A 70,597-nucleotide genomic window follows, 5' to 3' on the forward strand; every position below is an offset into this window, starting at 1 on the left:
GTGCGCCAGGAAAAGCGGAGGACATGTGTCCCCCACTTGCACGACGTGTCAATACAATGTGCAAATTGGGCCCGCAAGACAGTGTGAGCAAAGTTCTCGCGTTTTTTTCTGATAAAGTGACCATGGCTATCGTCAGTAATGATGTCACCTTGGCAAGAGAATACCTCGGCTACGAAGGTCCGTAAAAATGGCGACAGCAGAAGATTCTTGATTATTTCGAGAAGCCTTTGATCAAATACAAGTTTTTGCTCAAATGCTCGGGGGCTACTTTGGAAAAAAGAAAAAATACGAGTATGGCAAAATAGAAATGGCGAGAGCCTATGATCAAATGCAAGCATTTGCCCATAGCCTCGGGGGCTACTTCCATCGGGAGCGCTGTTCGCGCACCCGATAAATATAAAAGTTTGAGAAAGAATGACAATATAGCGACACGAGGCATTAAAGTGTTGAGCCTACAACCAAGCACTAGTCCTTGGCTGTAGCCTCGGGGGCTACTCCCATCGGGAACGCTGTTCGCGTGCCCGATGAAATTAAAAAAAAAAAGAGAGAAAGAAGAAAAAAGAGAAGAGAAAGAAAGAAAGAAGAAGTGAGTATATTTCGAGTTATATAAATAACTCAGCATATACTCCCATCGGGAGAGCAATATAAGTCATTCGTTGACTCAATAAAATGTGCTATTCCAACAGCCGAATAAGCACTCGATAATATATTCTCAGAACGCCAAAGTTGCGAATAATTTCTGAATGCCGCAAAACTTTGCGAAGGTAAGACCCCAGATCCGTTCCGTGTGGCGTGGCGCCGTCTCTGACGTCGGTTTGCCACTTTTTTCCGTATCAACAGATACGAAGAAAAATCCTAACGGACGCGTTAGGTACCCGATAAATATGACTGGGACTCGACAGAATGGTAAGACCTTAAGCGGCACTGTCGAAGTTTACACCGGTATCCCGAGATCATGTCCAGGGACTTGATTTTGAAGTAGGTTTTTGCGGATTGCCACTAGAGCGGTTAACTAGTACCTGATCCGTCGGATGAACTAGCCCCAACTACCATTATCCCTGTACAATATAGAAATTCATATGCAAAGATATGTGATAAAGTTCAGAGTTATCGAATAGATATAAAGGTGGAGATTTTCCCTGACACTACGATTCAAACAAAATCTCGAGGGCTACTGACATAGGCATCCCCAATGGGCCTGCCGAAGAAGGTACCCGGGGTTTATTGAAGGCCCACGACCCGAAGGATAAGAAGATTCGGAAGCCCAAAATATTATTAAGGAAAGCTAGAGTTGTAATAGGAAGCATTATTTGTAATCTTGCGGGACGAGGTTAGAAACCCTCCCGGACTCGTAAACTTGTGTATCACGAATCCCTCGGCTCCACCTCCTATATAAAGGGGAGTCGAGGGACAAAGAAAGGATCGAATCATTGTCTCGCAAACCTTAGCTTTACATTGTCGAGTACTTTTCAGCTGAAACCTTCGAGATCTACTTGCCCTCTACATCCAACGAAACCCTAGTCTACTATTTGTAGGCATTGACAAGTTAATACCTTGTCACTAGGGCCCGAGTGCCATGATTTCAGATCTGAACATGTTATTGTTTCATGATGATATTCATTGTTTTATGATCTTACCTGCAAGTTGTATACACATATTGATGTCCGGAACCCGAGGCCCCAAAGTGACAGAAATTGGGACAACCGGAGGGGGAGGCTGTGATGTAAGGATCACATTTGTTCACGGAGTGTTAATGCTTTGCTCCGGCGCTCTATTAAAATGAGTATCTTAATTACCAGTAGATTCCCTAGAGGCCCGGTTGCCACCGGCTGGTAGGACAAAAGATGTTGTGCAAGTTTCTCATTGCGAGCATATACGACTATATACGGAACACATGCCTATGGTTGTTTAGTACTTGGATACCGTTTTATTATTATCTGCAAATGCCCTGCCTTGATTGTTATATGAGCTCTCTTATCCATGCAACGCCCGTTCATCCATCCCTGTGCCTACGGTATTTTAATCCTGCTCGTTTACTATAATCACTACTCGCTGTCTTTGTTACACTCGTTGCTTATATTTCACTACTTGCTATCGCTATAAAACCTGTTGCTACTCGATAAACTCTTGCGAGCAAGTCTCGTTTCCAGTGCGGCTGAATTGACAACTCCGCTGTTAAGGCTTACAAATATTCTTTGGCTCCCCTTGTGTCAAATCAATAAATTGGTTTTACTTCCCTCGAAGACTATTGCGATCCCCTATACTTGTGGGTCATCAACGTGTTGACTTGTCTTCTCGTCTCCCCGTCACACGTGAGAGGGGGTGTTGACGTGTACAAGTAGATTGCCTAGCCCTTTCCATCAGTTCGGACTTTTGGTTCAAGTGGCTAGTGCATGAAGCTTAACATGTTGAAGTGTATAAGTAGATTGCCTAGCCCTTTCCATCAGTTCGGACTTTTGGTTCAAGTGGCTAGTGCATGAAGCTTAACATGGTATCAAAGCCCCAGGTCTCGAGTTCAAATCCTGGCTTTCCCAATTTATTCTAAAAATTATCTCCTCTCCTCACAACCTCCTGCCGTGTGGTCCCGGCCTTCTGCTGCCTCTTTGCCTCTCCTGCCGTGTGGTTCCGGCCTTCCGCTGCCTCTTTGTCTCTCTACACGTGTTGACTTGTCTTCTCGTCTCCCCGTCACACGTGAGAGGGGGTGTTGATGTGTACAAGTAGATTGCCTAGTCCTTTCCATTAGTTCGGACTTTTGGTTCAAGTGGCTAGCGCATGAAGCTTAACATAGTATCAGAGCCCCAGGTCTCGAGTTCAAATCCTGGCTTTCCCAATTTATTCTAAAAATTATCTCCTCTCCTCGCAGCCTCCTGCCGTGTGGTCCCGGCTTTATGCTGCCTCTTTGCCTCTCTACCATGTTAAGCTTCATGCACTAGCCCTTTTCATCTGTTCGGACTTTTGGTTCAAGTGGCTAGTGCACGAAGCTTAACACCCTAATCCAAGTACTACACAAATTCGGTCCAAGTAAGACTCTTATCTTAATATATAAAACTTGTTAATATATACAACTAGAGTCCAACCCAAGTAGGGTTGATTCACTCATATCATATCCAATTGAGTTTCGTTTCCCTTAAGTATGTCCAACGCAGTAGGTTCATGGCCATTCGGACACACGACTTAATTAACTTCCCTAGTACGATACTCTCTTAAGTCAATACTAGTTGGTAGAGGCTCCTATAGTGGCGCAAGCCAACTACATAGTGACTTAAATTCAGCCTGATGGAACCTTGACACTATGTCATATGTGCATTTATTTTGCCTCACAGTAAATGGTGTCATGTTCAAGGCGAGTTCTTGTCCCCCTTGTTAGTAGCTCGACCTATACTACTCATGCGATTGATAGGGCCCCAAAAATACCTCTCTCAGTTGGAGGTGAAAATATCATCTTGATCAACCACGCCACACAACTTGCTTCTCGACTAACCCGATATATACTTTTATAATTACCACCTTATGAATTTACATTTGATAGATCCTAAGTAACTCATTTTCACGACTTACAAATGATAGTAGTTCATTGTGTCTCAAAGTGGGTCTTCTCCACCCGGTGATTTTCACCATCTAGGTCAATACTATTGGATTGGCATCTCCATGTCCATGACTTTCAAAACAGAGCGATCAAGCAAGTCATATACAAATATAAGTATATATGTCTCCATGATCATATCAACTAAGGGTCAATAGAGCAAACCTCGTACAATATATAGTTTCACAACCAAGTCACATACTTGGTTATACATATCATTGATGACGCTCAAGGAAAATATAAAATGCTTATGAATACAATGAGAGTATCATAATCACATCATTATCTTTATGGCATATTTCCAACAGTTAGAAAATAAGCAATAACTTTAGCAAGATTATGCACTTGATCTTTATGCCATTGTACCATCAACATGTCCATTCTCATTTCATGTATGGCATGAAGAAAGTAAAGGATAACTTCTTGATTTTTTTTTTGCAAAATGAAAGTAGGTAATGGTAGGTGATACTAGGTTATTACATGATTTCTTGATATAAGATAATAAAGTATGTGTTAATTTTTCTAGGCTTTATAGTATGACTCGTAGTACAAATATAAGTTTTTTCAAAATGGATGAGCCCTAGCCTCTGCATCAAAACAATGCATGCATTTTTTATTTAATCTTTAAACAACAGGGATCTGTCAAGATCATACATCACAAACCCAAAGCCAACACTCAACACCTAGAAATCCAACAATGGGTGAAGTAACATGTCGTTAGGGCTCCTGCCCTAAAAAATAGAAACAAACGCCCACCAACTAAAAACCGGGGTATCCCTGAGTCACCCTATAGCAAAAATAGGAGCTCACAACTGGTTTAGCAGACCCTTGGCGGACCTTATGCCCTCGCTTCAGAAGCCGTCACCACCATCGAACCGCTGGTTCATCTTCAGGGCATAGATCCACATAGCCCATGTTAGGCCTTTTGTCAATGCCCCTATATATGGAAGACCTGTCGTGCGTAGTAACTGTCGAACATGCATGACACTAAGTGTATCACCTGTCAGCCAGGCATGACTTGACATCTCCGCCTCCAGCCTCTTGGATATGCAAATATAGGCATCTTGAATTTTTTTTGTTGAAGATTTGGGGTGGGTGAGTTAGAAGAAATCTTTAGAACTGAGATAACTGAGACGTGACACAAACTCCAGGAAATACAAACAACAAAGAAACATGACGTAACATTTTATTTCGAAAACAAAACATGACGTACTAGAAAATCAACTTCGTAGCTACCTGAAAAAGTTACATCCGAATTCACCAGGGTTTACCTGGTTAGCCAATTTTTAGATTCTCAAAATTCCTAATGAAAATATGAAAGCAGGAAGATTTTAGTTTTTGCTATAAATTATGGATTTTATATTTTTAAAATTTTTCAAAAAAATAAAATTAATAATTGCATCCAGCATAAAGATTACTATTACTTTTACCCAATTTTAAGATTTTCAAATTTTTAGGTTTTAGGTTTGGCAAAAAAATATTTAAAAAAATAAAAAATAAAAAAATTTAATATTTATTTATTTATTCACGATTATTATTACATCATTATTTTTGTTTATGAAAAAAATTATTTGAAATTCAAACAATAAAAAAATGTGACATCGACCAACATGTTAATAGGATTGATATGATACTAGTATCACATACATGTGCGCGTAGCACTTGGATGCGGGACGGAATGGAACTCGGAAGTTAAGCGGGAAGTTTGACCACGAGTAAGTAATTTGACTAGAGATAAGTGTAGTTAGACATAGAGACTAAGCTATGCAAATAACTGAAATAATAGAAATTCTGAAAAAAAAAATAGAAAAAAAAACGGAGTGAAAAAAATTAGAAACCCAAATGAATTAAATTTTTTTAACGAAATAGTCTTTAGTCCCGGTTGGGGACACAAACCGGGACTAAAGGTCCTTCGCCCAGGCGCACGCTAGCCGCCCACGTGGACGGGCCTTTAGTCGCGATTCGTAAGCAACCGCGACTAAAGGGGGGCTTTAGTCGCGCTTAGTTGGTCGCGATTGCGCAACCGCGACTAATGGCAGTTGCGAACCGCGACCAATGGCCCTTTTTCCACCAGTGTAGTGTGGTGCTTACAGATGTAGAAGATAGATGTTGATAGACCTTTAATAAAGCTTGGACTTTTTTTTATTTTTTTACTACGTTCTATGCTTTGAAAAGTATTAAGGTAACTTGTCCTTCTAAGGAACTTTTTTTTCTCAAAGGACTTTCCAAAAGTGAAATATTTCTTCGTGTTGCTTCACGCAGTAGTACTAAAGTTTTTTTTTCCTGCATTGAGATTGAAATGGTAGTCTGAAATGTAGGTTTTGTGATAGTAGGTTTCGCATATCAAAGAGTTTTTCTTGTCCAATTGCTCAGTATCTAAGTTTGTATGGAGAAAGTTAATGTGTCTTCTAATTTGATTTATACTCGTGTTATTTTGCTGAGCTTCCTATGTGGCTAAGAAAAATTCCTGTAAAAGCCAGAATGATAGTATATATCATTAGAGGCTTCGGCTTTTGATTTGGTTTTGATCGAAAACTCGGAATATTTCTTGCTCCATTGGCGTAGTGTTGCAGGACAATGTAAATGTTTTTTTTTTCTTCAAAACTCACATACGCTGTCATTTTGGACTGGTCTTCAGAGACAGGGTCTTTGAAGGATATGTGCTTGTTTGATTTTTTAAAACAAAGACCACTGGAAGAACCAAAAACCACTTTTCGTTTTCCTTTGTGTTCTGTGCATCTGGTTTTGTAATCTAGTTGAGACCTGGCGATTGCTGGTTGAATTCCAGGCCACGTTTCCTTTTATTTTTTCCTTGTAATAATTCTGAAAAGCTCGGAGAAATAGTCTGCTTATCAGTTTCATACTAGATGAAATGAAATTGGCCCAATAGATGGCACAGCGCTACCAATTTTGAGCCCACTAGTTTCTGCCTCGGCCCATGATTATCCCATCTGGGTGGCTGCCCCGGATAACAAGCCTCCGCGCGCCACGTAGCACATTCTGCAGCCTCAGCTCAGCTCACACTCCTCACCTCAAACACGCTCAGCTCGACCTCCTTCCATGAGAGGCGCCCCTTCCTCTCCATGGCCTCCTCCTCCCTCCTGCCCCCGGCCACCTTCGCCAAAAAGCACCATGCGCTCCTCCACCCGAACGGTGCTGCCAAGCACCGACTGATCAGGTGCGGTTCAGCGGCGTCCACCGACGGCGTCCCGGACGAGTTCCTCAGCAGCGCGCTGCAGCTGAGCAAGCCCGGCCCGCCGGTGGCGACGGTGGTAAGCGACACGGGCACCGATGGCTGGGGCGATCTACTGAACGAGTTCAAGAACGCGCTCCAAGCTGACTCGTCCGACCCGGCGAACCGCGACGCGACGTCCATCGCCGGCGGTGGCGCGGCTGTCCCGAACGAGCTCCTGAGCTCGCCTCTGGTCAGCGACGCGACCAATGCAGCCGCGGCGGTTGGCGTACCGGACGAGGTCCTGGCGAGCGGGGCCGACCCGTCCGGCGGCCTGCTTAACCCAGGCGACGTGGCGACCAACGCCGTGGACGCCATCCCGGACGAGCTCCTGGGCGCGCTGCACCTGGACGTGTCGAACCCCGCCGTGCGGTTAGCCGGCGGCGCGCTGTCCCGGCTGGAGGAGCTGACGGCGGGGCTGACGGAGCCGGAGCGGTGGGCGCTGTTCGGGTTCGTGGCGGTGACGTGGCTGTACCTGACGGCGCGGCCCGGGGTGCTGGGCGGCGCCGTGGACACGTACCTGCTGGCGCCGCTGCAGCTGGCGGTGGACAGCGTGCTGGGGCGGCGGAGCCTGAAGATGACCGACTTCGTGGTGGGCGAGCGCATCGGGGAGGGGTCGTTCGGGGTGGTGTACTCCGGCGCCGTCGTGCCCAGGGGCGGCCCCGTGGTCGAGGAGAGGGTGGGAAAGGCCAAGACCAAGCTCCAGCTCGACGACAGGTACAAGGAGAAGGTCATACTCAAGAAGGTGAGGCTCTCGTAGCACGTTTGCGAGTTCAGGTCCCGGATTGCGCTGGAATGAATGGTGGATTCTGACGATGGATGGATGCATTTTTCTGTTTCAGATAAAGGTTGGGACGACTGGAGCCAAGGAGTGCGGCGACTACGAGGAGTGGTTCAACTACCGGATGGCAAGGGCGGCGCCGGAGTCGTGCGCGGATTTCATGGGGAGCTTCGTCGCCGACAAGACCAAGTCGGAGTTCGTCAAGGGCGGCAAGTGGCTCGTATGGAAGTTCGAGGTATGTGTCTTGTTAACATGATTCTGATTTCTGAGGATTACCACGAAAGGTCGGGAAATGGACGGTGATTCCCAGTTTGCAAAAAATGTAAATATAACGAAAAAAAATATGGAAACAAAACAAAAATTTGGCCCATACAGGTCTCGAACCTGTGACCTTCGCGTTATTAGCACGACGCTCTAACCAGCTGAGCTAATAGGCCATTGTTGTATAATATGAGAAGTTTCTCAACTTATTCAGTGAGTTCCGAGTTCATGCAAACATTTTAGTATAAATTTGGTTTTTTGGTACATATAAGAAATGCCACGATCATAATAGTGTAATGGGATGATTCGGATCCCACATGGATATTCAAATAGACAAGTATAACACATGATAACAGAGTGAATAGCTGCGAGGTACACACCGTGCAATCGCCATGAAACGAACTCTGTGGCGATCGGTATCAAACACAGGCGTCCACGGTTGCGCGCGGTAACATTTGAACACTTTTCCTTCTCCTTCACCTGCAGGGCGACCGGACGCTGGCCAACTACGTGACGGACCGCAACTTCCCGTCGAACATGGAGACGCTCATGTTCGGGCGGGCGCTGCGGGGCGTGGACTCGCTCACCAGCGGCGCGCTGGTGGTGAAGCAGGTGATGCGGCAGCTCGTCACCTCGCTCCGCCGCATCCACGACACCGGCATCGTCCACCGCGACATCAAGCCCTCCAACCTCGTCGTCACCCGCCGCGGCCAGGTCAAGCTCATCGACTTCGGCGCCGCCACCGACCTCCGCATCGGCAAGAACTACGTGCCCGACCGCACCCTGCTCGACCCGGACTACTGCCCGCCGGAGCTCTACGTGCTCCCCGAGGAGACGCCCACGCCGCCCGCCGAGCCCATCGCCGCCATCCTCTCCCCGATCCTCTGGCAGCTCAACAGCCCCGACCTCTTCGACATGTACTCCGCTGGCATCGTGCTCATGCAGATGGCCACGCCGGGGCTCAGGTCGCCGTCCGGGCTCAAGAACTTCAACTCCGAGCTCAAGGCCGCCGGGTACGACCTCAACAGGTGGCGGGAGACCACGCGCCGGAGACCCGACCTGCAGATCCTCGACCTCGACTCCGGGAGAGGATGGGACCTCGCCACCAAGCTCCTCGCCCAGCGGGAACAGGGACGGCTCTCCGCCGCCGCGGCGCTCCGGCACCCGTATTTCCTGCTCGGTGGAGATCGGGCCGCCGCCGTCCTGTCAAAGCTGCAGCTCAGCAAATGATATAGGCTACTACATTCAAAACCCTGCATATATACACTTATATAGATGTGCATTGCCAAAATATCTTTCTGTCATATAGGCTACTACGTTCAAAACCCTGGCTCCTGACATGAAATGCAAGATCGATCACCAACAGTGGCATTGGCATTTTTGTTGTACAGTCAGTTATGATTCGTGAGAGAGATAGCATCTGGTTCTGGTGTCAATCACTACTACATTCAAAACCTTGCATATATACTTATCACATAGATGTGCATTGCCAAATTATCTCTCTGTCATATAGGCTACTACATTCAAAACCCTGGCTCCTGACATGAGATGCAAAATCGACCACCAATGGTGGCATATTGGCATTTTTGTTGTACAGTCAGTCATGATTCATGAGAGGGAATGTACACAAGGCATCTGCTGTCAATCAGTACATTGTCTTGTATTTGTCGTTCATATGATCAGTGCGATGCAAAGTTACAGATGCTGGGCTAACTTACTTTACTGCTGAATGTGGACTGAACATCTCAACACTACCAAGAAATCCTACTTCTGCTGGTCAGTTTCTCAAGCCTACGTACGTCGCTGAACAGGCACTTGCTGGATGTTTCCAGCCAATGGAGTATTTTCTGAAGCTCTATTCACAGCCACGTCAGGTGATTCTATCCTCGGAAGACTGTTTACACATGACTTCTTCCCCTGGCCGGCAATACGGGTCGAACTTCTGCTCCAGATCTGTCTGGTTGCCCCCCACCAGCTTATCGATCTCCTTCTTATCTCTCAGGAAAATGAATGTTGGTGTGGCCCGTATGTCGAACTGAGTGACCAGTTCCTGATGAAATGCATTGAAATGGCATTTAGTTTCAGCATTTTTTTTTCAAAGTGCAAATAATGAACTGCTAAGATTTCTGTACCGGAAGTTCGTCTACATCCACAGACACGAAAACAAGATCTGAATGCTTCAAGGAAAGTTCTGCGTATACAGGAGCAGCAATCCTACACGGGCCGCACCATACTGCGCTGAATTTTACAACAAGCTGCGCAGATGAAAATTTCCAACTTGGTTAATCAAAACAGAATTAGAAACTGGAAAATCACATGTACCTATCGTGTGTCCAAATTATGAGTTAAGTTGTACCACCCTTTGATTATAACTAGTCATGTAGGAGACTTACTGTTTTACCGGCTTCACTTGCATCTTCCAATTTCTTTTCCCAACTCTTTAGGTCAGGTATAATCGTCACATTTCCTGAGCTGTAGTCTAGGTGTTCCTCATCGTCTATAGGATTCTGAAAACGGAAGCATAACAAAAATGTTACTAATGAGTAACTCGATAAATGGCCTGCGTTGTACACCTTGAGCGTTTGAGTCACTTTTAGCAGATGCATTTTGTAGCATGACAAACACAGCAAATACACTAAGGATGCTAATTACTCCCTCTGTTCCTTTTTAATTGACTCGGATTTAGTACAAACTTGTACTAAATTCGAGTCAATTAAAAAAGAACGGAGGAAGTACTAAATAATGTGTTCTCATTGATTCAGTGATTAAAGTTGCTCATTGTAAATGCAATTTATGCATGTAGGAAGACACTCACACTGCCACAGCATCCCATTTGTTCGAGCTAATTTGTCAGGATGTCTGAACTCCCGGACTCTGCAGGTTGGGGAAACAATAAGGTATATAACTTTCAGTGCTGATTTTCACATTTTCAGCGACCTAATAATAAGAGCAATAGCTAGCATATCATAACATGATACAAATAGATCCAAAAAAAATCAACGTAGCTAGTCCTAGATGACCAAATGGTGAATGCAAATATGCATGTACAAATGATGAATAGCACTCCCAAATTTTTTGAAACAATGCTAAAGGCCGTAGAGAGAAGATAGAAGTGAATAATAAAAGATCGTTCTGTTTGTTTCACAAATATTTGAAACTGATTTGATGACCTCAGCAAGTCAAGACCACGGCAAATTCAATAGGAACAAAAGAAGTTGTCTGTGCGATTATGAATCTTGCTCAACATATTGATATGATTCAGGATGCATGAAATTCAATAGCACAATGATAATCCTACAGTATGTTCTTTTTAGAATGAGATAGGATCACTTGAAATTACAAAGGAGGCTTTCTATAACAAATTGATCATTTGAACACCGGCGAAATGAGCTTTTGCTGACCCAATAATCCCAGGAGAACAGCATACTGCCACATTCCACACAACCTAGATTGTAGAATCCAGATGCTATGTTGTGGCGGGCAAATGGCACTCGCAAGGTGAAGGCATGCTTACATTGTTGAGAGGCAGAATTGAAAGGATAATGCAAGTACGTACCTCTGGGAGGCCAAGAAATACGTTCCCCCTCCCAACGGGATCCAACAGAAGAATTCAGATTTCCCGGCAAGGAAGCACGCGCTGGCTGCCGTCCACGGCAAGCCCACCCCGGCGGCCGGCGGGGGGCTCGGGGAGAAGCAGGTGGCGCCGGACGGAAGTGCCCTTGCCGTTAATAGCAGCAAAAACCGTGAAAACAGGGGCGTGGCCACACAAATCTGCGAATAGCCCAGGGAGAGGGAGCGGCTGGGAACGGGGTTCGTACACACGCGAGCAGCGCGAGAAGGCGAGAGCCTCCATGTCCAAAATTAGGATTTGTGTCGAGGAGTCTGCTGGTGGCAAAGCATTCACCGCCATTTTAGGCCTGCGAGATGTACCAAACCATATACAAGCAGCCTCTTTGCTACGCGCGCAGCACAGCCTGTGCGAGGCCGTAACACGGCGGTGCTAGCGGCGGCGGCACCAGAGCGCGGTGTCTCTTCTGCCGTTGCTGGAAACATGTGGGACTCTTTGATTCTAAATTCCCATATTGGACAAAAACGGCTCTACGGTTTACTGGCTGATTTCAGCTTAGTTCATACTCTCTCTGCTCTAAAATAATTGCCACAGTTTTATCTAGATATCAACTGAACTGTGTAACCAAAAACAACTCCTTTGTAGAGGATAGGTGGGTCCTGGTCCAACCTAAGTCAGTTCGAACCTGACGAGTCGTTCGTTCGTGTGGAGAATCTCTCTCCTTACTCAGGATTTCTTTATCTTCGAGGCGAGATGTGTCTATTAATTTGGAAAATGGCAAGTAGCTTTGTGCTACCAAGTATTCCCTCCATTCTACTTCCTCCGAATTAAGGAATAAGGCATACTCGTTTTACGTGATTTTTGTTTAACCAAGAGTTGATTCAAATATATAAAAATTATTGTTATGAAATTAGCATCATTAGAAAGTGCTTTTCAATACAAATCTAATGATACTAATTGCATACTACCTCCATCCCAAGGCTTAAGGCTTATATTTTTTTTGGAAAAGTCAAAGCGAGTAAAGTTTGACCAAATTTTTAGAATAATCTATCAACAAATGTGATATTTTGTAGATTGCACATGAAAATATGTTTCATTATCTATCTAATAATATTAATTTTGTATTTCACATGTTAATATTTTTTATAAAAACTTAGTCAAACTTAATATAGTTTGACTTTCTGAAAAAAATATAGGCATTAAGCCTTGGAATGGAGGTAGTATAATATAATCAAAAAAATTTGCTCAATTTTTATGGTCAAAATTTATCTTAGAATACACATGCATCTTATTTCTTGGAACGGAGGTACTCTTATATTGTAAGCCAGTTTAGCAAACTATTTTAGTATCGATACAAGATTGGATGTAAAGATTGGAAGAATTCCTAAAATCTCCTGCTCTTTCAAACAATTTATTCAAGATGTTTATTTGATTGCACCGTAGAAGAAAGAAATATTCCAAGTATTCTTTCAAACAATTGTAGCGTAAGGGTACTCTTACGAAACACCATAAAAATCAAACGAGGCACACCAAACACAAAGATAGTGTAAATCGTTTTGAACCAACGAGGCACCATTGCTTGCGATTTCCCACTTTCCCAGCAAAGCTATGAGCCCAGTCAAGATCTGACAACTTCTGAAGCTGCTTCTACAAAATGCTGAAGTGTGTGACTCCAACTTTCTTTTGGAATACTCTACAGACTACAAAAGTAAAAGCTAAGCCCAACAAATATAGCAGCTGATCTTCTGGCATATAGCAATTGCATGTTGACTTTCATGCTCAGCTGCGGACAAGAAAAAATGAATATATACGGATATATAAATATGAGAAGGGACTAGTATATAAGCTAAAACCACACAAAAATCTGGACAAGGTCTCGAATGACATGTTTTGATTAACATTTACCAGATTACACCAACACTAGCGAAGGTTGACCCAACAACAAGCATAGGTGCATAGGCAGATAGGCATGCATGTCTGCCAATACTAATGGCAATGATGACAGGCCCGACATCGACCACAATTAGATCCTTGCGGATCAGATACACACAACCAGCAACAAATTGAAAGAAAACAATGGCCCATAATATTTTCTTGACACGACATGACAGTAGTCCGCGATGCAGGTCTTCAACCCATGGCGTACTTCTGCGTCCAGCTGCGGGCTGTTGTCTCGTACTTTGACCGGTCCGTCTTGTACATGTGGGCAATCTCGGGGACAAGAGGGTCATCCGGGTTGGGATCGGTCAGCAGGGAACAGATAGAGAGCAATACCTGTAACATCCAAACATGCAACAGATCAATAATTGACAGCAGGCTTTTCATAGTGCTGGTTTGGAAAAACACAGCGCTGATGCAGGTAAAGTGCAAAACTCAACAACAACAAAATGCACTCCTTTTCGAGTATGGACATCATGTCAACTTTGAAAGTCTAAGCCACTAACGGAAAAGATAGCTGAAAGAAGTGCAGTTTGTCAGCCATACATAATGGCACCACAGGGAAGGAACATAGAAATCCAATGCATTAGGGCTAAAAAGGATACTGAAGCTATCCAAGGAAACCACTATTGGCATAAGAAATGTTATAGTTTTAACTGAGGCGTTTGCATACAATGTGAAACAGCAAACAGACAAATAAGATCATGCACAAATGCAGTTGGAAATCAGATGCATCCTATCAGCGGTTAAACAACAAAAAGTTACTCCAAATATTGCAGATTTTCACAAGGAGAGGGTAAGCATAGCTAGTAGCAACAAACAATGTTACGAATTTCAGGAGGTGTATGACAGTTTTCAATTAAATACAAGCGAAGCAATGTAACAATGGGTGCTAACCAGAGCAGACATCTACAAGTAATTCATATTTTCAGCAAAATAGATATATAAGAAGAGTGAAGCATGTGTACAGATGAAATAACAGAACAGTGACAAGGATTACCTTGGAGATTGTCAAAGCAGGGCTCCACTGCTCCTTAAGAATATCAAGGCATATGCTTCCATTGCTGTTGATATTAGGATGGAAGACCTTTGTCTTGAAAGATACCTACAACAAGAGCATAATGATTAAAATGGCAGAAGAATGGACAAAATACATATCATTGAATAAGCGTGAGGGCAATATCAATAGAATAATGCTTTTAGCAATGTACAGCTAGTATTACAAATGATGCAGACAAGCACCATATGGTCCTAGACTCCTAGTATATAGATGATTACTTTCTAGTGAAAGGCTCAAGTAAGTATAGGAACATTCCTCGAAGAAGTAAAACACATCCATGTGGGAATGAGATGAATTAGCATCCTATGAGTTTCTGCATAGCATATGCTATCTATGTTAGCAACAGAAACAAAACCTCTTTCACCCATGTCATTTTAGCATACCCGCTTTTTTATGCTTGTCAGCATCTAGCCTGCCTCATGAAAAGTGATCGTGTTTTTTCAGATCAACTGGATAAAAATGCAAACAAAATCCTCAGGTATACCATGTACCAAATCGGTAACAGAATTACAACTTTGAAAGGACACATGAAGAGATAAACAGATAGCTAAAGGCAACACTGTTTACCAGGTTAACAGTATAACTGGAAGATACTTTTAAGGCAGCGCATACAAAAACCACACAGATAGTATGATACCATGAATAAGACATGGAGAAAAGCATCATCAGGAAAGTGCAAACACCGCCTAACAGGAGTGACGATGTTACATGATTGATATCCACAAAAAGATGGTCACGAGTGTTATGGGTGTGGACTAGGCCCAAAAGAGGCCACCCAGAAGGAATGGCAGTGGATAAAGATTAATTAGCTGTTTGCTTTGTAAGCAAGTTATACTCTAGAGTTGAGGGATTGAGATTTGACATGTCCAAATGTTTAGGTATCACAGTTTTTCCCTTCTAATAGGCCTTCTACTTGTCTATAAAAGGGATGGTATGAACAATTGAGATTAATTAATTAACCAAGAAAAAACAGAAACAGCAGTTTTTATATCTAAAATGAACAGTGTGCTTGCTTGACAGGCAGGGTAGAAAAAACAAATAGATTTCCAGATTAAAAGTACCAAAGATCATGAGAGTAGCCGCAGAGCATGCATATAATGAAAACACAGGTTGGATAAAATGAGGGCCTGCAAATAAAATGCCGCAGAGCATGCATATAATGAAAACACAGGTTGGACAAAATGAGGGCCTGCAAATAAAATGCCGCTCCTAAGTTCCATACCTTTGGGGGCTTGAAGGGGTAATCCGGAGGAAAATGAATGTTCACCAAGAAAACGCCGCCGGCATAGGGACTGTCAGGGGGTCCCATAATCGTTGCTTGCCAGTGGAACATGTCCTCACCAGCAGGACCTGAACAATGTACAAATGAAAATTGCAGTCTATGAGCTGGCATGCCAGGGTAACGCATGAAACAAAAAGGTGCGAACGAATATTAGTGCGATCTGGCAAACCTGCGCTGCATGATGTGGGAGGATCCTTCTGCAGGTCCTTCAGTTCCTTCAGGATGCGCTTTGACGCCATGCCAACCAACCTACAAGAAGAGAACATGAGCTCATGCATGCTATGACCACAAAACTGAATACCCATAATCCATAATATGACACGGCCTCATAGTATATAATTCTAAAAATATAACAACTCCAACATCTAGCCATCAGAAACCTATCTAAGGTAGGATCTAGATGTTCAGCACCGAACAGTAGTATATGAACTAAGTGCTCACGATTTTAGTAAGGGGTGAAAGGAATCCTAGCAAAAATCGTGATCATGAGAAATCACTAACTCACGACACAATTGCCAGTGGTGTGGAATCCCCGTACCAATTCACACATCTCGGAGATCAATTAAACTTCAGTAACAAGTCATAACAGGAAGAAGACCTGACAGGCTGAACGAGTGATCTTCAAAAATACTCGTATACACGTCTCTTGCAACAAATATAAGAGAACAACTCGCATCTATGCGCGCTGCTATCGAATAATCCACTACATGTGCATATCGCAGAGAACCCGAGCACGCAGCAACCTTGCGACAACGCCCAACCAAACCCAACAACGGCACGCGAGAGGTCAAATCGCCTCCCACCACCCGAATCAACCTCCCGACACGCAAAACCCATCGAATCGCCGCCACACCCCCCGCGGCGCCGCCAAACCGCAGATCTACCGTCGGCGACCGCGCCGCACCAACCGGCGCGGAACAATTAAATCAAACCCGGCGCAATTCTACGGGAAGAAAACATCGGGCGGATCCGGATCGGGAGGAGCCGGAGCTTACCCGCGCCGATCTGGACCGGGCCGCGGCGCGGAGAAGCCGAAGGGCGACGGCGAGCGAGAGGGAAGGAGGGAGGGAGGCGGAGGTTTCCCACCTTTTGCAGCGAGAGGTTGGGGACGGCGAGGTTTTTTTTTCCCTGGCTCCGGCCGGGTCCCTCGGTTTGTGGTGCGGTGCGGTGCGAGGACGGGTTTGAAACCAGGCGCCGGGTCCGGGCGGGTATTTATAATTTTCTTCTCGGGTCTGTGTTTGGAACGTTCTCTCTGCTAGTCTTCGTTTTAATTTCGTCGTGGAATTTAATTTTGGCAGGGACAGGCAGGCAGGGCAGGCAGAGGAATCTATTCGCGCCGGTTAACAACTCATGTCAGGTACGCAAACAAGGTTGTTTATATAGAGCAGAGCTAGGGTTCGAGCACAACTAGAGGCAACATAAAAAAAAATAGTAAAGAGTACTTCGTAGAGTATATATTTTCTATTCGCAAAAAAAATCATGGAGTATGTTTCTATTTTAATATCTGATGAAGTTGGCACACCAAACTTACCGTTCCCGGTCAATTTTAACTCTAGACTTGTTTGGCGCGTAAAATTTGCTACTCTCACGGACAGCACAAGTCCGCAGGTCGCATATACACCACCTCCGTGATCCGTTTCATGCCATTCTCGGGTGCGGCCCACCATGTAGTAGTTGAAAACGTAAATGAAAACTATCGATGGGTGGATTTACAGTTGGGCATGGGCAGCCCGACCCGGCCTGGCTCGAAAATCCCGGGCCGGGCCGGATCGGGCTTGCATGTCGGGCCTAATTTCGGAGCCCGAACGTCGGGACGGGCCGAGCTCGGGCTTGCAGAAAACATGATTTAAGCCTAGTTCAGGCCGGGCTTGTTGGGCCGGGTCGGGCTTTTCTCTATTCAGGCCAGGTTCGGGCCGATTTGTAAGCCCGAAGGTCGGGCCGGGCCGGGCCGGGCTCGGGCCTGGGAATTTAGGTTCGGGCTTTTCGAGCCTGGCCTGAAACCCGGCCCGGCCCGAGGAATGCCCAGGTGTAGGTGGATTGCAGAACACAACAAGGGCTCAGCGTTTACATTTTCATTATATAGATCAACGTACAAGGGGTTAGGGTTAGGTATAATACAAGTCTTTGATACACGAGGCACTTAACTAACCATATACCCCTTTCAAAAAAACTAACCATATACAATGTATACAATGCGTATTCTACCACCCTCCCTCGATATCAACCGTTGTAACAAAAGATTGAGATTACGCTTTTGTTCTTAGAGTGTCTTGCAGTTAGACACGCGTAAGATTGTTCTTCGTAGCAGGAGGAGTCGGAGATTGACCTTGTGCTGCTTGGTAAAGCAAATAGCAATGGTTATGCTAATCTTGTTCTTCCCATCATCACATCACGAGGATGAGAACCTTGACTCGGATTTTGATGATGAGCCATCGGAGTTTGAGTCCCATTAAAGTCTAGCGCAAGAACGGGCCTTGTATATGTCCTTGTGCTTCTTATCCTTCATGTCTTTCTTCTCATCCTTGTTGCTATGGTATCTTCTTTCTCTCTTCTCGATGTTGCCTTCCTTGTTCGTCTAGCTTGTTCTTCTCGTTGTTTTGGGGACAATTGGTGATGTAGTGTTCAGCTTCACCACAGTGGTACTAGGTTTTTCACTAGAATTCTTTGAGTACCGTTGGTTGTGTTGGGAATTATCACACTCAAACGTGATATGAAAATACGCACTGTAATAATATGTAAACTTCAGCACCACTAATGCACTAACTCCACACATCGTTTCTCAATCACACAAGGAAACATATGCATCAAACATATATGGAGAAACATATTTTACCGCAACCGAGGACAAGTCTTGGGTTCTCTGAGCACATGGATAACTGATTTCTATAGGTAGGTAGGACAAGTTGTATGTGCTCAGCACATAGGCAACAACAAGCAATCAACACACAGGTACACCAATCTTTTTTGTGCGAAAACCTCTCAACTTGAGAGGAAAAACCATGGTCCAAAGCCACCCAAATCATTTTCCGTTGTTATCAAATTGAGGATACAACAAGTTCTTCTCTAGAGAGCACTAGAGGATCTCATACATCAAATACAAGCATATCTTGAATGCCAACAACAAGATTTGGGACACAAGAACTAGGGACTAGAGAAATCTCACCAAAGATGGTGGAACACAGCTTGAAGGAGACAATGATGCAGATATGGTATTCACAACCTTGTGGGTAGGGCTCGATGCTTGATTTAGCTTCTTCCTTTAACTTTCTCTCTTTCTCTTCTCTCTCTCTTGGTTTCTTCTCCAATGGTGGTTGTCTTGGATTTTGGTCACACCACCTAGTGGTGGTTGGATGGGAGGCTTAACATCCCCATTTCCATCATGTGCAATGTCTAAAATAACCCTTGGGCACAGACCTAATGGGTAGTGGGCTCTTGCATCTATTTGGGCCGCCTAAAAGGCTTTAATAGTTCATCTCCTCACAACCCACATGAGGAGGATACCCGACAGGTTGTTGCTTCTAGACTTTTTGTATCAGTTGTCCTTATTGAAGAGATCGAAGCGCTTGACCAAACGAGCAATGTCCTTGTCCAACTTTTCCTTTTGGTGTGATTCGTCATCGGAGTCACTTTGTGATTATTTTTTGCGACATCTGACTTCTTCGCCTTTAGGTTTGTACTTGGATTCAGAATTGGGAGGGAGTCATTGTATTGAACGTTGGCTTCTATTTGATTAGTGTGCATATTGTCTCGTACTTGTCGTCAAGAACTAGGATCATCTTTTTATGATTAAGAAGTTGTCTAATTCCTTAGTTTCTAGCCTTTGGGTTTCATTTGTGACCTTTATCAACTTAGAGTACATGCTTGCGGCAAATAACACTGAAATGTGTGAATTGATTCATCATGGTGTCAATTCATGTTTCTTTTACTTTAACAATGCCTTAGTATACATGATGGCATGTAGTCTAGATTTCATGCGTCGAGTTAAGGTTGTTGATGCATGCAAACTCAAGGTTGTTGATGCATGCAAACTCTTCTTCACATAGTCTGTTGAATAAAGCATCAATGCCATAGAATCCCGGTGCTTGTCTTTCTTCTTTGTTTCAGTTGTGGCACCTTCTAGAATACTGGTGCCTTCTTCGGTGACTCTCCATATGTCTGCATCTATTTCCTTAAGGTGCATCCTCATCTTGGACCTCGAGCATGCATATTTTTACCATAAAAATTTGGTTTACTCGAATGACTCCTAGAGTTTCATAGAGTTCACATATATTATACTTTTTTGGTGGTTAAACCAAATCAATAGCTAGATAAAACCTTGCTCTGGTACCAATTAAAAGATTGAGTTGCCACAAGTAGACATAGATGGATAGGATTTTATAAAATATTCTCAATTTAAAGGAATAAACAAATTCTTTAAGTAAATTACTGATTACTTAGAGCACAAATTGATTATTTATAGAAAATTGTGAAGCGACAAAATATATCCAAAGATAAATAGAGCAAATTTCAAGCTTCAGAAAACAGATAAACATAACAACATTAACTTAAGCTTCCTGGACAGTTCATGCAGATAAAGCAAGTAAGTATAGCAGATGAACATGAACAAAAATGAATTCTAAAGAGAGGGAGCGAAGACACCAGTTTGATTCCCACAGTTCAAGTTGTTAGCCTAGCTAGATCTACGTCTTTGTTTGGAGAGGCTATGCACCCGTGCACCCACGTCGTGAGACTTAGCCTTCCTCTGCATTGGCTCAAGCTTCATGAAGCATTGAGCACATTGGATGCTCAAACAGATGTCGCCTAACCATTTACGAGATTCCAAATCTCCACGAGTAAGTAGCAGATCTTCTTCTTCTTTTTTTGCTAGAACGTGATCTTGTTTTGTGCTCAACGAAACTCAACGTTTTCTCTCTAGAGTAGGATATGGGAGAAATTCCATGACTAGAAGTGCTATCGCCCTACCAAATTACATGTGAATGGAAAGATATCTTACTTTCACATAAGTGGGCTAAATCCAAGATCAGTTCAACAAATTTAGTGGGTGCCATGTTCAAATTTCGCTAGGCTACAAACTTATCGATATAGGCCGCAAATCATGCGACATCATCAAGCTTGTTGCAAGAATCCTTGGCCAAACTGATGAGCATGAAGAAATGAAGAAGGTGTTGAGTGGGAAGAGATGGGAGTTGAAGGTGCAAAATAAATATGAATGCTTCGCGAGCTTGGTGGGGATACAAGCCAAGAAGGTGGCTATGGCTAAAAACATGATGGCCATTGAGGTGGAAAAGCTTAGGGCTGCCCTATCTTTTGAGTGGAATTTTTGCCTTTCACCTTAGGCAGTTATAGGTTAGGTCTGATCGACCTCCTAGCGGAATAGTATATGTGCATTCTGGAGCGTAGATCAGACAAAGAACACTTCCTTTACGTGCAACTTCCATTCTTTTCACCAATCTGAAACAAGGTAGGCTGGCAGGTATGCAACTTGGACAGCGATATTCTGTCCTAAAATTTTGCTATCGTTAGGTTAGGTCAACTTTTCTTTGCTCTGACCCGGCAAGTTCGTACATGCAACGCTACTGTTTGACCCATATGGAATCCGTTGAGAGGGTCAGCCAAGATGTGGACGTCTTGGTCAGTTCCCTTCAGGAAACTAACTTCGTCAAGAAAGGCAGCAGCATCCAACTTGACTTGATTTGCAAAATCAGCAATCAGCAATCAGCGGCAACTGTCACCAGCTATTCTTTCTAGCTTTTTTCTTGTCTAAACACCATCATATTAATAAGAAAAAAAATAACAGAAGAGACCAATACCAGGGCAAGCATATATAGTTCGAGAAAATCTCAGTCACATGCAAGTGACAGGCGCCCATTCAGTGAATCAGCATCAATCATACACTAAACAGTCACCACAACACCCTACGATGATCAGCTGAGCTACTGAGAATCTGAGATGATGGAACTAAGTGAAAATAAATTTACTGAAAGAATGATTAGAAACACCCGGAGAAGGTTCAGTAAAGAAATGAAACTATGAACTCAATTTGCAGCATGAGAGACGCCGTCAGTATGAGACCTATTTTGCCTCAAGTGATTTGGATGTGTTCCTCCCTCGGCTTGTCTTCGGGAGAGGTTCTAGTTGTTGTCCCCGAACCAGAGCTCCGGATCTCCTCGATCCTCCTCACCACATCCTCCATTCGAGGCCGTTGGTCAGGAGGAATGGCAACGCACGCCATTCCGACCTGGAGCAGCTGCACCATCTCGTCCTCGGTGTTCGAGTGCCTCAGCAGGTCGACGTCGAAGACCTCCGAGGTCCATTCCTCCCGGACCACAGACTGCACCCACCTTGGGAGGTGCTCGATGGAGTCATCACGTCCGGGGGATCTGAGGGGGGCTTTTCCTGTCAGCATCTCGAGTAGCAGCACACCAAAGCTGTAGACATCGGATTTCTGCGTTGGTTTCTTGCCCTCGAGGACCTCCGGTGCACGGTACCCGATCAGCCGTGGGTGAACGTGAGGGGTGGCCATGAGCTGCGCGAGGCCAAAGTCGGAGACACAGGCGCTGAGCTCCTGCGAGAGAAGGATGTTGTTTGACTTGATATTGCCGTGGATGAACTTGCCTCCTCCTTCGATGTGAAGATGAGCGATCGCACGCGCGGCGCCAAGAGATATCCTTACTCTTGTCTCCCAGTCCAGTGGTGCTCTTCCAGCAGATTTATTCCCTGTGTATTTACAACCAACGGTAAGTCTGTGATCATGTAATTACGTTTTAATACATACGGAGTATGTACATAAAGGAAAATAGCACATGGTGGTACATCAATATGACAAATTAACTATATGCAGGTGGAAAGGAAGAAAAGAAGACCATGGAAATGGTATAAACTGCGAGAACCACCTATTGCTGGGATGTAGAATTGTGGGGCATATAACTTCACCCACCAGGCCACCAGGGTACAAATCCTGTGTACGTGTGGTGGTGTGTGTTTGTTCGTGCGTTAAGGCACACCAGTGCCTCCTTGCCAACTGATATATTCTTGATTCCTCTAAAAGCCAAGGCCTTAAAAAAACACCACCAATTCTTTTCCACGCATTTCAACACACAGAGAACGACAGTAGCTCAAAAGACTAAGAATTATAGCTACAGAACTACAAAAGTAATTCCCTCAGAATATTCTTAAAACTCCATAAAAGAAGTAAAAACCTAAAATAAACCAATAAATCAGTGAGGGAACTTGTTGGCATCAGCTTGCACTGCCTTAATCCATCTTCCATTTTTTCTTCAGCACGATAACGGCCAAGGGTCGAAAAGCAGTTCATAAGGAACTTATAGTTGCAATATTGTACACATCTTTTAGCTATCTAATTCAGAATAACCAACTCGTGATTTCATATAGCTAAGTAATTGTCTTCATCGCTCAGTTCAAGATTCGGAAAGAGATTAACATAAAGGCAACCACACTGTTCACCATGTCAGAGTGCAACTGCAGAATTTTGTTGTATATTTTTTTGTTTCCAGTTCATACTAAATCCCGGACACTTATTATGGATCGGAGGGAGTAGATTATATTGAGCAGACTGCAGATTTCAACTTGGTCAGGATCGATCTCACAGTGCTATATATTTAAAGCCAATTTCTACCATATAGTTACATGTACTGGTCATCTGTGGAAGTGTTGAAGCACCGCTATTTTTTCTTTGAATATTTTGTTCTTGCTCATGTGGTATTTAGTCATCTATATTCACCGCTAGGATCAGCTATATCTTCAACTTAAACAAACAAACTCAAGGCTCAACACAGGTTTCATACAGGTAATGAAATGCTTAATGTTGCGAAAAAAATGAAATGCTTAGTGGTTCAAATAGAAGATTTGGAATAAAGAGCATACCATGCAAAGCAGCTGAAAGGCTACCCGGTGGAACATAGTCATAAACCAAGAGCTTCTCGTCCTTGGAGTAATAGAAAGCACGCAAGGGAACAACACCCTGGTGGTGCTGGCCAAGCCTATCAATTATCTCCATTTGCTGTTCGAATTCCTTCTTTCCTGCCACCACTTCCTTCAGTCTCTTCACAACCACTGTTGTGCCATCCTCAAGAACGGCTTTGTAGGTCGTACCATGACTTCCTTTTCCAAGGACTTCAGCTGAAGCCCTCAACAGATCCTCCAAGTCAAAGTTATATGAACAGCCCTCAAAGAAAACTAATTTGTTCCTCTCTGCTTCTTGAACACCACTGCTGTATTCTTGCTTGGATTTTTCTGCTCTTCCACCCGCAACACCCTTTCCTTTGGATGAAGATGAAACTGTGCCAAGTTCCCCACCTCTCTTTCTCTTGAAGATGCATATGAAGAGTATGATAATCAAAATCAGCAACACTACCCCTCCTCCAGCAATTAGTGCGATTATGATAATAGTGTGATGCTTTCTCCAAAGACCTTTCCAAAAGCCTTCTTTGCTGCCCTGGGGAGATGGTGCATTTGGAGAAGGAGAAGGTGTTCCTGGACATGGTTCCAAGGGAAACCCACATAGAAAAGCATTCCCCAAGAAAGAATTGGCTGGAAACTTCTGCAGAGAAAGCGGTATGGCCCCACTAAAGTTATTGTTGCTCAAATTCAAATATTTCATATTGGGGAGGTGAAGATCAGGGATGGGCCCAGAAAGAGAGTTGTTCTGGAGAGACAACCCAGTAAGTTGAGTGATATTTTGCACTTGCAACGGGATTTCACCAACAAATGAGTTGTACGACAGGTCGAGGAATGCTAGATTTGAAGACAGGGAAGTCGGTATTATTCCTGACAAGTTATTGTGCTGAAGGTAAAGAGAGTGCAGAGAAGGAATGGACGGTACATCAGGGGGGAGGCCAACAGTAAGACGATTAGATCGAAGGCTCAACACCTCCAAGGCATCAAGCTTGCCAAGTATGTTCGAGGGCATAGGACCAAATAGTCCTATTGCAGGTAGCCGCAGCATACGCACACGCTTCCCATCTGGTGTGCATGTAACCCCAACCCAAGATCTGCAGACCTGGGTTGTGAGGGTCCAGTTGATCTTTCTTGCATGAGGCAGAGATGCAGCAAATGCAAGAAGGGCTTGTTTGTCGGAGTTCAGATCAGCACCATTGGCAAAAGGAGGGTGTGGAAAGAACAGTGAAGCAGAAAGAAAAGCTATGAGCACAAGATGTTGCATTGTTAGGATGGCTAGAGGAACAGGGAGAACCAGAATTATAATCTGAGGGTCATCAATGCTTCATTCCTGCACAAAAAAGGAAAACCAAGTCAAGAGTAAGTGGGAGTGGTTCATGACATCCAGAGTCAGAATTATATACAGTTATAAGTGGAAAAAAACATACGTAAGTGCAAGAAATTCTGGACATAAAAATGAACTGATGAAGCACAGGAATTTGTGTAGATAAAGTTGCGTTGCGATTAAGCAACCAACTAAACTAATTTCTTAACAGACCTTGAGAAAAAGGCAAAGAGAAGAGAAATACTCTTTCCTTCTGTCCCTGCAATGTCTTTATGAAGGACCAATAATGTAGAACTACTGAGAGGGCTATGCAACAGGATGAAAGAAAAATGCTACCATCCATTAACAGCTTACAAGAAGCATTTTCACTGATATTTGCAATACAAGGTCTGGTTTTAGAAAATGTAATATTAGATTCCTGGTCCTGCCAGAGAATAGAAATTTTGATAGCCACAAAGGAGTCTACTGTGAGATCAATAGGATCTGACACAAGGTGTGTTATGCTGTTGACCCCGGCTTCTAAATAATTAACAAGGAGATTACCCTACGCAAACAGTAAAAGTGCAGCTTTATTCAGCAATACCAGCAGCTTTTAAGATCCAAGGAACCTACATATCTCTCAGTATTTGAAATACCAACAGCTTTAGACACTTTGCATCATAACTGATCCTCGTTAGTGACATCCAAACGGCACCATTATTGGAGTAAAACATACTATAATTCATAAGAAAATGACAAAGTGCTACAGACTGGTCGATACGTTCAGGTGGCCATAAGGTTTCTCAACTGCTACACACCAACCTCCCCTTGCAAAGGAACATCCCAACGAATGAAACTCTTGTCTTCTCTTTAGACTAAACCAATTTAAACCCCCACCCTCCCTAACTAATCAGTGCATGTTTATCCTGACATTTTTATTTTCGAGATGGGGCCGGTGTGGTCATGTGCTACACAAAACGAAACACACATATCTTTTGATAAAGCAGTATCAGCACACTTTAGCCTTTTTCCCGCAGAGGACACCTCAGTTTCCTTAACGCCTAAACAAGGCCGCTTTGGACATAACAGGAAAATAAAGGACACGAGGATAGTGACAAGGCGGCGTTCCAATAGGACTTGCAATTGATAAAGGAAAAGCACAGCACAGCACATTGGTGAGATCCTTCGCGCTCACTGGTGTAATGTAACATGCACAAAAGCAGCACCGGAGATCAGAGGACCTACTAACACGAAGGCTCCATTACTGCGAGTAATGGACCTGTCTTCAGAAGGACCGAGCGCTTTGAATGAATAAAAAAGCGGTAGAAGCGAACCAAAGAGGGAGTCCAGCGCGTAAAGCAGGTGGTCTCAGATGCAAGACACCAAGGGGACGACGAGAGGAAGAAAAATACTGCTATGATGGTTTGGAGGGCATCGTCGTGGGGGCTCTCTGCTCGTTTAGTGGATGCATGTGATCATGGGCAGCACGGCACACACCCTGGCATGATGCTAGCTAGAGCAGGGCATCTTAAGGCTTGGCGCCATGGGACAAATGTGCACAGCAAGAGCTACCACCGTCTGCGCACTACATACAAATACTCCAACAGTTCACGGTTGCGGCAGTAGAAATGCAGTGCGGTACTTTTCTCGCAACAGTGAGATCGCAATTTGTAAGAGTTCACGCTTTCATGTTCCCCTAGAGGCTAGAGCATCAAGATTGGGGATCGCACGGGTAAATGTAAATTTGCTGCCTGCAGCCACATGCCTGGTCTGCTGCCTATTTTGCAGCTCCAGGTTTACAGTTACAGGTGCGGCGATGGTCAGTGAAAGGGGTAAGGATTACGGAATCTAGAAACTGAAGCTAAATGGCCTCAGTGAATCGCAGTACTCAGTAATACAATGGAGGGCGTTTAACTCCTCCAGTAAACACTTCTGATGCACATACTCCCTCCGTCGTTTAACTCCTCCAGTAAACACTTCTGATGCACATACTCCGTACATTATACTGTATTATTTTATTTTCAGTTTAAGAACAACTGAACAACAATAAGTGCGCAGAAAGAGACCGAGCAGCCATAGTATCTCACGAAACCGTGCGTGCGAGTGCGATTGACAGCAACAGAAAGGAGAGGAACGAACTGCATTGTACTCGAGGAGCACGAAGTGAAGGCCCGTACCTCGCGAGAGAAAATCCGGCCCAGGTCCCAGCCTTGCTGCAGCCAGAGCCGAGCTCCGCCCGCGCCATGCTCCCTCCCCGCGAGCGAGAAGAGGACGCCCGGCCGGCGCGGGGGCAGAGAATTCCGGCCTCCCCTCGCGGCCGCGCGAATCGACCAACCGCTTCCCCCTTCCAAGGCTCCTCCGCCGTTCGCCTCTGCGGTTCCGCCGGCGGCTAGGGCCAAGAACCGCCGAATCAGGCAGCCCGGCACCGAGGAACGCCGGCCCGCATTCCACCGCCGCCTCCTCCCCCTCCCGGCGTACCCCGAGCAGCCGAGCTCTCCGCCGCCTCCCTCTGTCACTGCAGCGCGGCTGTGCCTGCCTGTGCTGGCGTCTCGACTCTCGCGGGAGGACTGTGCGGTGCGGTGCTATGCGCGCCTGTGCGCAAAACTGGCCGTGCATTTAAGACAAGTGCGACCCGAAGCCGTGCCCGCGAGGCGGGTTTTAGGGGACCAGAATGACGGATCTGCCCCTGAACGTGCCCTGCGTGGGCGAGACGGCGGGCCCGGATGGCCGTGGTGGGGGGCGCGAGCGGCTGAGGGATGGCTACCGCCTCTGACCCGTGGACCCCGGTGCTGCTAAAACAAGCGTTACCACTACAGTACCTGCGTCTTTGGCGTTATTGTGTGGAGCTTCTCGTGGTAACTGCTCGCGCCAGTTGTACTTTGTCCTCTAACCATTGGACCATTACGAGCTGTAGTAGGAGTAATCGTTTTTTTACGGGACAAGTTGTAATTATCTTAGTACTACTGCACTACTGCACTCGTACAGCTACTGTTATCAGCCGTATAGTTGATTAATGAAGTTGCGCGTTGACTATTCATTCATCTACCAATGTGTGCAAGGTGAACAATGGGCTGATGAAACTTGATGTGATAGTACGTACAGAAGTTGCAATACGGCTGGGTGTTTCATTAGTTTATACAGTCTATCCTTGGCAGCTCACACGAAACATTCTATGGTCTGCCAAGGTGGAAGACAGAAAACATTCCTTCTGGAATGCATGATTTTATTTCGAGAGTATGTCGCACTTTATCGATCGAAAGACATTGTTACAAAGTTCTTACTTCACGATAACCAACAGATCAATTACAAACCGAGGCTCAGCAGATCGAGCCGATTTATGTTTTGCAAATTCGAATTTCTACCCGAGAACTTAAACGAGAAAGTTGGCCTTTGGAGTTTCGATATCACTCATTTATGATCCCAGCCATAGAATGATCCGGAGCTATGGCGGAGATGCACTAAATCATCGAGAGACACAATTGGAGACCAACAAAATCTTCGTAAAAGAATGTTCTTCCGAAATCATTAGTGCTCGCCTAGTCGAGCTCGGGAGAAGGAAAACCCTCTATCCCTTCCCTGCACAAGAGAATGGAATTCCCACTATGATCCCGGGGAACACCTCCACATCCCATCTTTCGATCAGCCGGGAAGAGAGCCACATCGACATTTACACAAATCCGACCCTCGGGTGGAGGTGTTCATCACGGATAGTTTTCATCAACCTTGGTCTTGAATGGATGGGTTAAAACCAAGTTAAATGTAGGCCAAGATCTTTGAGGCAACCCAAAGAGGATGTAACTACCCCTTCGCATACTTGCGTGCCTCCCAAATGTGCCAACAAGTGACAACGTCGCATTTGTTTCACTTTCCCTTTGAAGAAATCAAAAAAAAAAAAAATCATTGCTTGGCATTAACCACAAATATCTGATTCAACCGAAGTGAGAACCACTATTTCACAACACGCCACACCGTCCTCGTGAATGGGCAGAAACATAAGTGGTGTTCTACCTGTTTAGTCTCATCATAGAGAACACATCGATCATCTGCAGAGATGCAACGATATTGCAACTGATGGCCAACGCACCCTGGGCCTCGCTCCGCTCATCCGAAATAAACGCACATTTATATGAATTTGGGTCACAACAATGAGTTTTCACTGAATATCAGCGTGGTGACGAGGCACTCCTAATTGGCTGGTACTACCTCCATTTCAAGGAATAAGATGCACGCGTATTCCAAGACGAACTTTGACCATAAAAATTGAGCAAAAAATCTTAATTATATTATATGTAATTAGTAACGTTGGATTCGTACTGAAAAAACTTTTTAATGATACTAATTTCATACAAATAATGTTTATCTATTTGAAGTAATTCTTGGTCAAACAAAAAACACGTAAAACGAGGGCGCATTATTCCTTGAAACGGAGGTAGTAACATTTAATTCCATCAACCAACGAAGGCTGGTTGGCGTGTGGTAAAGCGGAGCTACAAGAGGAAAATGTATGGCCATTGTGAGGAGTCTGTTTTGTTCTGAACCAAATTTACATAAAAGGGGGGAAATGCACTTTGGCTCATAGGAGCATATGCTCCCATTATGTGAATCCACATTTTAAAGTATTAAAAAATTCTAAACTAAATTTTTACATGTACATCTAGACATTTTATGTTGGTACACAAGTTTTCAAAAGAAAAAACATTTTTCTGTGGCTCCTGTAAAAAAGACAAATTTTAATGCTGTAACACGACTACGTACAGGACATTTTTTTGTCTTTTTTGTACACACCACACAAAATGTTATTTTTCCACGAAAACTTGTGAACGAACATAGGATATCACAATGTATAAGAAAAATTTTATGTCAGATTTTTTTTGACATTTCTAAAATTATTTTTTATTATTTTATATAATGGGTGCATATGCACGCGTGTGCCAAAATGCCACCTCCATAAAAGGGGGGCTAACTTATGTTAAGTGGAGTGAGGCTTGGGCACAGAGGCCCATACGGTGTGCTCTACAGTGATGTCTGGGAAGAGGGGAGGCAAGTGCCCCCCCCCCCCACCACCCACCACGTGGTAGGGGTCATTATGTCCATCCATAATACATCTTCTAAGCTGTCGGGTAGGGTTGACCTCCTCATTGGAAACTCACGGCGTTGTGTAACCACTCCCAAATAAGTTTTGTTGGCTGGCACCCATGGTGTTTTTCCTTTTGTTGGAGAGATTTTTTTCACATTAAAATCTCGTGTCCCCTGTGTGCGTTTTGTTCGTTCTTCGTTCATTTGATCGTTGCGTTTATACAGAGCTCATGTCGAGAAAGAACGGGCCTCCAAGTAAATGACGAGAATCTCGGTTTGCAGCAGATAGAAATTCCGTGTCCGGGAAATATTGCTGTTTTCAACGCTCTTGTGCATAGAGATGAAGGTTAGATGACCAGCCTACATGTATAGTCAACATCATCGCGTGGTTGAAGATGGCAAAGTCACGGAAACCTAGCCCTCCAAGGTGTTTCGGAGTGGTTAAATTAACCACTCCCACGGCCGCCAACATGCATTTCCTTGCGTCTGTCCTTAAACCCCCAGTGTTGGGCAACATTCAACTTCATCTTATCACGCGTAGATGACATGAACTTTTTTTGTTGCGAATGATGACATGAACTTGGAGCAACTCATCACGGAGTCTTCCGTTTGGAATGCATTTGATTTTTTAGATTCTGTTGGGTATGAACCTGGTAAATGAACAAATAGGTGGTCATTTCATAAATGTTAAAAATAAGTTTTCCCATCGCATGTCGGTTCGCTTTGACTTTTTCGTTATTTCGTAACCGGCAGGGTATGATGCCATTTAGCTTCACGGTGACAAGTCATTTTCTCATTGCTTTGGCTCTTTTGTATTCCATTTTTATTGGCATCACGATCGTTGGATTTCGAAGATATGTTCTTCGTTTTTTTAGCTTCTTATTACGTGGGGGGTCCCATTTCTGTTAGCACCCTTTTTTTTGACAATCAATACCACATATATTCATAATAATAAATAGTACATGGTAGAGATACACGATCTGTCTCCAATGACTACAAAATAAAATCTAAAAGATACTAGCAAATCTTCGAGGTTTTTAAACTCTTTCTTCTTCCAAGATATAATCTTATACTTTTCTCAAGGCAACCAAAGATACGTAAGAAACCATAAACTTGTAAATGCCAACGAAGGTTCTCCAATAATTTTAATTTCAGCCGCAATGTCAAGGCTGCGTGCACGCACGCAACCATTAAAGTAGTCAATCAACATCGGCAAGAGTACCAACACCAGTATATCAGGGAATAATAACCGATCAGCCTTGTCGACGTCGATGGAGAGCCGAGAGTACGAATCACCATTGTCGAGGACGTAGCAACCGGGACAAAAACTGTGAGGACAATCCTCCTCGCGGCAACCATGAGAAAAGATCCAAAATCGATCTGGCGAAGCAAGATCTGAATATCCATACCTAGGTAATTGTAATCTTTCAACACCACCATTGAGATCGGGAAGGAGATCTCTTCGTCGAACGAAAGGCCGAAGATCACTTATTGCAGACAATGTCATCTTCATTGAGAAGAAAACGGCTACCAAAACCCTAACATAGACTACTGAAAAGACTACTTTTATTGAAAACTCCACGTATAAATCGGGTTCCCGACTCCTCCCGACGTCGGCGAGACAGACCGAAGGAAGGGGAACCAATCTACGGAGGAGACTGAAGTGGAGGAGCCTAAGGTTTTCTCTAGAGGCGGCGGCTTGAATTTTAGCACCTTTCTTAGTACTCCTTGAGAGATGAGATAATCTTTTATATCCGCAGAGTTAACCCACGGTGACTTACCTAGGGCTGGTCTAATCAGTTAAGTCTGTCCCAACAGACAGGCAATTCAATTGAATACGTAATCGTTGTTGTTTAGGAAGGGTACGGTGTAATTGAGGAGCTCAACTCCGACGGCAGTACTCCTCCGCTCCATGGGTAGAAAGGTCCATGGATCATGCGCCAATAATGATCGGCGCCACCTAAAAACGGAGAGGCTTGGCAGTTACATCATCGGTCGAGCTAACTAAATATGAGCAAGCAGCGACGCCAGCGATCATTTACGCCGGCGGCAAATCGGGCGATCGGCACATGGACGCCATCATGCCGATCGATGATGAGCCGATCCATCAGCCTATTTTTGCCGATTCAGCTCTTGTCACCGCTGGCTAGCTTTTTCTCGTGGTACCAATCTACCTACCCTGAGTACGTACGTGAACCGGGGCCGGGGCGATGCGCGTACTGCGTACGTACAAAGGGGAAAGATCAAATCAAAGGGGATCGGAGAGAGATAAACAAAAGATGCATGCATGATCCAATGTAGCTGTGGCTTTTGTCTTGGCCTTTAGCTTTGGTGTGCTTTGCTAATGGCGACCCACGCGCATGTGCTGGCGTGCTGGGTTCAGAGTGGTTGCAACGCAAAGCTTGCTTGCTTGCTCGCTGGGGATGGATCGGCAATGGTGATCGATCTGGGCGACGGCGGTGCACGAGCAGGAGCTAGTGATGCGTTCGGCACATGCGGTCGCGTTGGCCTCCGTTCGACAAGAGATGAGGCGTATGGTATGGTAGGTCCCACGGGAAGTCGGGAACCGAACTCACGGGGGAGCAATCATGCACACTTGTAAGCATGTCCCCGTCGACTCGAAGATCACCGGCAGTCCAATACACAGCTCAAAGAAACCGTCAAGAAAATTGCAAAAAAAAGACTACCACAATTCGAGCTAGAGGCCCCCTGTTAAAAACAGCGTCAAACGAGGTAAAATGTGAGATTCGTGTTTTTAATGAAAAATTAGGAGCCGTGAGGTGGTTTTCTTACAATTTTTTTGATTTGTTGTTAGTTTTTGAAGTGCTAGTCTAGATTATGGTGTTTTTTTTAAAATAATAGTTAATTGAATTTGAAGTTGGGGCAAGAGAAAGAAAAACAATGAAAAAGTGTCGTGTGTCCGGTGGATCTCCCGTGATGCTGTCGTCTTTCGTGGACGATTGTGTGGTTTCAGATCAGTCACTTCCGATATACGGTTCTCATCATTTGCGAGGGGTTGCTGCTCTGATGTGTTGGTCCTTTGAGGTCTTAGCACAACGTGACAAGGGATTAACTTGTCAATGCCTACGGATCGTAGACTAGGGTTTAGTTGGATGTAGAGGGCAAGTAGATATCGAAGGTTTCAGCCGAAAAGTACTCGACGAATATGAAAACTAGGGTTTGTAAACAATGATTCGATTCTCTCTACGTCCCTCGACTCCCCCTTATATAGGAGGCGTAGCCGAGGGATTCGTGCTATACAAGTTACAAAGTCCGGGAAGGTTTCTAACTCATCCCGTAAGATTACAAATAAGACTTTCTATTACAACTCTAGCTTTCCTTAATAATATCTTGGGCTTCCGAATCTTCTTATTCTTCGAGTAGTGGGCCTTCAGTAAACCCCGGGTACTATCTTCGGCAGGCCCATTAGGGATGCCCATGTCACAACGACTTTTCATATGTCTACTACCAAGACCGGGCAAGAAGTGCGACGGCCCGGGGCCCAACCAAAATGGGGACCCATTATTTCTAGCATAGTGCATATAGGAAAAGGTAGAAGAAAAAAATTAGGCTCATCTAGTAAGCACGCAGGCTAAATTGGGCCCATTTATAGAGTTCGCCATGGGGCCCTCCAAATCCTAGAGCCGGCCCTGTCTACTACAACAACCTCTACTACGACAAGTTTTGGCTAGCTCCCGTAATGGAGGGGCAAGTACGGCGTCCCGCCTATGGCTCGCGCTAGTGTTTGTAGTTGTTGCTAGGGGGTCCAACTTTTAGACATATTCGTACTTGTAATGTAGATCGCCAGAATTTTCAGAATAAAAATGGTGAGTTTGAAGTTGCTGATGAGACTTGAAGAATAGGTTAGAGAATTTGCTCTTCAAGGGACGCAGATTTCGTGCTCCCGAGCTCCAGTGCTCCTGGTTAGTTCAAAAAATTCAAAACCATATCTGTGAATCTTAAAAAAATTGAAAAAAATATTCGGATGTAGTTCGTGCATTATCCCACAAACGTGTAAAATATCAATTCCAAATACTTTGTATTCTGAGCTGTAAAAAAATAACAAAAATGTAGATCTGTAGAAGTATGTTTCAAATCCCCAAATTTTATCAGATTTGTCATTTTTGTGTAGCCCACAATATAAAGAATTTCAAGTCACGATTTTACATGCTTGTGGGATACAACACTAACTATGTGCAGAATTATTTTCAGATTGTTTTTAAACTTGTAAACCATGATTTTAAATTTATTTGCACGACGGGAGCACTGGTGCTCAGGAGGCAAATGATACTTTCCGCTCTTCAAGGCCCTACGACTCTTTTAGTACGTACAAAAGACATTTGGAAACCGAGAGATCAACGTGCCGTGACGAAGAAAGGGAAAAGGTTGGACGAGTAATATTGCGAGTGAAGGCGCTCTAGCGACTGTCAGAGTTACCATGTTCCTTGGCCCCAGAAAAAAAAAGGAGCTGTCAGGTTGGGGGTGGGTTGCATTCGTAGGGCGACCACAGTCTGTCCGTGGTGCAGAAGGAACAGAATTGTGTGCTGCTGCTCCTGGGCCTTCTTTCTGCCCCGGTGTTCACGGTAGTCGAGTCCGGTCCAGGGCCGCACGGTCACGGCGCGGCGCTCGCCCCGGTGGCCACGCTGCAGTGCCGTGCCGGGTCCGGCCCGGTCTCGCGGGAGGCGGGACCAGGCATCTCCCGCGCCCGTACGTTCCGCCCTCGTGGCCCACTTGCAGCGTAGCAGGCTGAGTGGGGCTACCACGCGTGGCAGGCTGAGTGGGGCTACCACGCGAGGCCCCACTCAGCCTGCCACGCGTCCGCGACCCACTCTTGCTCGCCTCCGTCCGCCAGTGTGGCAGTGCACACACGTCGCGGGCCGCAGCCGTCGTGCTCGACCCGGCGCCTGAGCCACGCCATGGCACGAGGACGGCGTTGCCTACGCGCTCCGCCACCCGCACGCCATTCGATGCTACCAGTCCCGTATCTGGAGAATGCCAACACGAACATTAAAGCACCTCTGAACCAGTTCTACAAGGAACAACTGAACCGGCCGAGCCACTTTTGTCTCGGCCGAAACGGCGTCCCTCAGAGCCAACAAGTGAGATGGCGCGAGCCCACGGGTGGTGGCTAAAAATGGCATGTCCTCGACTGCGCTTCCCCCTATGTAGATGATGAATCACCGCATGCACATAAACCTTCAATGGTTTGGCATTCACCTCTGTCTTGTCTGAGTTCGTCCTTACCCATTTGGTTGAGCTCGTGAATAGCGGCATATCTTTTACCAATGGCTTCAATGAGGCCCAAGCAAGGAAGGTTACCAACGACGATCTTGGCTTCACTGGGATCGTTGTGAGAACTCTTTAACTGTACACTTGAAAGTTGAGGGCCAGGTGGAGTCAGATATGCAAACTTACAGAGAAAGGAAAGCTCAAATGAAGCAACGACGACACTTGCTTTGTGCTTGATGCTGAGGAAGCACCTAGAGGTAATATAGAGTGGTCATGTTTTTCATTCAGTTTGTTCATACCTACATGTTTATGTGCACTAGCAATGGGCATATTTAGTTCTTGAACAATCCGATTCTCAACTACGCTTAGGTGAAGGTAATCCTCACGTCTAGGCTTGTTAGCAAGCAGCAGCTCTACGAACCACATTTGCTTATCGACGCACTCGACTTCATTGCTGGCAACAAAGATGAATGTGTCGAATATCGTGGGCTGCAAAAATGGCATAGGGGGGCATGGCTTAAGACCTAGTTGCACAAGTAGTTTGCTTAATGTTGCTGCTTTGTTGTTTATCGTCCATTCGATGCTAGTCATGCTCAAGTGAAGAGATCATGTATATTTTAGAAGGTGTTCTCATATCCCTCCATTATCTAGGACTTGATTGAACCTAATCCCTGGTTTGTAATATGATGAACTTGTTCGAGGTGGTATGTACTAACCCCTCAAATGTTGAATTATTGATGCATCACGAGCTATAGTTGCTTTACTCATGATACATCGTCCATCAGGTAACTGTGTGATGTGTATTACCATCCTCATTTGATGAACTGAATGTTGCAACATGCTCTTGTTTATTCAGCAATGCTGGATAATCTCACCATCCAAATGAAAAAAGCTATCATAGCAGGCTCATGTGTGCAACCAAAGGATTTAATCTCACAATGAGTATGTTTTGGTTTGGCTATCTTTCCCAGTTCGTTGTGCTGCGACCCCACGACAGACGCTTTTTAATCTTTTTTTTTTACCTTTTCTGCTTTCTTTCTTCCTGTACTGAACAATTGAATAGCTTCTGGTAATAGAAATCTGGGGCGGAACCCCTTGTCTCAAAAGAAAAGCCCTAAGCGGCATTGCTTTGTTCCAACTTGTAATTTCCAACAGGTACATGCATGATCTCACATCTTCGTATCACATTACAAAAGCTTACAAATGATTTTACTCTTTATCAGTATCTATCTGTACTTCCATCTTTCGGTACAACAATCTGTGCAACCCAACCAACCCTCTGGCGATAATAAATCAAGGGCGGCAAACCCAGAGTCCCTCATCCGTCTCATCCATCTCCACAGCAACACAAGGAAAACGATCTGAGGGGTGCGTGCGTGCAGAACCAACCAAAACAGACGAAACAACAGTACACATCTCGGGACACAAGTGGAAAAGCATACGAAACAAGTGGGTGGGCAGAAGACTTTACAGGCAGAGGCGGCGGCATGCCGTCAGTATGGGCTGAAAGGCTCCGGGAGCGGCTCAAACCGGTGGTCGAACAGCGGGCTCTGGTCTGGCTTGTCGTCGAACCCATGCAGCCAGCTCGTGTTCTTCGCATCCTCCCTCAGCAGCATCGCCTCGTAGCGTGTGCTGCCGTAAATGTCCAGCTCGCTCAGGGTCTCCTTGGTCCCGAAGCTCAGCCGGTCCGGCGAGTCGGTCGAGCTGCCGCCGTTGCGCGACAGGGCTCCGTAGGAATCCCCGGAGAAGAAGTGCCCATTGGCGCTGCCGTTGTCGGCGTACTGTCGGTCACCGTTTGAGGTCGGATGCCCGGGGTCAGACATCCGAACTGGCCGCACCTTGCCAGCGGTCGAGCGGATGCTGTGGGGAAAGAGGGATGCGCCCCGAATGCCACCCAAGTTCTGCCGAATGTCCTGTCAAAACGAAGAAAGTTGGTTTAATTAGCTTCTTCAATAGAAAATAGAGAAATGGAGGACATGAATTACATGATCCCCTCTGCAATGGCTCATTAATACAGTGTTCCAGCCTAAGTGGTAACATGTAATAAGGAGCCAGCCAAGAATATTTCTGGAGAGTGCAATGTTCCAACCAAAGTGGTAAGAACTAAGAAGGAACCAGCCAAGACTATTTTTGGAGTTTCAAATGCAAAATGCAGTTTACCAACTCTGGTTTATCTAGAATATGGGTAGAGGACATTGGTACTCACACATGCTTAATGCAGTTTTCCGATGATGCTCTGGATTTTCCATTTTTCACCACTCAGAGATGACATGCTACTCAGATGTGAAATACTCCGTACTAACTTTTCAGTTCAGGTCTCAGGTCTGTATTGGGAACAAGGAAAAAAATAGCGCGCTATAACAAAATAGTGTCGGCCGAAAAATATGCTATTAGCGTGCTAATAGCGCGCTATAGCGCCGAAATGATGTAGCGTGGGCTATCTAAAAACGCTATAGCGTGCTATTAGCGCCAAAATAGCGCGCTATTTTTTTCCATGATTGTGAACCATATTTTTTTTTTGTTTTTTTTTTTGAAACGGAGGCAAAAGCTTTGCCTCATCGATTAATTAAGAAGAGAGTGCTCAGTTTTTAGGAGAAAACCGAGCGAAAACCTACAACATGGTCAAACTCACGCAAACCGTGCCCACACTTCCACACTTACAATCAACCGTAACAACGACCCGAAACAACATGGCGCACCCACACTAGCCAACACGAAGGACGACAAGCCTACATCAACGAACTCCAAACACGACACTCCAACACCGCACCTAGAAAGACATGCAAAGACATTGGGGGCACCCATCAGTCTACTACGGATCCAGGGTAGGTAGCAGCTAAGGTGGCGAGAAAATCGCAAACCTCTCTAGCAACAACACCTCCGGGCACCGTTGCCAGCAAACTTAACTTAGCAACTCCAACACCAAAAGGAACCACATGCCTCACTTCATCGACGGAAGGAGGCATAACCTTACCACCACCCAACTTCAAGAGCTCGGGCACCACAAATGAGTCTCCACACAACTCATGTAGCTCTGGTGTGATCTCAACCACCGATGACTTCTGCTCCGCTGAGCTAAGCGGAAACGGAGCCTCCACGATGGCGAGCTCCTGCCCCCCGGAAGAGCACGCCTCCATCGGCTCCAAAGAAACACCAACCTGTGTCAACAACAACTTGAGACTTGCCACCTCTTCACGAAGGGGGCGAGACGCCTCCTCGACGCGGTTAGCAACCAACTGAGCGAGCTCCAAGCGCAGCAAAGCAAACTGACACTGAAGGTGAGAGTCGAAACAGGCGTTGCCGTTGAACTCCTCGCAACACCTTGGAGAGGGCTTTGGCGGCGATGTTGCAGGCGACGACGAGTGGCACACGACCTCAGCCCAACTCCGGGACGCCGAAGGATGATGTGGCTGCGCGCGGGGAGAGCGGCCGGACTGACAAGTAGCATGTGCATCCGGAGAACATGCACGAGCATCAGGAGAGCGAGCGGCGGGAAAGCGCGCACGGCAGAAACGCTCCCGGTGACCAGGACGACGACATCGAATGCATTTGAAGGGCGCACGGCTAAGAGATGACCTCGTGGTCACGCTCGAGGCACCGAAAGCATCTCCCCCGAGCCCAACGCTTGAAGGCGAGACTACGCTCGAGACCGTCCTTCCGAAGCAAAGCCGATGGCTCTCGGCTCGGGCGGCCGCGGCGACCCACCAGCACCCATTCATCATCATCACCAGGAGCGTCAGCAATAGCAGAGAGGCCGCCGCATGGCTCCACATGCGCCTCCTCAACATGTACCGAGCCAGCCAAAGGCGACCGCGGAACCAATTCATCATCATCATCATCCTCATCGGAGCCCAAAGAAGCAACCCAAAGCAAGCTCGGGGCTGACGGTGCATCATCGGAAGGGGGCACCACGGCAAGGCCGCCCGAGGCAACCGGCGACAGCGCCAAGGAGCCTAGCCCCTCGACCAACACGGCAGGGTCGCTGGCCAGCGAGGAGCTGCTAGTAGCAGGCGGCGTCATCGGGGCCAACTCCTCGTCGGAGCTAACATCCTCGTCCGCAAGCGAGGCCCAAGACTCAGTCGCCACAACCCCACCGAAGTGGAGCGACAGTGAAGCAGCGCCCACCGGCACCAGATTGAGTGGAGCGACAGTCTTGGATGGTGGCACGCCGGGCTCCAGCTTCTCCGGAACAGGTACATGCGGAGAAGGAGAAGGACAGGCAGCCCCATAGGCCGAAGCAGCAAGCAGCGGCGTCTCCAATGGCTGCAGCTGGACCAAGGCACCACCAGTCATGGCAGCAGCGGCAGCAGACGGACGGGGGGTCGGAGCAGCCGGCGACACGGGCCTATTGGGGCGGCGAGTGCGAGCCAAACGCCCACCAATGGCCGGGTCGGCCATGCGAGAGGCGAGAGCAGCCGCCGCGGCGGAGGCGGCCCGCGGAGCCGGAGCAGTAGCAGCAGCAGACGACGGCGCAGAGACCACAGCGGACGCGAGCGCCGGCAGCTTCATGGACGGCGGAGCCTGGGGCGGCCGTGGCGCGGCGACGGCGTCATGGCGAGACATGGGCCACGGGCTACAACGACCCCGGCGACCACGACCGCGAACCTGGGATAGGCGGGGAGAGGGCAGGACGAGGATCTCGGATCTGGTCGGAGTGGAGGCAGAGGAGGTCGAGGTTGGGAGATCAAGGCGGCGGCGCGCCGTCTGTAGACGCGGCCATGGACGCGAGGTCGTTTCCCCGAGCGTCTGAATAACAAGTTATTGTGAACCATATGACTAATTCACCTGGAGTGATGACTTTTCTATCTTGACAACGAAAATAAGGTGGCATTGTAGTGTTGCCTAAAGAGGCATGCATGACTACTTTTACCAATGTAACTAAACACTAAAACAAACAAAGTAAGGAACTTCGACAGATCCTAACAATATTTCCTATTTCAGGAAAATTAAATAAGGAATTAACTCCACAGCACAACAGTAATGCAATGTAAACTAAGATGCTCAGCGGTATTTATTATGATTTAATCACAAGAAGAAACATACCATGTGCTTGATTGCCATGTCGAGTGAATTCTTTGATATTGTTCTCCCAAATCCATTATCTGTGCCTGCAACTGCAACAGGCCGTCCTGCTCTACTAGCTTGACTGTCAGTGGACCTTTCTGTCTGTTTATTTTGGTGTCCATTTGAGCGAGAAGGCGCCTTTGATGGTGCATCAGAAAATTTACTTCGGCCCGCCGCAGGCACAGAGCTCTTTTTCACAGGAGCTGAGGCAGATGATTGTTCGGCGTTCGAGTTTGATCTTATTCCTGAAGCCATTCCCGGGCGTGATCTACCAGCAGATAGCGGTCGCTCGGGTAGTTTAGTCCTTAGATTTGGTGGAGTTTCACTTGGGAAATCAGGAATATCAAGTGGTCGCACTGGAGCTCGGGGTCGTGGACCTGGGGAACTTGGACGAGATGATGGAGTCGATGAAGGGATATCATGCGAGCGCACTGGAGCTCGGGGTCGTGGGCCTGGGGAACTTGGACGAGATGATGGAGCCGATGAAGGGATATCATGTGACCGCACTGGAGCTCGGGGTCGTGGACCTGGAGAACTCGGACGGGATGATGGAGCTGAGGACGGTGCTGAATTCCTGCCACTGCTAGCGGCAGGTCGGTTCATAGATGTTGTCAAGCTAGTGCTACTAGAATTCCGCCCAAAAGAGGGCAAACGGCCAAGAGCTGGGGCAGATGAACGTGCTGCAGCCTGGCGTGTAGGTGTAGATGACCGTGAGCTGGAGCGACTCATTGAAGGAATTGTACCAGAGGACAATGAGGTGGACAAGCCATTACTTGAGGAAGCGCCTGGGCGGGTCGTTGCAGGAATTATACCCGTGGATGCACTTGGGCGGCTCATTGAAGAAATAGAACCTGAAGATGAACTGGAAATAATTCGAGACCGAGAATTTGGAGTTGATGGCCTTGAACTTTGGGTAGATGTGGTCCTAGCAGCAGCTGCATCAGTTGTAGAGTTGGATGTTGGTTGATGAGTTTTCACAGGAGTAGATGGGCGAGTTTTGGCTGGTGTAGATGGACGAGCTTTAACAGGAGTAGATGACCTTGCTGGAACTGGACGTGAAGCTTGCACCGGTTGTTTTGGTGCAGAAATGGTGTTGCTTCTCCTACTAGGGGTTATAGGTCTTGAACTGACGGAGGAAATGCTTGTGTTGAGAACTGATGTCCTGTTGTTGCTTGACATGAGAGCTGATTGAATAGAAGGGCGGGTTACAGAGTTACTTCTTGCTGGTCTAGTGGGAACTGTGGAATGTCCATTCTCTGTTTGAGACACAGAAAGCTGCAAATGCAATGCTTATTAGTTATTACCATAAAAAAATATGATAATAGTAGACATGATATAGATGAGAAAATAATTGCTTTCAAGACAAAAGTGCAGGTATTGCCTGGAGTAGTTTATTAAATGAGGCATGTGTTCCTGTTTAAGTTTCCAATTAACTATGTTGAATTCTAACATCAAACTTATTTTTTTGGGGGGGCCTTCCTATATGTTGTCAAAAGTATATTTCGTTCATGCCATATTTGAGATATACTTTCATGGATCATAACATAGATTATGTAACGTGAAACCTATTTATGAACTGAGACCTTAGTTTAAGCAAAAACTGGGACTTAAGAACTTCCTTGTTCCTATAAATGAAACAGAAAAGTAATACTGTAATGCATTTCAGTTCGCAGACGCAGAGTGCTTCAGAATTCCAGCTACATCTCATAGACTATTTTTGCTGAGACAAACTATACTATCTCGTTAATTAAAATTTGAACCAGAAACGTGTTATAAGAGGTCAAAAGAATACTGAGACAACTTAAAGAATGCATCTAGCCTAGATAACTATGATTTACCATACATGCATGTCTCTTATATTTGATCCGGCTCTCTGATCTAAGATGCGTGCAATGCAACTTAGATAAAGACGCTCTTATTCCTTTTTTAGAAAATTAGGTAAGGCTGTCCACATTATTACCTAGATTCAATGGGTACAAAATATGGTTCCTAGACCTTTTTCTTTCTGCGAAATAAACCTTGATATCATTTGCGCAAAAAAAAAAATCCTGAACCAGTTTGCGATCGAGAATCTTTACAGCGGTAATTCTATTTCCCACAGATAGACATATATCATACCCTTGATGCTCTTGTAGTTGAGGACGATCTGGTGATGGTGCGCTTAGGCAATACATTTGAAGATGGTATCTTCTGAGCAACCTCCAGAGCAGGAACACGAGGTGTCCCAGGCGGAGTTAGAAGCCTGAGGAGAGCATCGCAAAACATGTTAGTAGAAACACACGCTGATATGTATTATTAACAAGAGGAAGCAAACAGGTACTACCAGTTAGGCCACTGCACTAATAAAAACAAACAAATCGATGACCATTCTTCACCTCCAAAGGTCAGAAATGTGTACATAAGATTATGTGCGAAGATCACTGAAAACTAGTGTATTTTCCCCTTTTGCAGAATACCATGCTAATGCCTCCAAATTGGCCTCATCACTTCACTCGCACATGTCCTAGTCTTACCTAACCAGCACTAGGATCTCCCTTTTCATATAAGGAATGGACTCAATTGCAGACCATAAAGGTATTACATTCCGCTCCACCCACCGCGGCGTTTGTTTCTTTCTAATCACGTATGTATGTATGTAGTGAAACAAAATAATGAATCCCCAAACTTTTCCTTTAAGGCTTACGTTCTCAGCACCGTAGGCATAACAAGAAACAATTACGTAGGACATCCATCACATCTACTGAAGTAGACAGTCCATAAATAATGAACTGGCGTATTTTTGGGACTTTGCTACCATCTGTACGGGACAAAACGCACACGGCACTCCCAGATCAAGCTTATTCAGGCAAGAAAGTACGGAGGATCGCCACCGTAAATCCGTGATGGACTGGTTGGTACAAATCGGCCCGAAATACAGCCGCCCAACTGAAGCTGGTGCTGAAAAATGTTGGGTGGGCGACCTCCATAAGCATGCGGCTGCATTAATCGTTTAATCCCGGCTTTTAGGCACCGGAGCAGAAAAGATCACGCGGAGAACAGGGGAATCGTCCGAGAAAAAACTGGAAATTTTAATGAGGAGATGATTGCGCGGGGGGGAGTGGGGGACTGGTGCTCACCAGTCGTAGTCGTTCTTGCCGATCTCCGAATCCAGCAGGTCCTCCATCTCAGCGGCGAATCCCGCGCCCTCGGAAGAGGACTCGCCGGAGCACTGGCCTGACGGATGCCGGGCCGCGCCGGTCGGATCCGGATCCGGACGCTTCCAGAAGCTTCGATTTGCGACCTCCCGTGGGGCTGGACTGGAATGCCGGTCCGCTCGCGCCTGCTCGCCGGTCGAGCGGTGCCAGCCGTGTGGCTGGCTCTCGCTTTTCCTCTCTGTCGGATGCGCGAGTGCGATGAGGTGAGCTGTGCGAGATCGCGAGGAGGAAGAGAGAGAGATGGTTGTGTGTGTGGGGTGGGGTTGGGGTGCGTGAGCGTGAGCGTGAGCGTGAGCTCGGCGTCTGCCTGTGCGGGTGCGGCGCTGTGGCTGTGCGCTGTGTAGGGAAGGGAAAGCTTTGTTTTGTTTAGCCGTAAAGCTTCACCATCCTCCTTCTTCTCCGATGGTAAGTTGGGCCCGCTGGAAGTGTGTGCGGTCCATGCGTGCGTGAACGACCGTTTCCTTCGCCCCGCACGCACGGCAGTAATTATTTTTGGATATCAATTACATCTTTTCAACAACGCGGTGCCCTAGTAGCAATACGAATGCACGTTGTTAAAAAAATACATAGAAGAAAATGTTTCGTTATAGTGATCTGGTCCTTGTATCAACGGACCAAACACCATCAACAATCCATCTTCTTCAAAATCGACGCCTTCAAGAAGAAACAGTGCACACGCATCTTCTTCATGGCTCTGATCTAGATCATAGGTTTTAATCGAGGAGAAAGTCCGCGCTTACGAAATAATGTCTTCAACAAGGCTATTGTCAATCACAACCAATTAAAAGCATACCTTGGATTTTCATCAGTCCTTAGATCTCGACTTCTATGCCATTCTCTGCGACTAACTTCACATGTAACTAAAGTCATCTGCCACGATGGCAACAGACCGCAGAGCTTCGTGTCGCTTCCTATGAAACCAAATGGCAAGGAAAAACAGGGTTGCTCGCGACCGAACACTGTCCGATCAGGCAATATCCGACATGCCATCCATTGAAATTTGCCAGCGGAGCCTTCCAAAACTCAACACTCTCGCTAAACAAATGAAGACGAATAACAAGAATTTTTTCATCATGGCGTGAGAGGGATCCTACCGCCGCCATTTATCATGTGAGCAGGATGGGGCAAATGCACTGAGTCTATCAGATGTGTCTACATGGACAGGGGATGGTCTAGCGATGCAACTAAAACCGAAAAAATGTCGTGAATCAGTATGTGACGTCTCATTTTCAGTCTAACTTTAGGTTGAAAATGTAGTCACGTGAACAAGATAGAAGAATTTTACGAAACCCTGTTAACTGGCGCATTAATGCGCAACACCTGGCAGTTGCCCTAATCCTCTCTGCTTGGGTGGGCAGGTCCTCCACGTCACTAAAGGTGTGTTTGCCTTCCTCGCCACCTTTCCTAGACCTCCCCTCGGCTTCTCGTCGTCGGCCAAAGTGGAGCTTCTTGGCGGCGACCATGGCAGAGCCCAGTCCGTCTGCCATGGAACATGGAGGAGGCCGACTACAGTAGGTGGCGCCGCTTGTTTCCCTCTGATTTTCTGCTCCGTTGGCTTGGGTTTCGCTAGGGTTTGACATGTAGCTAGGATGTACAATGGATGAGAGGTTGCAAGTGTATTCATTCTTGCCTAGAAACGATTTCGGTGATTGCTTTGCTAGCATTGAGAATGATGGGGACATAGTCTCAATGATAGCAGGTGCGAAGGAGCACAAGTTACTTTTTATTTATGTTGCTCACAATTTTTTGTGACGGGACTGAAAAATGATGTATTAACCAAGGCTAGACCCGAGAAACCACCAAAATGAAAGTGCCCAAGTAGTAGAAAAGCAAATAAATGACATAGAATTGCAAGAGAGGTCCACATATTCAGAAAAAAGGAAAGAAAAGCAAGATTTGGAAGAGGCAGTCTAACGAGACAGATTTAGAGTTCTATAATAGTGATTATGATGTTGAGGATGGTGCTGATGACATTTTTGCAGCAACAAATTTTCTTCACCAATTTATCTTCTTCTTCTTCAAATGCACAAAAATAAGCTAACTTTAGTTAACTGAACTTTTGGCGAGAGGTTAAATTCAGTTAGCTACAACGTGACATCCAAATCACTAGTACGAGTGCTATAATTTCTACTGATTATAGTTCACAGAATCTAACCTAACTATCTCTGAATTTAGCACTTCCCTAAGAAGAACACAAAATTCAGTTAATCGAGCACATGTCTCAAAATTGACAAGAAGCACAAGTCGTTGTTCTTACGTTCATTGCACAATACTGGTCCAAGTAGTACATGCGGTCTCAAACCAGTCACTGTTGCCGCTATTGATGTCTGAGTTGTCGTTAACGGATCCTGCGCCAACAGTACCCACAACAAGACGATGTTGTAAGATGCATGTCGCCCCAAACATTGAACCGATGCCGCCACACTCCCACCGCCTCTATAAAGCCGTTGTCACAATCTCTAAGCCGCCGGAGTGCCGCTAGAGTGCCGCCACTGTCGAGGGACTGGACTAGGGTTAGGGATTTCACCTTGCTCTATGGCTCGATTTGGGAACATACTCACACCACGAAAATGAAATAGCCTAAGGGATTTTCTATAAAAAGAATGGAACGTGGCTGGCGCTCTTTTCCACCAACGCAGTATACGTGTTCTCTCCTGATTGGCTTTGTATGAAATTTGAATACGGATACAAGTTTGTGTATCGCATTGCCCCACTTTACAAGATCTTTATGATTTTGCTTCTTTTGTACAAGTTCTTGTACAGAGGTGCTAATACCCTTTCCAAAATTAAGGCCTATAATTTTTTGTCTTAAATCAAACATTTTAAGTTCGCCAAATTTTGGTAAATTATAAATATCTACTCGCTCCATCCGCAGAAGTATGTTGGAGATTTATCTAAATTCGAATGTATCATTGTACTAAATAGTATCTAAATACACCAAACTTACAAACATCTTTTTGTGAACGGAGGCAGTACAATATAAACTGATCCACTATGATTCTATGAAATATTCTGTCTGCGGATGCTTGTTGCCTGCTGGCATGTGGGACTTGGGTTGGGGCTACGCGAGATGCCGATAAGGCTGTTGTAGTTAAATACGTGGTCACGCTGGTGGGGATCAGAATAATCAGCTGGCTGGTCGGTGGATGATTTGCTTGCCTGAATGGCTGAGAGCAATTCCAATAGTATAGCCAACTGTTGGCTATAACAAGATTTCATATCATTTGTAGTCATCATATAGCTAACATGTACAATAGTTGGCTATAAGAATGTAGTACTTTACTAATATATGGCTCACCTTTCACTCTCACAAGGTGCCTAGGAGCACGTGCAAGAGCTGGCTATTGCATAGTAGCCCACCTTCCTTCTCTCTCCTCTTCTCTCCCCTCCAACTCATCTAAAATATATTATTTAATATCTTATAGTCAGCTGACTGGACTCTATTGTACTTGCTCTGATGATGGTTCTTGAAGGGTGGGAGAGCCGAGAGTGAGGCAGCCGGCAGCCTGTCAAAGCCTCCCACCTGACAAATCGTGTAGTCAAATGCCGGCAACATGCAGGCTGCGGCAGCTCATCATCCCTGCGCCTGAACAAGACCCTAGGGAGTGCACGTGCATCGGCTTTCGAGGTCGTTCGATCGAAAAACAAACGTCTGGGATCCAAGATCGAAACTGGATGGCACCTTTTCAGATTTCAGTTGCCTAGAACCTTGAGCATGTGTTACTCTGATCCGCTTCCTATCATCTATTTCAATTTTAATTGACTCGAATTTAGTGTAAAGTTGTAGATCCTTTCTATTCGGGAGGAGGAAAAAAACCCTAACCTGTTGCCCCCTTCCCCCCTCCCCGAGGGAGATGGGGCTTCCTCCACCCAGTCGGCCGCCGCCCCTCCCCTGAAGCCTCCTCCCATCGTCGCCACCGGCAGAGATCGTCGGGGGCGGCTCTCCTCTCCCCGCGTCGTGGAGGACGGGTCGAGGCCATCCCTACCCATGGTGGTGATGCTCCTCGGGCGGCACAGGTCCGGCGCGGCCGAGCGACACTGGAGGCGGTGCGGCTTTCCAGTGGCGACACACGGTTGCAAGAGATGGCACCGACGACCATGGTCTAAGCGCCCCGGCTCCAGATAGGCTCTGTCGGGCCGGGTTCTTCGGCGGCTGGGCGTCCTGGTGGTGGGGTAGATGGCGTGTCGGGGTCCCGGGACGGCGGCTCTACGGCCAGCCTATTGGAGCACAACGACCGGAGCTTCACGGGCCCATCCGGGCCTAGCCGAGCCTGGCAGGGCCTAGTGTGCTCCCGCTATGTATGGCCAATTACTACCTCTTGGTGTGGAGGTGGGTTCCTCCCGCGTGGCTGCGAGGCCATTGTTCCTTGCCCTGATTACGTCATGTGCCTTTGTTGTTCAGGTTGTAGATGGCGGCTACAAGATCGTGGTGATGCATGCTCGTTGGTGGCGAAGCTAGGTGGTGGCGCTCCGAGCTCCCATGATTTATTGTGGGGGTGGGGGGAGGGAGAAATCCATAGCAGCTTGTCTGGCCCTAGCGCGGTGTCGCCTTTGCGTGTCACCATTCCTTCATGGAGGGCATCGTGTGAATACCCTATTCACTGCACTTTGTGTACCGAGGAAAACCCAAGGTTTGTTCTGGTCCTAGCAGCTATAGGGATTCGTTGCATAGAAAACAAAAAATTTCCTACCGCAAGAACGCAATCCAAGCCAAGATGCAATCTAGAAGACGGGAGCAACGAGGGGATGATCGAGACTAACCCTTGAAGATTTCCAAAGCCTATAAGAGTAGGCTCTTATTTCTGCGGTAGACGATCACTTGCCGCTTGCAAAAGCGCGTAGAAGATCTTGATCACGGTGCCACGATCGGGCGGCACCTCCGTACTCGGTCACACGTTCGGTGTTGATGAAGACGACGTCCTTCTCCCCGTTCCGGCGGGCGGCGGAAGTAGTAGATCCTCCTTGGAATCCCGGCGAGCACGACGGCGTGGTGGCGGTGGTGGTGGAGATCTCCGACAGAGCTTCGCCTAAGCTATGTGGGAGAGAGAAGTAGGAGGGAACCGCTAGGGTTTGGGAGAGGGGGCACCGGCTAGGGCAGCCTTGAGGGGTGCGGCCATGTGATACGTCCAAAACGTATCTACTTTCCCGAACACTTTTGCTATTGTTTTGCCTCTAATTTGTGTATTTTGGATGCAACTAACACGGACTAACGCTGTTTTCAGCAGAACCGTTACAGTGTCCCGTTTTTGTGCGGAAATCCAACTTTCGGGAAAAACCTCGGGATTTTGACGAAAGGGCCTATTTTCCCGAATAATGGCGGAGCCGAAGGACAATTGAAGTGGAGGCCCGAGGGCCCCACACCACATGGCGGCGCGGCCCGGGGGGCCCGCGCGGCCATGTGGTGTGGCCCCCTCGGCTGGCCTCCGACGCCCCTTCGGACTACTTATTCGCCTCGACCTAAAAACGCACGGAGAGAAGTCGAAGTCGCGGAAACCCTCCGGAACGCCGCCACATCGCGAAACTCCGTCGCGGGAGCCGGAAGTCTCCGTTCCGGCACTCGCGAGACGGGGATTGGAGGAGATCATCACCGCCATCACCGCCAACGCCTCTCCATCAACCAGCAATGTTCCCCCCATCCATGTGTGAGTAATTCCCCCGCTGTAGGCCGAAGGGGATGGTAGGGATTGGATGAGATTGGTCATATAATAGCATAAGATTGTTAGGGCATAGTGCCTAGTGTCCGTAGATGGTACTTTTATGATATTGTTGCAACTTGTTATGCTTAATGCTTGTCACTAGGGCCCGAGTGCCATGATCTCAGATCTGAACATGTTATTATTTCATCATGATATTCATTGTTTATGGTCTTACCTACAAGTTGTATACACATGTCGTCTGTCCGGAACCAATGGCCCCGAAGTGACGTAAATCGGGACAACCGGAGGGATGGTAGTGATGTGAGGATCACATGTGTTCACGGAGTGTTAATGCTTTGCTCCGATACTCTATTAAAAGGAGTACCTTAATATCCAGTAGTTTCCCTTGAGGCCCGGCTGCCACCGGCTGGTAGGACAAAAGATGTTGTGCAAGTTTCTCATTGCGAGCACGTACGACTATAATTAAAACACATGCCTATTGATTGATTAGTACTTGGATACCGTTTTATTATTATCTGCAAATGCCCTGCTATGATTGTTACATGAGTTTCTCTCATCCATGCAACGCCCGTTATCCGTCCCCGTGCCTACGGTATTTTAATCTCTTTGTTTACTAAAATCACTACTGCTGTCTTTGTTACTCTGCTATCGTTATTTTATTACTGCTACTACTATAAAACTGTTACTATTGATAAACTCTTGCGAGCAAGTCTGTTTCAGGTGCAGCTGAATTGACAACTCGCTTGTTAAGGCTTTCAAGTATTCTTTGTCTCCCCTTGTGTCGAATCAATAAATTGGGTTTTACTTCCCGCGAAGACTGTTGCGATCCCCTATACTTGTGGGTCATCAAGACTATTTTTCGGCGCCGTTCTCGGGGAGCATAGCTTTATTTGGAAGTTCACTTGGATTAATATTGTTCGCTGCAAACTCTCCATCATGGGTAAACCTCGCGATACTAAGGTCGCCATATTACCATCCACTACAAGAAAAGGTACAACTGCGAGTACCTCTGCTCGCTCTTGATTCACCATCCGTGATTGATAAACTTGTTTCACCGCCACATGCTTCAAATGCTCGGTACTTCTGCTGAATCTGAAAACTCTCATAATACCGATAATATGTCTGCTGTGCTTGATGATAGTGGTTCATTGGGAACTTTTCTAGATGCTAAAATTGCTAGGTCTAGACAAATTGAAAATGCTTGAAACTCCCGATGTTACTACACCGTTAATTCACCTGAACTTGAATACTCTAGTGATGATCTTGATGAAGATTATGTGGAACTTGATGATGATTTTATTGAAAAATGCCATGCTACTACTGATGCAAGAAAAATTAAAAAGTTGCTTGCAGTAACATACTCGTTAGATATAAAGCTGTCTCTCGATCCTAAATTTGCCACATCTCCTATAAACATTAGGGATAAAGATTATGATTTTTCTCTTGATCTATCTCATATAGCTATTGTTGAGAAAACACCCTTTTGTGGTACTTGAAAAAGAAAGTGCTTGTTGAACACATGAGCTGAGTTATCTACTACGAGTAGCTTGTTTTCCGATGATGTTAAGAAGCGTACTTACTTTGTTGCTAAAATCTTTCCATTCTCATTAAAGGATGACGCTAAAACTTGGTATAATAGTTTGCCACCTAGTTCTATTAAAAGTCCAAAAGAATTGCTTGCTTGTTTTCTTTCGGAAATACTTTCCTGCTAGTGCTCAACATGCTTGCTTTGCGAGAGAGTTTATAATTTTGATCAAGGAGATGAAGAGAAATTGCTCGAAGCTTGGGCAAGATTTTGCTCTCTTATTAGAGCTCTGCTCGACCATGATTTAGAAAAGCATGATTTACTTGATATATTTTATAGTGGACTAACCATTGAGTCTAGGGCATACCTGGATAGTTGTGCTTGGTTGTGTTTTCAGGAAAAGAACTCCGAGACGACGTCGAAGAATTATTGGCTAAAATAGGCCGGAATTATGATAATTGGAATACGCCTGAACCAACTCCAACGCCAATAGTGAAGAAGAGGGGTTTAATTAAATTGAATGATGAAGATATGAGGGAAGCCAAGAAGTCTCTCAAGGAGAAAGGTATTAAATCTGAAGATGTGAAGAATCTACCTCCAATAGAAGATATATGTGAGATAATTCCCCCTTCATCCATGATTGAGGTAAATTCCCTTCAACGCTTTACTAGGGAAGATATTCCGTATTCAAAACCTCTGCGCAATGCTTAGATGAGTTTGATAATTATATTGTTAAGCAAGAAAATTTTAATATGAGAGTAGAGAATCATCTAATGGAAAATTCTCAAGCTATTAGTCAATTGCATGATATTGTGGAGAGAACCTCCAATGATGTTAAGATGCTTGTTAAACATTTTCATATGATTCAAACTCAAATTGATCAACTCACTAAAGTGCAAAATGACTTGTTAGGAAATAATGCTAAAGAAAAACATGCTTATGAAGTAACAACTAGAGGTGGTGTCTCTACCCGGGATCCTCTATATCCCGAAGGGCATCCCAAAAGAATTGAACAAGATTCTCAACGCATTGAACCTAGAGCTCATTCTAAGAAAAAGAAAAAGAAACATAAAAATATTGTAGAATCCTCCGAACTCGTTAATGATCCTAATAGTATTTCTATTTCGATGTCTGAAACCGAAAGTGGTAATGAACATGATAAAGATAATGATAAGAATGATACTCCGATAAAGAAGAGGTTGAAGAAGAACCCGAAAAGCATGCTAAAAATAAAAAGTATACTAAAGAAGATTTTATTGCTTGAGAAACATGGTAATGAAAGAGAGCCTTGGGTGCAAAAGCAAATGCCTTTTTCTGCTAAGAAACTAAAATCAAAGGAAGAAGAACACTATAATAAATTCTGTGATTGGATGAAACCTTTATTCTTGCAAATTCCTTTGATCGATGCTATTAAATTGCCTCCTTATTCAAAGTATATGAAAGATATTGTTACTAACAAAAGGAAAATCCCCAATGAGGAAATTTCCACTATGCTTGCTAATTACTCTTTCAATGGCAAAGTTCCAAAGAAGTTGGGCGACCCAGGTATACCTACTATTCCTTGTTCTATTAAGAATAATTATGTTAGAACTGCTCTATGTGACTTGGGCGCCGGTGTTAGTGTTATGCCTTTTTCTCTATACAAGAGACTTTACTTAGATAAGTTGATACCTACTGATATATCTTTGCAAATGGCTGATAAATCTACTGCTATTCCTGTTGGTATATGTGAGGATGTTTCTGTTCAAGTTACTAATAACTCGCTTGATATTAACTCGATTTTGTTGTGTTGGAAATGCCTGAAGACGATAATATGTCTATTATTCTTGGGAGACCTTTTCTTAACACCGCAGGGGCTGTTATTGATTGCAATAAAGGAAAGGTTACTTTCAATGTTGATGATAAGGAACACACCGTCTATTTCCCCAAGAGGATTGAAAAAGCGTGCGGAGTTAATACTATTTCTCATGTGAGAACTATCAAAGTGGGAACCATCGATTGTCCTATATATGAGCCTAAAGAAGAATATCAAACTCTTGTGATTGGATCCATATCAATACAATTCAAGGTAACATGATTGATTTGAGGTTTATTTCTTCATATGCTATGTAAAATTTATTTGGTGGCAAGACTTGATCAACCTTGTTAACAAATACCTTTTATATGCATAGAGGAGGTAAACAACATCTCTTTCTTCCTCCACTTGCTTTAGTTGCTGTAGCACTTTTAATTTTCAAAGTTTCTTAGTTGATTTGAGATTTCAAAAAATTTCCTGGCCAGTAATAATAAACTTAATACCCAGAAAATGTGCATTTTTTCAAAGTTTTCAAAAATTCGCGAAAATTATACCGTTGGTCCTATTTTTCGACGAGGCACCTGGGAGCACCGAGAGGATGACCTGTGGGGCACCGGAGGGCGCCAAACCACGAGGCCGGCGCGGCCAAGGAGGTGGCCGCGCCACCATGTGGTGTGGGCCCTTCCTTGCCCCACTTTGTCATCTCTTTCTCCCAAGCACCTTCTCTCTCCCGAAAAAACTCGTACCAAATTCCTCTCACTCGCGTTTTTGCTCAAGAACTCCAGATTTCTCGATCTCTTTGCTCAGCCCAGATTTCCTGCTGAAATTTGGCACTTTTGCTCCTTGGTATGTGACTCCTCCACCCATCCAAGTAGAATTTTGTTTGGTTGAGTATATCTTGAATATTTTGCTGCTGTAGGTAACATGTTTAGTGAGCTTGCATGTTTGTTCTAAGTGGTAGAAATTAGTTTTGATGCATGGTTAGTACTCTAGCAAGTTCCTATGGTAGTTTCCCTCAATTATATGTCACCAAATCAAGTTTTATATTGTTTGTTGAAAATTTCAGAAAATGAAGAAGTTCAAATTTGGAGAATTGTTCAAGAAGGGAACAACCAGCACCGGGAGGCCTTCTAGGACCGCCACCCAAATTAGGCGGTCGTACAATGAGGACATCATCGCGCCTAGCTTCGCGCCCGAAGAGGACAATGGGGCTCCTAATGCCTCATCCTTCCCATGTTATGATTTTCTGACAAATGCAGGGATATTGGATGATTTCTCCACCCTTGTCAACAGGGCGGGCTTAACCACCTACGTTGGAGATGAAAGGGAGCAATACTACATGCTCACCAAAATTTTTGTCGAGAGCTTCCAGTTCCAAAACACGGAATATAATCCGACAGTTGCATTCAAGATCTATGGTACTCCTGTTACTATGGAATTGGAAGAATTTTGTCGTGCATTGGATATTGCCCCTGTAGGTACAGCAAGGAGGATCGACAACAACCCTCGGGACTTGTTGGAGCTCCATCGAGGGATCACCAATGATGACTGTCGCACCATTCAGCGGGGCAAGATAAGGAACATTCAACTCCCCGCCATTAAATATTTTGCATATTACATTGCCACTAGCATACTTGGTAGGGAGAACACTAGCAATATTTCTAGTTACCATCTTGCTTTCTTGAATATTGCACTTACTGGACGAGACATCTTATCATCTTGGTTCTCTTATTGCTCGCCGCTTGTCTACCAAGGGGCCTATTTTTGGAGGAACTATTGCATCGCGCATTTTAACACATTTAGAGCTTCCTGTTGATCCTAATGATGTGCCATTAACCCCTAGGAGGCTTGATATCATTGCTATGAAAAGCCATCAATTTGTTACCACCGAGTCTACTTTAGATAATATGGCCTATAGAATGTTGTTTGCCGACGGGGATGAGAAAGAAATCCCTCTTCCCCGACCAGTGTTTGTTTGATATTGACAGGCAACCATGGTCGCGCACTAAGGAGGAGGTGGATGAACATATGAAGATACAAGATTTCCATCAGCAACATGACTCCGAGGACGCCGAGCCCTCCTACGATTACACCGTCACGTATCCGGGTGCTTCTTCTAGCACATACCCGGAATACGATCCATCTTCGTCATACTACGGAGACACTACCTCATGGGATCGATGGAATTGAACTCCACTTAGACCAAAAGCCTAAGCTTGGGGGGAGGTATACCGGCATCACTCATTCTTTGCATATTATGATTGCTGGATACTTGTATATACTTGTTTAGTCTCATTGAGTGGTTTTCTAATGAGAGGAAGATGATATTTGGGGAAGTGCTGCCTGAAAACAGATTCTGGGCTGTTACCGTAAAAATTCGTGCGCACAGCCAGAACGTTATTTTGAGTTGAAAATTTTTGTGCAGGTTCCCCAGGTTGTTATCTAACTTTCATTAGTTGAACACTTTTTGAACTGAGCAACGTAAGATTTTTGTAAAAATCGATTTCTGTACTGCTGTCAGGTTTTGGCAGATTTCTGCCATCTTGCTTTTCTGTGTTTCTTTTAGTTTTCTATTTCTTGTTTCCACTTTGTTTCTTTCCCAAAACACAAAAAGACCAAAAATATTTCTGTTGTTTCTCTTCACCATTTGTTTATCTTGGTTTCTTGCATTTGTTTCGCTTTATTTGCTATTGCTAGTTTGCTATAAGAAAACCCAAAAAGATTTTGCTTTGTTTGCTTGTTTCCTTTTGTTCTTGTTCTCAAATTCGAAAACACCAAAAATATTTTCTGTTCTTCTTTGGTTTGTAAAGTTCATCATGAGTTCAATGGTTTTCGGTGGCTGGAGCGTGGTTTTCATTTCATATTATCCAAGCTACACAAGTGAAAGGCAATAATGACGATCTACGACAATCCGATTGTGGTGAGAGGCTGGTATGAACTCTATTTGTTTTCATTTTTGTACATATACTCATCCATGTGAGCATGCTTAGTTGATTCATGTGAGGTATATGTCATTTAATAAAGTCTAGTAGTTCATGATCTCTCATAATTAGCTCCAATCTATTAATATGAGTAGCATGTCATGGATGTTTGCTTGCATTGTTTTATTCATAAGTAAGTATGGCATTGTGGTATCCTCCTCTCGAATAATTCATTTATATCGACTTGGCACATGCTCACGCATGCATATGACTGAACAAGAGTCAATTAAGCCTCAATGATTTACATTGCTTCGCAGTTCTTGTATCACTTTTATGCATCGAGTTAATTTATTTTGCCGCAAGCATGATTATGACAAGCATTCTTGCTCTCTTGATTTGTCGCTCCCTAGTCTTTTTGCTAGCCTTCACTTGTACCGAGCGGGAACGCTGCTCGTGCATCCAAACACATGAAAACCAAGTTATTCCGGAGTGTCCACCATAAATACCTATGCATGGCATTTCAAACCATTCCAAGTAAATTCTCATGCGCTACCTTTAAAACCTTCAAAATGCTTCTTAATTTGTGTTTATGTTTCATAGCTCATGAGGAAGTATGTGGTGTTTAGCTTTCAACCTTGTCATTTACTTTTGACGGACTCTCATATGGAATAGTGGCACATCCGCTTATCCAATAATTTTGCAAAAAGAGCTGGCAATGGGATTCCCAGTCCCGAATTAATTAACTTAAATAGACACTCCTCCGTGGTTTGTGATTGTTGGACGGCACCCGAAGGATTCGGTTAGCCATGGCTTGTGTAAGCAAAGGTTGGAAGGAGTGTCATCATCATAATGAAACTAAACTAAAAAGGCACTCCTTCATGGTATGTGATTGTTGGCAGGCACCCGAGGATTCGGTTAGCCATGGTTTGTGTAAGAAAGGTTGGAAGGAGTGCCACATAAACATGCTAATAATTCATGGGAGCCGCTCTTGAAAGTCCGGTTGGCGAGGTAGTTGGTGTACCCATTACCATTCGTTGACAACAACAAACACCTCTCAAAATAATTTTACTCCTACTTTACAAATGAAAAGCTCTAGCGCATGTTAATCCCCTCGCTTCCCTCCGCGAAGGGTCAATCTTTTACTTTTATGTTGTGTCTCCATTATTTCTTTGAGCACTTTCTTGAGAGCACAACTGTCATTCTTAGTATAATATGCTTGTCTCAAAATATGATTGATTGTGGTATAACTTTGATACTTTTATCTTTGACAATCACTACTTCTAGTCTTTGTATGAACTCCAGAGGTGCCCGGGCATTTATGTTTTGCCAATCAAATACAGGCAAGCGAGATACCACTTTATCATACTCTCTTATGAACATTGCAATCCTGCTTATATACATGATTCACGATGCTTATTATTAATTGTTGGTACCTCTTCATGATTGACATAGCTGTTAGATGATCTTATTTGCATGTACCTTATTATGAACTCGCTCAAGTATTAGCCATATCATGAGAATATATACATCATATGAGAAAATGTGTTCGTGAAAGTTCTTTTATCGCTCGCTTGTTAAGCTGAATTGCTTGAGGACAAGCAATAAGCTAAGCTTGGGGGAGTTGATACGTCCAAAACGTATCTACTTTCCCGAACACTTTTGCTATTGTTTTGCCTCTAATTTGTGTATTTTGGATGCAACTAACATGGACTAACGCTGTTTTCACAGAACTGTTCGGTGTCCCGTTTTTGTGCAGTAAATCCAACTTTCAGGAAAAACCTCGGGATTTTGACGAAAGGGCCTATTTTCCCGAATAATGGCGGAGCCGAAGGACAATTGAAGTGGAGGCCCGAGGGCCCCACACCACATGGCGGCGCGGCCCGGGGGGCCCGCGCGGCCATGTGGTGTGGCCCCTCGGCTGGCCTCCGACGCCCCCTTCGGACTACTTATTCGCCTCGACCTAAAAACGCACGGAGAGAAGTCGAAGTCGCCGTAAACCCTCCGGAACGCCGCCACATCGCGAAACTCCGTCGCGGGAGCCGAAGTCTCCGTTCCGGCACTCCGCCGGGACGGGAATTGGAGGAGATCATCACCGCCATCACCGCCAACGCCTCTCCATCAACCAGCAATGTTCCCCCCATCCATGTGTGAGTAATTCCCCGCCGTAGGCCGAAGGGGATGGTAGGGATTGGATGAGATTGGTCATGTAATAGCATAAGATTGTTAGGGCATAGTGCCTAGTGTCCGTAGATGGTACTTTTATGATATTGTTGCAACTTGTTATGCTTAATGCTTGTCACTAGGGCCCGAGTGCCATGATCTCAGATCTGAACATGTTATTATTTCACCATGATATTCATTGTTTATGGTCTTACCTACAAGTTGTATACACATGTCGTCGTCCGGAACCAATGGCCCCGAGTGACGAAATCGGGACAACCGGAGGGGATGGTAGTGATGTGAGGATCACATGTGTTCACGGAGTGTTAATGCTTTGCTCCGGTACTCTATTAAAAGGAGTACCTTAATATCCAAGTAGTTTCCCTTGAGGCCGCTACTGCCACCGGCTGGTAGGACAAAAGATGTTGTGCAAGTTTCTCATTGCGAGCACGTACGACTATAATTGGAACACATGCCTATTGATTGATTAGTACTTGGATACCGTTTTATTATTATCTCGCAAATGCCCTGCTATGATTGTTACATGAGTTTCTCTCATCCATGCAACGCCCGTTATCCGTCCCCGTGCCTACGGTATTTTAATCCTGCCGTTTACTAAAATCACTACCGCTGTCTTTGTTACTCTGCTCACTGTTATTTTATTATCGCTACTACTATAAAACTGTTACTACCGATAAACTCTTGCGAGCAAGTCTCGTTTCCAGTGCAGCTGAATTGACAACTCCGCTGTTAAGACTTTCAAGTATTCTTTGTCTCCCCTTGTGTCGAATCAATAAATTGGGTTTTACTTCCCGCGAAGACTGTTGCGATCCCCTATACTTGTGGGTCATCACCATGGTGGTGTTGTGGTGGCCGGCCAGCCCCTCTCCTCCCCTCTTTATATAGGTGGAAACCCCAAGGTTTTAGGTCAAAGAGTCCGAATAAGACCCCAACAAAAAAACTTCCGTGTGACCAAACCTAGGGGGAGTGGGACTCCCCCCTTTCCTTGGTGGGGTGGCCGGCCACCATGGTGGGGAGTCCACTTGGGACTCCTCCTCCCTTAGGCTGGCCGGCCAAGGTGGGTGGAGTCCCTCTGGGACTCCACCTTCCATCCTTATTTCTTCCGGACTCTTCTAGAACCTTCTAGAACCTTCCAGAGAAAATACCGGATCATTTTCAAACCTAGAAAATGACTTCCTATATATGAATCTTATTGTCCGGACCATTCCGGAACTCCTCGTGATGTCCTGGATCCTATCCGAGACTCCGAACAAAACTTCGAACTCCATTCCATATTCCCATATCTACTTAAACGACATCAAACCTTAAGTGTGTCACCCTACGGTTCGCGAACTATGTAGACATGGTTGAGACTTCTCTCCGACCAATAACCAATAGCGGGATCTGGAGATCCATAATGGCTCCCACATATTCAACGATGACTTAGTGATTGAAATGAACCATTCACATACGATACCAATTCCCTTTGTCACGCGATATTTTACTTGTCCGAGGTTTGATCATCGGTATCACTCTATACCTTGTTCAACCTCGTCTCCTGACAAGTACTCTTTACTCGTACCGTGGTATGTGGTCTCTTATGAACTTATTCATATGCTTGCAAGACATTAGACGACATTCCACCGAGAGGGCCCGTAGTATATCTATCCGTCATCGGGATGGACAAATCCCACTGTTGATCCATATGCCTCAACTCATACTTTCCGGATACTTAATCCCACCTTTATAACCACCCATTTACGTAGTGGTGTTTGATGTAATCAAAGTACCTTTCCGGTATAAGTGATTTACATGATCTCATGGTCATAAGGACTAGGTAACTATGTATCGAAAGCTTATAGCAAATAACTTAATGACGTGATCTTATGCTACGCTTAATTGGGTGTGTCCATTACATCATTCATATAATGACATAACCTTGTTATTAATAACATCCAATGTTCATGATCACGAAACCATGATCATCTATTAATCAACAAGCTAGTTATACAAGAGGTTTACTAGGGACTCTTTGTTGTTCACATAACACACATGTATCAATGTTTCGGTTAATACAATTATAGCATGGTATGTAAACATTATCATAAACTTAAAGATATATTATAATAACCATTTTATTATTGCCTCTTGGGCATATCTCCAACAGCAGCAAGCGTCGTGTCAACGACATTTCCCTTCTTCAAGGTGTTGCTTGGTACGGGGTGCCTCGGAGTGCTTGGAGCATGGTGGGCCATAGACGGAGGGCATAGCGGTTGAGGGTCATCATTGTCTTGGCGCTTCGCCTTTGCCTTTATTTCTTTTTCTTTTGGGCATGTTTTTGTTGTTGCCCTAACATTTCTTTAGTTTCGAACTCTTGTATCGGTGTGGTTGCAATATTAATATTTTTTCGATAAAGAGAACTTATTAATATCGAGACATACTAATTACACCTATCCTCTGCAACAACGCACTACCTTAATGTTAATATGGATGCACACAACCAAAAAAATAAAACGAAGAAATAAAAAGTCCCGCTACGGCAGGCTCTCGACGTCTCCAAGAAAAGAACAGTGCACAAGCGTCGTTGTCACCCGGTCAAAAGATCTTAAATTTTCACCCTGAAGATTGTCTCCGCTCTCAAAAAAATACCTTCAACAAGGCCATTGGCAAGCACAATCAATTAAGACCAGACCTTGGATTTTCATCCTGAAAGGTAAGACTCTGAACTTCACATGTGTTGTCGCCCCCACTTGCATACTGCTACCGCGAAAACCAGAACACCAGGCAAGTCCCTCAACATCACAAAGACTCAAATCTCCATTGCTAGTCCTCCGGTACAACCATTATGATATTCTCTGCCTCTGATTTCACCATGGACCAGAATGATGGCAACACAGAACAGAGCTTTGCGCCGCTCCCTCTAGAACCAAACAGTCGAAATAAAAGCATGGGGCGCACAACCGAATACCACCCGATTCAACAAACTCTAGGCACAAGTTGCACTGTTATATTCGTCGGTGGAGCCTATCGAAACTCATCACTCCGGCCAAATGAAGAAGGACGGGCCACAGGAAGGTCACCATCTTTGCAAAAAGAAGAACCCTAGAACAACCACCTTTATTAGGCAGATCGGCCGGCCCCCGCACCGCCGTCCACCAACACCAACCAGCCAACCACCTCCGGTGGAGGAGGAAGCCACCATCGCCATGCCCGATCTCCTCATGGTGCGGATGAAGCCCAGGATCAACCAGGTGTCGACATCGAACAAAGAAGCGTGAGGACAAATCGAGACCCATCTGAGTCCATCTAGGACCAGATCGGACCCGCCTGAACCACGCTGCATCGCCGGACCCCACCATCACCCGCACGGCGTGCTCCTGGTTTCCTGCAAACGCGCCACCGCTGCATGGTTGGCCGGCGAGCGGGCGCCACCGATACCGAACCAGCAACTGAGGAAGTCCGCCGCTGCCGCGCCACCAAGACTTTGCCCGGCGACGGCGGGAGGGGGTGGAGGAGGGGAGGGGCGCAAGGGGGAGTCACTTGGGGCTGCACTGGCGTGGCACGCCGTGCTGGGCGAGGGTTACGGGAAGAGAGGGTCGGGTTAGTTGCTATTCCAAAAGGATACATTCTTCGGCATGTTTTCGCCGGAGTATTTTCCATAGATTGTGCTGGAACTAGCTGCACCTTTTTCCGCCGGAGAAAAACCATAGCATTCTTATCAGACAACTGAGCATGCCATGAGCCGGATGAGCCGGGGAATTCGTGTGCGAGCAAAGTAAGACACGGAGAGCGACATGGGAACCACCCGTCATCGATCCCAGTCCAGTCTACCACGGCGGCGTCTCGGGGACGGCAGGGCACGGAGTCGTCGACGGCTACCGCTCGCGTCGGTCAGGCGGGCGACGCCGACAGGGTGGTTGCCGCATCCGCGTCGATCAGCCGGGAACCGGACACCGGGGTGCTGTGCTGGGATCTGGACGGACGCCGCGCACCGCAACGTTCGTCAGAGTCTCGCCAGGAACTGTACAGAGATGGATGGATGCTGGTCACGCAAGCCGGCTGATCAGCTGCTCTCTACGCTCTACGGTCCCTTCCGCTGTTTTTTTTTTTTTTGAAACACAGTACAAAAAGACGCTTACGTACATGCACACACTCACCCCTATGAATACACGCACTCACACCCTACCCTTTTAGCACCTGCAAGAGACTGCGTTGAAGAACTGATCTAGCAGGTCTTGAGATTGACGAAGTCACCATAAGCGTCTCGCTGTCGTCGGAAACGTCGCCTCCCATTGAAGAATATTCCGCCTTTATGAGACACAAAAGTGTTAAATTTGAGATTTGTGGGTGTACCAACGCCCTCCTAACCATCCAACCACAAGTTGGTTCTCAGTCCCTTGTGCTGTTAGGCGCAGCTTGTAACACAATTATGTAATCTACGACTTATTACAAACAACGGTCGCCGTGTCATTGACAAGATTCTCAGAGCTCTTTTGATTTTAAGGCATGGCAAAGTATTTTGTAAGATTTTCATCTTTATAATTTTTTCTATGTGCATCGTTTAATTTGTAGGAATAAAATTCTTAGGAATGTATAGTAATTTTTTCTGTAGATTATTTTGCACTACGTTTTGTAGGAAAATTTCTAATTACCTAGTATTCCTTTTGATTCACAGAATAAGAAAACATAGAAATTACGATGTCATGCCTAGAGAAATTCTATGAGAAGGTGAGTTCTCTTTAATCGTTTAAAAAATCTATGAGGTAAGACCTAATTTTTTGTATAGGATTGCACTATAAGATTGCTATAGAATTAGCTTTAGGTATATGTTTCTACGAATCAATACTAAATCCTACTTAATTATTATACAAATCCTATAAATTTCTTTGCTTTTCTTATGAGTCAAATGCTACTTGAAGAAGTTCCCAGTAGGTTTCAAATCATGTAGGATGGTTAGGAGGGCAGTGACACCCCTCTACCCACCAGAGTTCAAATCCTAGATTTAACACTTTGGTGTCTATTAAAAGGTGGAATATTAGACGACGTTCTCGTCGATAACGAGGCGTCCGTGGTGACTTCGTCAATCTCAAAACCTGCCGGATCAGTTTCTTGGACTCAGTTTCTCGGAGGTGCTCATAGAGGTATAGTGTGCGTGCATTCATAGGGTGAGTGTATGTATGTATGTGTGAACATCTATGTCTGTAGTGTGTTTTACAAAAAAAAAAAAATCATGTACAATTCAGCCGAATATGACATTTTAATCCTGTGATTCTCCTATTTATGTGTTTTAAGAATCCTACTAATATAAGAGCCCCTCACGGGAAATTCACAGAGTAAATACTTTGCCTCCATGGATTACAAAATGCAATTCCAAGGTATAGTCTCCACAATCTCAATCCTCGATTTGAAAGGTTTGGGCTCCTCAATCGACGGCACACCTTCTCTACAAATGTAGACTGAACTCGGTACTAGAATTTGGAAGAAAACCATTTCGTGGTGTGGCACTTACAACATCTTTCCAAATCTTTGGGGGTTCAAACATTCCGTTCATGATTGGTGGACAAAGTTGCTCTCGGTTTTTACCTGACAAAAGTTGTTCTTGATAAAGGAAAGGAAAGAAAAGCCATGGCCTCCCTCACCCTGCTAGTCTTCTCAAAAATTTGGAACGAATGCAATGCAAGGATGTCCGACACAACTCGTATATCACAGCCATCGTCATTGCCAAAACTTAAAGATGACACAAGAACGTGGAGCTTAGCTTGGGCATGCTTTTCGAGTAATATAATTCCGGGAGAGTCGTCTTTTGTATTGAAATTCCTAGGACTTGTCCTAGGCTTTTGTCCCAAACAAACTTCTTTTCTACAAATGAAAATAGAATTATTTTGCCTTGTTTCAAAAAATAACGTTAATGGCAAGAAGTATACTGGAATGGTGCTACATTTTTGTACTAAATGTCCTAGGGCTTGTTCTACATTTTTTCCGAAATAAACTTCTTCTCTCTATTAATGAAAATGGCAAGTCTTTTAGCTTGTTTCAAAATATATAGTATAAACTATTGACAAGAAATATACTGCAATATATGGTGCTACTTGAAATTGGATGTCTGGTGCTCGTGGGAGGAACTGCTGCCGGGGACCGATCGGATAGATGTAACATGCGGCCAAGCTAGCCCGTTCGCACATGCACATGCCGTGGATCATCGCCCGATGCCTCCTCCAAACAATCTGTAATGCGCGGTCCTGCTGTTGCAACTGTCTGTACCGGACGACAGACAGTGCAATCAAACGTATTATTTGTCCTCCCAGTCCCAGCTACAGGGGAGGAGAAAGAGATAATGCGAATGGTGGTGCCAAGCTGTTGAATTGCTGATGCGCCATCAGTTTTCCCCGGTGGTATTAGATCCTGGCGATTTCGTTTTCAGGCACAGCGGGAGGATAAGGTGCAGTGCAGGAGACCTCATGTCTGTGCGCACCATCACCAGATCCAGTGTACTTGGATGTATGGGATGTTTATTAGCTTGTAACTTCAATGCAACATCATCATCGTATCACTGCTAGTGTACTAGCTGGAGTGCTTTGTCTCTGTTGCTTCCAGTTTCTAAATTGATTGGGAAATGAAATGATACGCTTCTTGGATTGTACTACTCCACTCGTCAAGTCCTGAAAACTTGCAACTGTTGGGTAAATCACAAACCTCAATCATGGGGCTTCGAGTACTATGCTTTGCAAACACTTATGGCTATGTTAACAGCAGCAAGGTTTCATTAGACCGTGGTTTGTTTTTACCGGAAAGGAAAAGCAAAAGCGACGTGTGAGCTGTAGGTCGATGGGGGATTAATTTGGTCCGAAGAATGATGGCCCTCTTGTGCACGTACCTGCTAGTTGCCTTGAAATGAGACATTGATCATTTATGCTTAATTGGGTTCACTTTGCCAACGATGAACACTTCATCTACGGTACAGGTTCCAGCCTTCTTGCCTCGTCTGGCTGCAAATAAAACCTGCAATCAGAGGTCACTCGTGAACAGTTAGTTAGCTCGACTCCCTTGAGCTTTTCTTTTCCTCTAAAGAGTTGATAGGTTTAGGTATCCATGAGATCCAATCTACCAAATGAGAGGAGAGCAAGTTCACCCTTTCTACCTAGTACCAGCTAAGAACAATTTATGGTGTTAATTCAGACAACAACGGATCAGCAAAGATGAAAAATAAATGTATGCCTTGTTTTCTTAAATAGATATTTGCAAAAATGCAGAACTATGGATGACATTTACAAAGCGACAGACTGTTTCCCCTCATCATCAAAACTGCTTTCAGTATAATAAGGGGCATAAACACAACCTGTCCAGTATGAAAGTTTTTTTTTTTGAAAGTCCAGTATGTAAGTTGAGATCACTAAGCTCACACTTTAATTTGCAGTAGTTCTGGACAAGGAAGTACTCTATCCATCTAAAAATACGTGTCTCAACATTATTTAGATACAATGTATCTCTAACTAAAATACATCCAGATACATCCGTATCTAGATAAAAGTGAGATATATATTTTTGGACGGAGTGAGTACTTTATTTTTTTTTCCCAGAGAACGTTTGATTATAGACAAAGTATGCTGCGATGACCGATGATCCACGCAAGGTGGGCTGGGTTAGGAAAATCGAGCAAGTTAATTTAATTTGGGCCGAAAATATATTATGCTAGGTAACGGGCCTGATAAAGTTATCATGATCATCTACAACAAATAACAGCAAAAAACGGGCCTACTAAAGTTGATGTTAGGCGTATGTTTACTGGACCTGATAAGCTTGATACTACTTGGAAGCGTCACTGGAATAGACCCGTAATTCAGGAAATCATTCTAAACAAAATCAATTCTCAAAAAAAAAAACAGGAAATCTCTCTTAGCCATATGGCGATATATGGGACATGGTGTTTCGGCTCGCAGTTATAACTAAATATATTTATTTTGAATGCATTCCGAAATATCAATAAAAAATCTGTACAAAATTTGCATGTGTATATTTGGACATGAGATGGTCACACACAAAATTTTGGGGAATTTTTTGTGTGGCTTATATAAAAAAGACAAGAAAATGCTTCGTAAAAAGCTATTTTGAAGCACCGAAAATTGTCTTTTTCACACGGTCCACAAAAAATGTCATTTTATCGCGAAACTTTGTGCGCGGACATAGAATGTCTAGATGTGCATCTTGATAATTCTTACTAATTTTATACATTATGAAATATGTTTTTGAACAATGGGTGCATCTGCACCTATGATCCAAATGAATATCTGTGATATATGTGTGATTATTTGTGCCGAGCAACAGTCCAAGGTTAAGAATGAGAGCTTTATTGATACGCAAGCATTTGGGGTACATATATACTTCCACTATGGATACCACATTCGTGGTAGGCCTTTTAAACCTCGGCCTTCTCCAATGGCCGGCAAAGTCCTTAGAAGATTGGTGGCGTGGCATGACCGGTTCCGCCTCCCTGAACCACGAGGTCGTCACCTCCATCACTCTTCTTACCTCCTAGGAAATATGAATGAATGAAATGCACGGGTATTTTGCAACAAACAAGTGCCAACGACTGTGATCTCTGAGAAGATAAAAAAGGAGTTGAAACTTTGGGTTATTAATTGCGGGAACGAAACGTTTGAGTGATTTGATGCCCGGAGAGTAATCCAGATATAATAAGTTTCTTTTAATTTTTTTGTCAAACTTCTAGGCAAAGATTTTGTTTCCGTTAAAAAAAAACAACTGTGATGGGTTCCATAATTGTGTATGATTGTTCTGGAGTGAATACAGATTTCAGGCGACACGGCATCGATTCATGCATGCAACAATTTATCAAATCAGCCAGTAAATATATTTAGTGAACCATGTACGATTTAGTAAGAAATCGATCATGCAACTTAATTCATTGCATAAAATGCATGGTCGATCGTACACCACCGTTTGCCTCACTTACGAGCAAAACAGCCTAGAGAAGAAGATTCTTTTGTTTGTGTTTTTTGAAGATGCTTTCTGCAAAGAACACACAAGCTGTGCATGTGTCTTTTTGGATTATAGAAATAGATATTATGTTTTTTCAAATATATGTTATAGAAAGAATGTTTGTACACGATTTTTTTAAATAGTGTCAATTCCGGAAATTTGCCCTGACAGGGATCGAACTCCGGTCGTTAGGGTGCGCCAGTGCGACCCCAAACCACTAGACTAAGTCCACATCGTCTAGAGCACACATCCATAGAGGCACAAAAAGAAGGGAAATCCTCATGCCAGATGTTAGGGTTACACTAATACAGTCGGATTTTATATGGACCGAATCTGATCCATCCAATTTTATGATCCCACGGCTCCCTCGCAACTCATTTTTTTTTGCAAAGAAAATCGCCACTTACATATCATTGGGCCGCACCCTTTTGTGCCGCGCGCGACTGGAATCCAATACATCAGCCGGATCGCCAGCGTCGTTGTGATCACAGTTGAAATCATCCTCAACCTCATTTCCGTTGTCGAACAAGATGTTGTAGAAGTTGTTGTCGTCGCACTTGTACTCCTCGTCGTCGCCGCAGAGCGAAATAGTTGAGTGCCTTGTCGTCTCCGTTCCCACGACAATGCCGCTATCGATGTTGCCGCAGATAGCACCGGTTTGTTGCTCGGCGGCGACGACACCCTCTGCGCACATCACGGAGGCGTCTCCGGCCTGGCATTGGCAATTGCTGGGGTCCTGCTGATATTGCTGCCGTTCGTACTCGCCGTTGTAGTAGTTTTGCTCGCCGCCACACTCAGTGACGTTGTTGGAAGGATCGTAGTTATTGTAGAAGGTGATGTCGTCAGTGGAGTGCGCGACACAGCCCTTATCGCTGTTGCCACGGTGAGCGGCAGCTTGTTGCTCGCCGATGAACCCGCCGCCGCCCGTGCACATCCCGGCGGCATCTTCGGCCTGATATTGGTTGCTCGCGCCCTGTTGCTGTTGGTACTCGACGCAATAGTCGCTGTACTTGCCGGCACACTCAGGGACGTAGTTGCTGGAAGGATCGTAGTAGTCACCGGCCGTCTCCGCTGTTCCGCCGCCACAGAAAGCATCGACTTGCGCACCAGTGAATGTCTCCCCGTTACTCATCATCTCGGCGGCATTGTAGCAGTTGTTATCGTACTCGCCGGCGCCGCCACACTGAGGGACGTAGTTGGAAGGATCGTAGTAGTAGTCGCCGGCCGTCTCCACCGTTCCGGAGCCATAGAAAGCATCGGCTTGCGCGCCAGTGAATCCCTCCCCGTCATCCATCATCTCGGCGGCATTGTAGTAGTAGTTGTTGTCGTACTCGCACACTGGGAGGTCATACTCGAGAGGAGGAGCATAGTCGTAGCCATTACTGTCATATAGAGCGGTATCTTGCGCGCCAGCAAATCCCGCGGCGTCATGGTATTGGTAGTCGTAGCTCGGGCCCGTCTGGTGTGTGTGTGGGAGCTGTGGTGGAACCACGGGTTGTGCCTGTGCGTTGGTGACGGGCGGCCCGTCGGCGTTCTTTTTGGCCTTGAGCTTGAGGCGGGTGAGCACGGTGCCAGGGAACGGCGGCGAGAGGATCTCGTACTCGTGCATGACGTAGCCGGAAGGGCGGCCGAGGTGTATGAAAGTGAGGTTGTAGCGCTTGTACCTGATGTCCACCACGCCGCCGCCGCCGGGAGCTAGAAGGGTGATGGTCTCCTCGGTCCCCTTCTGCCCCTGCCACACGCCGGCTTTCGGCACGGTGCGGCTCTTGCGGCCGCCGTTCTTGGACGCGTCCTTGGCCGGGCAGAAGAAGAAGGCGTGGACCGCGTGGGTTTCGTCGACGGCGCGGCGGAGGATGTCCCACGGTGGGTCCTTGCCGGGGTCGAAGTCCTTGATGATGGCGTGGTCGTGAGGGTTGGGGATGCCGAGCGCGCGCGGGAGGAGGTAGTGGGCGACGATGTCGGCGTCCGTGGGGTCGAACTTGAACGCCGGCGGCATGTCCAGGCCGAAACCAAACTTGCTGGCCTCCATCGACGGAAAGTTGTGGCGCGCGCGCGTCCGATCGATCTCGATGGGCTGTGCCTGTGCTGCCCTTGATCGGGCAAACAGGTGAAAGTTTATAGATGGGCGCGTGCCGGTCCAAGTCGGATTCCGGCCGGCTCCCATCTGAGCTTGCTTCCGAGTCGGAGGAGAGCTCTCACTCTCAGCTTGCGTTCGATCGAATTGGCGGCCTGGCGTTGTTGATGCGGATACAGTGCATGCGCATTGGGAGGAACGTGGCGCGCGTACGAACAGTGCTTTTGCTATTTGATGGATGGAGCGGCGAGGTAGGCTCTGCCCTGGAGAGTGGTGAAAGTACCGGACCTCCTGCAATAAAGCAACATGTTTCACTGCAAGACAATCCGATTCAGATTTCTGAAACACAATGAAACTGAATGATTTGTGCAACACGAATCTAAAAGGAAAATGATTGAATCCCCCCGGGGGATGAAGCGCGTTGCAACCTCCGCCTCCAGGTCCCGCCACGTGCCACCACGGGCCCACACACCGACCCACTCCTTCCTATCTCTTTCTTCTTCACGCGCCGCCCCAATTCCCCATCTCACCAAGCTCCTCCTCCAGCGTTCTGCGCGCCGCTGTTCGGCCGTTTTCGCGCCACCGGCCGTTTCCGCGCGGGCGTTCCGCACCGCTGGCCGGCGCGCCGTCGAGGCCTCCATCTCCACCGCCATCCCCTACTTCTTCGCTGCGTGCATCCCGCCACCATCGCGCCATCCACGCCGTTCTCCGCATGGGCCGCTGGCGATGGAGGTCTCCGGCGTCCGCCTGTCGCTGCTCCGGTGCTCCCCATCATCTAGTCTCCCACAACTTAAGAACGGGGCCATCACGCGGAGATGGTGGTGCTGGTGGTGCTGCCGGCGCGGATGTTGGTGATGCAGTGGGAAGCGGTGCAGGGGCAGGGGCAGGCTGCTGATGCTACGAGCTCGAGGCTGTGCTTCCCGCGCCGCTATTGGTGGGTTCGGGTCTCCACCACCGTGATGCCTTCGTCCGAAACAAAGGCCGCAGAGGATGCTTTTTTTGCAGCGCTGCAAGCCTGCAACTTCAAGGACCTAGCCATTAAAAATGTGATGGTACAGTAGTAGATTTTTTTTGCTGCATTTGTTATGCGGTTTTGATAATATCGTAAAAGTACTTTGCTACGATGTCTCCGGTGACGTCTCGTTGAATTTGGATTTTTGCTACAACTTTGTCGAGCGACGAGCTACAATTGTACAAATCTTTTGCTAAAATTGTTCTGCTGTTTTGCTACCTTAGTACGAAATTGTTGCTACCAGATCTTCGGCGAGGTCTCCATTAATGTATCCGATGATATCAGTTTTGCTACAATAGCATAACTTGTTTGCTATAATTGTTTTGTTGTTTTCCTACTTTAGTATAGAAATTTTGCTACGAGGTCTCCGGTGAGGGTCTCCGGCGAGGTCTTCCTCAATTTTTTCGATGATATTAGTTTTTGCTACATTAGCACTTTTTTTTGCTACAATAGCATAATTTGTTTGCTACTAGCTCTCCGGCGAGGTCTCCGGCGAGTCTCCGGCGAGCTCAGCCTTTTTATTTGATTTCGTGACTGAACCGTTTTTTGCTACAATGTAGCAAAAGCGGGTTATTTTTTTGCTGCCGGGAGGTGTTTTTTGCTACATTCAGTAAAAGCAGATCTGGCCGTCCAAGATTTCCGATCCAACGGCTGGCGACCCGGGGGCTGGGAAATCAGATCCCCCGGGGGACGCCCAGCAGTTTCCAATCTAAAAGCAGAAAACATTGTGAATCTAATGGGCAAAAAATGCACGGGATGTCCCATGCATGGTAGAATGATATTTCTCCCCTGCCTTGCCGCGCGCTTGCCGGTTTCCATGGTCCGCGCGATCAGATCGATGGTCGGTTTGCTCACCTCGATGGTCAAGAAAAACGCAGGTCAGGTCAAGTCGCGTTTAGATGGTCCGGCCGGCGGCATTCTCTCGCGCGCATGAAAGGAAATGAAAGAAAAGGAACAGAAGCGCATCCATG

At 45.5% G+C, this 70,597-nt stretch overlaps 5 protein-coding genes and 1 non-coding gene across 7 annotated transcripts; 1 reads left to right on the top strand and 5 right to left on the bottom strand.

Annotated features, from left to right (window-relative positions):
* Positions 1–6,581: 6,581 nt before the first annotated feature.
* Positions 6,582–9,557, top strand: LOC124707684 (serine/threonine-protein kinase STN8, chloroplastic-like). Its single transcript, XM_047239346.1, has 3 exons — positions 6,582–7,560; positions 7,658–7,831; positions 8,344–9,557. The coding sequence occupies exons 1-3, from the start codon at positions 6,667–6,669 to the stop codon at positions 9,085–9,087; spliced, it is 1,812 nt and encodes a 603-aa protein (XP_047095302.1). The 5' UTR covers positions 6,582–6,666; the 3' UTR covers positions 9,088–9,557.
* TRNAI-AAU lies at positions 7,960–8,033 on the bottom strand. The gene has a single exon. It is a non-coding gene; the product is annotated as a tRNA-Ile (tRNA).
* LOC124707685 (thioredoxin H5-like) lies at positions 9,465–11,509 on the bottom strand. Its single transcript, XM_047239347.1, has 5 exons — positions 11,414–11,509; positions 10,673–10,731; positions 10,251–10,364; positions 9,990–10,112; positions 9,465–9,907 (listed from the first exon to the last, which is right to left on the bottom strand). The coding sequence occupies exons 2-5, from the start codon at positions 10,688–10,690 to the stop codon at positions 9,728–9,730; spliced, it is 435 nt and encodes a 144-aa protein (XP_047095303.1). The 5' UTR covers positions 10,691–10,731; positions 11,414–11,509; the 3' UTR covers positions 9,465–9,727.
* A 1,734-nt stretch (positions 11,510–13,243) lies between these two features.
* On the bottom strand, positions 13,244–16,902 carry LOC124707686 (ubiquitin-conjugating enzyme E2-17 kDa-like). Of its 2 annotated transcripts, none has more exons than XM_047239349.1 (5): positions 16,792–16,902; positions 15,875–15,954; positions 15,646–15,773; positions 14,364–14,468; positions 13,244–13,699 (listed from the first exon to the last, which is right to left on the bottom strand). In XM_047239349.1, exons 2-5 carry the CDS (start codon positions 15,942–15,944, stop codon positions 13,556–13,558), a joined length of 447 nt encoding a protein of 148 aa, XP_047095305.1. In that variant the 5' UTR covers positions 15,945–15,954; positions 16,792–16,902; the 3' UTR covers positions 13,244–13,555. The 2 variants fall into 2 exon arrangements, with proteins under 2 accessions (XP_047095305.1, XP_047095304.1); XM_047239348.1 differs by lacking the exon at positions 16,792–16,902 and adding an exon at positions 16,701–16,722.
* A 4,594-nt stretch (positions 16,903–21,496) lies between these two features.
* Positions 21,497–27,193, bottom strand: LOC124707687 (probable inactive receptor kinase At5g58300). The gene is made up of 3 exons (XM_047239350.1): positions 27,103–27,193; positions 23,590–24,952; positions 21,497–22,422 (listed from the first exon to the last, which is right to left on the bottom strand). The coding sequence occupies exons 2-3, from the start codon at positions 24,884–24,886 to the stop codon at positions 21,788–21,790; spliced, it is 1,932 nt and encodes a 643-aa protein (XP_047095306.1). The 5' UTR covers positions 24,887–24,952; positions 27,103–27,193; the 3' UTR covers positions 21,497–21,787.
* A 9,137-nt stretch (positions 27,194–36,330) lies between these two features.
* LOC124650497 (mucin-5AC-like) lies at positions 36,331–43,543 on the bottom strand. The gene is made up of 4 exons (XM_047190009.1): positions 43,411–43,543; positions 42,413–42,536; positions 40,274–41,569; positions 36,331–37,143 (listed from the first exon to the last, which is right to left on the bottom strand). The coding sequence occupies exons 1-4, from the start codon at positions 43,455–43,457 to the stop codon at positions 36,724–36,726; spliced, it is 1,887 nt and encodes a 628-aa protein (XP_047045965.1). The 5' UTR covers positions 43,458–43,543; the 3' UTR covers positions 36,331–36,723.
* Positions 43,544–70,597: the final 27,054 nt, after the last annotated feature.

The sequence above is a fragment of the Lolium rigidum genome, chromosome 4 (genome assembly GCF_022539505.1).
Source record: "Lolium rigidum isolate FL_2022 chromosome 4, APGP_CSIRO_Lrig_0.1, whole genome shotgun sequence".
Classification (NCBI taxonomy): domain Eukaryota; kingdom Viridiplantae; phylum Streptophyta; class Magnoliopsida; order Poales; family Poaceae; genus Lolium; species Lolium rigidum.

Coding starts and splice junctions, on each gene's coding strand:
- LOC124707684 (XM_047239346.1), top strand. CDS start 6,667: ATGGCCTCCTCCTCCCTCCTGCCCCCGGCCACCTTCGCCAAAAAGCAC. Junction 7,561..7,657: donor AGAAGGTCATACTCAAGAAG/GTGAGGCTCTCG, acceptor TTTCTGTTTCAG/ATAAAGGTTGGGACGACTGG. Junction 7,832..8,343: donor GGCTCGTATGGAAGTTCGAG/GTATGTGTCTTG, acceptor CTTCACCTGCAG/GGCGACCGGACGCTGGCCAA.
- LOC124707685 (XM_047239347.1), bottom strand. Junction 10,113..10,250: donor CAAGTGAAGCCGGTAAAACA/GTAAGTCTCCTA, acceptor TCATCTGCGCAG/CTTGTTGTAAAATTCAGCGC. Junction 9,908..9,989: donor TGGATGTAGACGAACTTCCG/GTACAGAAATCT, acceptor GCATTTCATCAG/GAACTGGTCACTCAGTTCGA.
- LOC124707686 (XM_047239349.1), bottom strand. CDS start 15,944: ATGGCGTCAAAGCGCATCCTGAAGGAACTGAAGGACCTGCAGAAGGAT. Junction 14,469..15,645: donor ACCCCTTCAAGCCCCCAAAG/GTATGGAACTTA, acceptor CTCTTGTTGTAG/GTATCTTTCAAGACAAAGGT. Junction 13,700..14,363: donor CTGCTTTGACAATCTCCAAG/GTAATCCTTGTC, acceptor TGGATGTTACAG/GTATTGCTCTCTATCTGTTC.
- LOC124707687 (XM_047239350.1), bottom strand. CDS start 24,886: ATGCAACATCTTGTGCTCATAGCTTTTCTTTCTGCTTCACTGTTCTTT. Junction 22,423..23,589: donor CCTTTCAGCTGCTTTGCATG/GTATGCTCTTTA, acceptor GTAAATACACAG/GGAATAAATCTGCTGGAAGA.
- LOC124650497 (XM_047190009.1), bottom strand. CDS start 43,457: ATGGAGGACCTGCTGGATTCGGAGATCGGCAAGAACGACTACGACTG. Junction 42,537..43,410: donor GGCAAGAACGACTACGACTG/GTGAGCACCAGT, acceptor TGCTCTCCTCAG/GCTTCTAACTCCGCCTGGGA. Junction 41,570..42,412: donor CAACTACAAGAGCATCAAGG/GTATGATATATG, acceptor TTGCATTTGCAG/CTTTCTGTGTCTCAAACAGA.